Below are 72,089 nucleotides of genomic sequence, written 5' to 3'. Positions count from 1 at the left end.
AGTACTGAACTGATATCTGGTATGGAAGCTGCCTTAAGCTTCTTGCATTCTGAAGTATAAACCTTCTGTGGTCCCTAGGTTTCTTAGAGATCCAAAAAGACCTTATATCTGTTGCCAATTTGACAGCAAGGACCATAAGTTGAAATGATGACACTTGAAGTCTTTCTAAATGGCCTCTCTAGATTTGGGTAGCATGAAACTTCACCAAGGTAAGTGGCAAGCATTCCTTGACTCTCCAGGTCATTTCAAAGAGGATAGAGGATTGGAACATTGGATGCTGGGCACATCTAAGATTCCCTACCTTTGCCTACTTAGCAGAAGGTCTCAAAAGCATCCGTTTGCAATCAGAAATGCTGGTATGGCATCCAGCTGACAATTGCTTGCTTCTTGGTTTTCACTAAGTGAAGGTGTTAAGGACTTGAGGATTGTAATCGAAATATGTAATTAAAGCTAAGAAACTCATGAAAAGGAACACATTTCAGGATAGAGTAGGAAGGTGGGATAAATGTGTTGAGCCAAAAACCAACATTTGATGCATCATTGGGCTGAAACGAAACTCCACTTCGGGAAATGGATACTGTTATGAAAAATACGTTTTTTTCAAGGCTGGATTGGGTTCCCCTCTGCCAAGAGAACACGTTTACTTGGAATGCTGCTTTCAATAACATGGTATGTGAACTGTCCTGCCTTTAAGGGATCTCGATTTGCTTTTAAGATCTCTTCTCACTTTGGAGAAGAAAGAAGAATTCTCTTCAAAGGACTGATGAGCTTATTGGACCAGGTGTTTTGAAATAGTTTGTTAACTTTGGATTAGTTGCGGGGCCCTTAAGGCAACTCAAGGAGGACTCTTTCAGTCGTATATCTGGTATGGAAATTACAGAGAAAACATTGTGAAATGGGGGAGAAGCTTCTCCAATTACACAGGATGGATACATGGCACACCTGTCGATATTCTAGAAAGGGTACAAAGTTTCTGAAATGCAGGTATGCCTTGGGATAATCGGTCAGCCATGCTGACGGTTACATGAGAGCCACTTGATTAAGCTTCCTTCGCAACCCCTTGTCATGCGATCTTTAACCTTGCCTCTTTAAGTGTCTAACAGATAGTTAGGCTGAGGCTTTCCCAAAGTGCTTCAACTTCAAGAAGACTCTTACCAATGCAGTTTTGACAAACTGAGTAAACAGATGCATATGCTACTAACGTTTGTGGATTTGCTTCGCAATAATGCTGATTTTGATCTGTGTTCTCCCATTACAGGAAGCTCTTCCCCTCAACTTCCGAACAACTTACAACAATTTCTTCCCTTCTGCTTCTGCGTGTCTGGATTACCTGCCAGAACGTCTGCCCCAGAGTGCCACCCTCACGCTGCTTTTCAGGCTTATTCTCCTGGATTCCTTATACAAGTTTATATAAGACTTGGATCAAGCCTTGCAACGTGGCATTGCTTCCAACTCAGAATGCACTGTAGGGCTTTGCTTTCCTCCAGCAGCACGTAGCTACAGTGGTGGTCACCCCATTCCCTGAAAGACTTGGGAAAAGATGAACCAGGAATCTAGGTTGAAAGCAAGTCCCCTAAAACAGAGATCCGCTGCTGAGTTTATGATTAACCACTCTATCCAAATCATACCCACATATTCTCCTCAGGGTTGCAGAGGAGCAAAGAAAAGGGGGAATTGTACCATAGCCAGCTGAATGCAGCCCTTCCCAGGCAGCCCTTGCTGTGCACTGTGACCCACTGCCCCGTTACCAGGCAATGGTTACCAGGAGACCACTAATGCCACTGTGACCACCCTGCTCAGCCATTGGTGGGCAGTGTAGTGGGCCCCTGCCCCAAGCAAGCCACTGTCTGTCAGCCATCTTTAGTGGGGGCCCTTTGTTAGGCAGCAGTCAGTGGAGTGCTGCCCCTTCAGACCTGGAGCATGAGGTAAGAGGCAAGTGCGGGCCTTCTCCCCAGCATTCTTCTGCTCACACAGCCTTGGGCCAGCTGGTGTCATGGGGGGCCGAGAGAACAGGCTGGGGGTGTGACCTGCAGGGCTCCAGAGCCAAGGCCATGAATGACCATTGGCCCAGACCAGGCCTTGAGGCAGTGTTGAACCTCTACCACACACCGCCACTGTGACCCTAAGGGTATGGCTCACAGTCTGGGGTACCTGACCGCCACGGTTTGGGTGGCCTGAGGAGCATTAAGACCTGTTGGGTCATGTGCACCCGGCTCCCTCAGTGATGAGAGCTAGCAAGGGTCTGGGACCTGGCCCTGAGGGAGCCACCAAGGCAGAGCTGCCTCCTCTGGGAGGCGTGGGCACTGGTGGGAGGACCCAGACCAGCTCCTGGACAAACCCTCCATGGCACGAGGACCACCACCCCTCCCAGGGACCCCTTTCTCTTAGGTGGGTCTGGACCTCAGAGGGTGAGTCTTGTGCCTTGGGACCTTGCCCTTTCTTGTCACCCAGAGAGTGACATTTGTTTGCTGGAGATTGATAGGAACATTGAGACCTGACTATGACCTGTCCTCAAGAACAATGGATCGGACAGGGAGAAGTTTTCAATGAACAGCCACACCCCTCCATCACCTTACCTCTAAGAGGGCTTTGCTAAAAGCTTTCAAGGTTGGGGATTACCCAGCATAAGCCACCCATTTCCTTGAATGTCTCAACAACAAATATTTCTCGGCTCCAAAGTCCAATGTTTTGCTGTTGTTTGGCCTCACTGTGCGTCGCGCACACATCCTGGCCTTTGGTTACCAATTATAGCGAGCCAGCCAGGAGGTCAGTGCCCATGGTGTGTTGATCTCGATCAGGGGCGTCACCATTTATAGTTCCCAGCACATGCCAGAGTACATTTGGCTCCAGGATACTGGCAGGGATTCTCCCTGATATGCAGTGGCTGCCCTACAGCACGAGGCTGCTTGTCTTGGAGACATGTCCAGAGCAACGGTATACAGTTCATGTCATTTGGGGGTAAGTCGCTCCAGCTTGCACAGGCTGGGAAATAGGTCTACTCCAACTGGGCTGCTCCCCTTAGCGGATGGGAGCCCCTCTGAGTCCATTCCCTCTTGAGAACTGGGGGCCTCCATGTGGGAGTGGAAGTGGAAGTTGACAAAATGCCTTCTCTGGCTTTCTGTCTTTGTGATTGGAGTGTTTATTTGTTCTTCATGTGTTTGTGTGTGTCAATGTGGTGTTAATCACGGCAGTCTGTGCTTTGGTTTGTGGGATCCTGTTTGTGATTCGTACATTGTAGGTGTGTGAAACAGCACTTGCATTGAGTACTTGAGACGTCTTTGGTCAGTAACGGAGCTTGCATATGATCACACTAGGTATCGTTCCCTCCTGCGTTGTGTTTCAGCTGTGGTGGAACATTGGTTGACATATTCCCTTTCCAATGGGTAGGAATCTGCCCTTTGGTGCCTGGGAACTGCGATCCTGAGAGACCTTTTGGCATTGCATTTGTCTCTCTGCTATTGGATAACACCTGCTGTGATCAGCAGAGCTCTAGTCCATCTTGTAGTCCGCTAAGGGACAAGCATTTTTTTTTTTTTTTACATTGCATGGCCAGCATATTCTACAGATTCTGGTGAAACATGACATCAAATGAATCATTTTCATATCTCCAAAACCAGTCTATGTAAAATATTCAGTTAGAGAAAGTTTGCTCAGTGAAATCCTTTTGGTTTTCATCATTGTGACCCTGAGAAAACGAGCATATTTCCAGGAGACATGTGGAAGTTAATGAAGCAAATTGAACTTTTCCTAATTTCTTTGCTTTTTCCTTTTTGGCTCTTTCTGCTTCCCAGGTCAGTAGGCATGACAACTGTGGTCGTGATTCCCTATCTTTCAATTTGCATGTTGTTTGTCGTTTTGTTGTTAAAATGAGGGAACGTAGTTCGAAAACACTGAGGATGTTGTTCATCCTCACCCTTTGCTTTGGTCCTCAGGACTGAGAGTTTCTTTTCTGCATGTACTTTTGCGTTTGTTTTGTGTGAAAGTGTTGTGGCTCTGGGAAACTCAAATGTGCTTCCCCAACGCACCCCTTTCAGGTGCATTCTCCAGATTTGGGCCACTTTTAGGGATAAGGCAATTGACATCAACTGCCGAGTTGATGTGTAAATGAGCTCTATTTCACTGAAAGGGAAGCACTTACCAATTCAATACTTCCTCCTCTGGAGAGAATTGGCCTCCATGGATTTCAGGTCCTGATGATCTGGCAAATAGCTAGTACTGAACTGATATCTGGTATGGAAGCTGCCTTAAGCTTCTTGCATTCTGAAGTATAAACCATCTGTGGTCCCTAGGTTTCTTAGAGATCCAAAAAGACCTTATATCTGTTGCCAATTTGACAGCAAGGACCATAAGTTGAAATGATGACACTTGAAGTCTTTCTAAATGGCCTCTCTAGATTTGGGTAGCATGAAACTTCACCAAGGTAAGTGACAAGCATTCCTTGACTCTCCGGGTCATTTCAAAGAGGATAGAGGATTGGAACATTGGATGCTGCGCACATCTAAGATTCCCTACCTTTGCCTACTTAGCAGAAGGTCTCAAAAGCATCCGTTTGCAATCAGAAATGCTGGTATGGCATCCAGCTGACAATTGCTTGCTTCTTGGTTTTCACTAAGTGAAGGTGTTAAGGACTTGAGGATTGTAATCGAAATATGTAATTAAAGCTAAGAAACTCATGAAAAGGAACACATTTCAGGATAGAGTAGGAAGGTGGGATAAATGTGTTGAGCCAAAAACCAACATTTGATGCATCATTGGGCTGAAACGAAACTCCACTTCGGGAAATGGATACTGTTATGAAAAATACGTTTTTTTCAAGGCTGGATTGGGTTCCCCTCTGCCAAGAGAACACGTTTACTTGGAACGCTGCTTTCAATACCATGGTATGTGAACTGTCCTGCCTTTAAGGGATCTCTATTTGCTTTTAAGATCTCTTCTCACTTTGGAGAAGAAAGAAGAATTCTCTTCAAAGGACTGATGAGCTTATTGGACCAGGTGTTTTGAAATAGTTTGTTAACTTTGGATTAGTTGCGGGGCCCTTAAGGCAACTCAAGGAGGACTATTTCAGTCGTATATCTGGTATGGAAATTACAGAGAAAACATTGTGAAATGGGGGAGAAGCTTCTCCAATTACACAGGATGGATACACGGCACACCTGTCGATATTCTAGAAAGGGTACAAAGTTTCTGAAATGCAGGTATGCCTTGGGATAATCGGTCAGCCATGCTGACGGTTACATGAGAGCCACTTGATTAAGCTTCCTTCTCAACCCCTTGTCATGCGATCTTTAACCTTGCCTCTTTAAGTGTCTAACAGATAGTTCGGCTGAGGCTTTCCCAAAGTGCTTCAACTTCAAGAAGACTCTTACCAATGCAGTTTTGACAAACTGAGTAAACAGATGCATATGCTACTAACGTTTGTGGATTTGCTTCGCAATAATGCTGATTTTGATCTGTGTTCTCCCGTTACGGGAAGCTCTTCCCCTCAACTTCCTAACAACTTACAACAATTTCTTCCCTTCTGCTTCTGCGTGTCTGGATTACCTGCCAGAACGTCTGCCCCAGAGTGCCACCCTCACGCTGCTTTTCAGGCTTATTCTCCTGGATTCCTTATACAAGTTTATATAAGACTTGGATCAAGACTTGCAACGTGGCATTGCTTCCAACTCAGAATGCACTGTAGGGCTTTGCTTTCCTCCAGCAGCACGTAGCTAGAGTGGTGGTCACCCCATTCCCTGAAAGACTTGGGTAAAGATGAACCAGGAATCAAGGTTGAAAGCAAGTCCCCTAAAACAGAGATCCGCTGCTGAGTTTATGATTAACCACTCTATCCAAATCATACCCACATATTCTCCTCAGGGTTGCAGAGGACCAAAGAAAAGGGGGAATTGTACCATAGCCAGCTGAATGCAGCCCTTCCCAGGCAGCCCTTGCTGTGCACTGTGACCCACTGCCACGTTACCAGGCAATGGTTACCAGGAGACCACTAATGCCACTGTGACCACCCTGCTCAGCCATTGGTGGGCAGTGTAGTGGGCCCCTGCCCCAAGCAAGCCACTGTCTGTCAGCCATCTTTAGTGGGGGCCCTTTGTTAGGCAGCAGTCAGTGGAGTGCTGCCCCTTCAGACCTGGAGCATGAGGTAAGAGGCAAGTGCCAGCCTTCTCCCCAGCATTCTTCTGCTCACACTGCCTTGGGCCAGCTGGTGTGATGGGGGGCCGAGAGAACAGGCTGGGGGTGTGCCCTGCAGGGCTCCAGAGCCAAGGCCATGAATGACCATTGGCCCAGACCAGGCCTTGAGGCAGTGTTGAACCTCTACCACACACCGCCACTGTGACCCTAAGGGTATGGCTCACAGTCTGGGGTACCTGACCGCCACTGTTTGGGTGGCCTGAGGAGCATTAAGACCTGTTGGGTCATGTGCACCCGGCTCCCTCAGTGATGAGAGCTAGCAAGGGTCTGGGACCTGGCCCTGAGGGAGCCACCAAGGCAGAGCTGCCTCCTCTGTGAGGCGTGGGCACTGGTGGAAGGACCCAGACCAGCTCCTGGACAAACCCTCCATGGCAGGAGGACCACCACCCCTCCCAGGGACCCCTTTCTCTTAGGTGGGTCTGGACCTCAGAGGGTGAGTCTTGTGCCTTGGGACCTTGTCCTTTCTTGTCACCCAGAGAGTGACATTTGTTTGCTGGAGATTGATAGGAACATTGAGACCTGACTATGACCTGTCCTCAAGAACAATGGATCGGACAGGGAGAAGTTTTCAACGAACAGCCACACCCCTCCATCACCTTACCTCTAAGAGGGCTTTGCTAAAAGCTTTCAAGGTTGGGGATTACCCAGCATAAGCCACCCATTTCCTTGAATGTCTCAACAACAAATATTTCTCGGCTCCAAAGTCCAATGTTTTGCTGTTGTTTGGCCTCAGTGTGCGTCGCGCACACATCCTGGCCTTTGGTTACCAATTATAGCGAGCCAGCCAAGAGGTCTGTGCCCATGGTGTGTTGATCTCGATCAGGGGCGTCGCCATTTATAGTTCCCAGCACATGCCAGAGTACATTTGGCTCCAGGATACTGGCAGGGATTCTCCCTGATATGCAGTGGCTGCCCTACAGCACAAGGCTGCTTGTCTTGGAGACATGTCCAGAGCAACGGTATACAGTTCATGTCATTTGGGCGTAAGTCGCTCCAGCTTGCACAGGCTGGGAAATAGGTCTACTCCAACTGGGCTGCTCCCCTTAGCGGATGGGAGCCCCTCTGAGTCCATTCCCTCTTGAGAACTGGGGGCCTCCATGTGGGAGTGGAAGTGGACGTTGACAAAATGCCTTCTCTGGCTTTCTGTCTTTGTGATTGGAGTGTTTATTTGTTCTTCATGTGTTTGTGTGTGTCAATGTGGTGTTAATCACGGCAGTCTGTGCTGTGCTTTGTGGGATCCTGTTTGTGATTCGTACATTGTAGGTGTGTGAAACAGCACTTGCATTGAGTACTTGAGACGTCTTTGGTCAGTAACGGAGCTTGCATATGATCACACTAGGTATCGTTCCCTCCTGCGTTGTGTTTCAGCTGTGGTGGAACATTCGTTGACATATTCCCTTTCCAATGGGTAGGAATCTGCCCTTTGGTGCCTGGGAACTGCGATCCTGAGAGACCTTTTGGCATTGCATTTGTCTCTCTGCTATTGGATAACACCTGCTGTGATCAGCAGAGCTCTAGTCCATCTTGTAGTCCACTAAGGGAAAAGCAAGTATTTTTTTTTTTTTTTTTACATTGCATGGCCATCATATTCTACAGATTCTGGTGAAACATGGCATCAAATGAATCATTTTCATATCTCCAAAACCAGTCTATGTAAAATATTCAGTTAGAGAAAGTTTGCTCAGTGAAATCCTTTTGGTTTTCATCATTGTGGCCCTGAGAAAATGAGCATATTTCTAGGAGACATGTGGAAGTTCATGAAGCAAATTGAACTTTTCCTAATTTCTTTGCTTTTTCCTTTTTGGCTCTTTCTGCTTCCCAGGTCAGTAGGCATGACAACTGTGGTCGTGATTCCCTATCTTTCAATTTGCATGTTGTTTGTCGTTTTGTTGTTAAAATGAGGGAACGTAGTTCGAAAACACTGAGGATGTTGTTCATCCTCAGCCTTTGCTTTGGTCCTCAGGACTGAGAGTTTCTTTTTGGCATGTACTTTTGCGTTTGTTTTGTGTGAAAGTGTTGTGGCTCTGGGAAACTCAAATGTGCTTCCCCAACGCACCGCTTTCAGGTGCATTCTCCAGATTTGGGCCACTTTTAGGGATAAGGCAATTGACATCAACTGCCGAGTTGATGTGTAAATGAGCTCTATTTCACTGAAAGGGAAGCACTTACCAATTCAATACTTCTTCCTCTGGAGAGAATTGGCCTCCATGGATTTCAGGTCCTGATGATCTGGCAAATAGCTAGTACTGAACTGATATCTGGTATGGAAGCTGCCTTAAGCTTCTTGCATTCTGAAGTATAAACCTTCTGTGGTCCCTAGGTTTCTTAGAGATCCAAAAAGACCTTATATCTGTTGCCAATTTGACAGCAAGGACCATAAGTTGAAATGATGACACTTGAAGTCTTTCTAAATGGCCTCTCTAGATTTGGGTAGCATGAAACTTCACCAAGGTAAGTGACAAGCATTCCTTGACTCTCCGGGTCATTTCAAAGAGGATAGAGGATTGGAACATTGGATGCTGCGCACATCTAAGATTCCCTACCTTTGCCTACTTAGCAGAAGGTCTCAAAAGCATCCGTTTGCAATCAGAAATGCTGGTATGGCATCCAGCTGACAATTGCTTGCTTCTTGGTTTTCACTAAGTGAAGGTGTTAAGGACTTGAAGATTGTAATCGAAATATGTAATTAAAGCTAAGAAACTCATGAAAAGGAACACATTTCAGGATAGAGTAGGAAGGTGGGATAAATGTGTTGAGCCAAAAACCAACATTTGATGCATCATTGGGCTGAAACGAAACTCCACTTCGGGAAATGGATACTGTTATTAAAAATACGTTTTTTTCAAGGCTGGATTGGGTTCCCCTCTGCCAAGAGAACACGTTTACTTGGAATGCTGCTTTCAATAACATGGTATGTGAACTGTCCTGCCTTTAAGGGATCTCGATTTGCTTTTAAGATCTCTTCTCACTTTGGAGAAGAAAGAAGAATTCTCTTCAAAGGACTGATGAGCTTATTGGACCAGGTGTTTTGAAATAGTTTGTTAACTTTGGATTAGTTGCGGGGCCCTTAAGGCAACTCAAGGAGGACTCTTTCAGTCGTATATCTGGTATGGAAATTACAGAGAAAACATTGTGAAATGGGGGAGAAGCTTCTCCAATTACACAGGATGGATACATGGCACACCTGTCGATATTCTAGAAAGGGTACAAAGTTTCTGAAATGCAGGTATGCCTTGGGATAATCGGTCAGCCATGCTGACGGTTACATGAGAGCCACTTGATTAAGCTTCCTTCTCAACCCCTTGTCATGCGATCTTTAACCTTGCCTCTTTAAGTGTCTAACAGATAGTTCGGCTGAGGCTTTCCCAAAGTGCTTCAACTTCAAGAAGACTCTTACCAATGCAGTTTTGACAAACTGAGTAAACAGATGCATATGCTACTAACGTTTGTGGATTTGCTTCGCAATAATGCTGATTTTGATCTGTGTTCTCCCGTTACGGGAAGCTCTTCCCCTCAACTTCCTAACAACTTACAACAATTTCTTCCCTTCTGCTTCTGCGTGTCTGGATTACCTGCCAGAACGTCTGCCCCAGAGTGCCACCCTCACGCTGCTTTTCAGGCTTATTCTCCTGGATTCCTTATACAAGTTTATATAAGACTTGGATCAAGACTTGCAACGTGGCATTGCTTCCAACTCAGAATGCACTGTAGGGCTTTGCTTTCCTCCAGCAGCACGTAGCTAGAGTGGTGGTCACCCCATTCCCTGAAAGACTTGGGTAAAGATGAACCAGGAATCTAGGTTGAAAGCAAGTCCCCTAAAACAGAGATCCGCTGCTGAGTTTATGATTAACCACTCTAGCCAAATCATACCCACATATTCTCCTCAGGGTTGCAGAGGACCAAAGAAAAGGGGGAATTGTACCATAGCCAGCTGAATGCAGCCCTTCCCAGGCAGCCCTTGCTGTGCACTGTGACCCACTGCCCCGTTACCAGGCAATGGTTACCAGGAGACCACTAATGCCACTGTGACCACCCTGCTCAGCCATTGGTGGGCAGTGTAGTGGGCCCCTGCCCCAAGCAAGCCACTGTCTGTCAGCCATCTTTAGTGGGGGCCCTTTGTTAGGCAGCAGTCAGTGGAGTGCTGCCCCTTCAGACCTGGAGCATGAGGTAAGAGGCAAGTGCCAGCCTTCTCCCCAGCATTCTTCTGCTCACACTGCCTTGGGCCAGCAGGTGTGATGGGGGGCCGAGAGAACAGGCTGTGGGTGTGCCCTGCAGGGCTCCAGAGCCAAGGCCATGAATGACCATTGGCCCAGACCAGGCCTTGAGGCAGTGTTGAACCTCTACCACACACCGCCACTGTGACCCTAAGGGTATGGCTCACAGTCTGGGGTACCTGACCGCCACTGTTTGGGTGGCCTGAGGAGCATTAAGACCTGTTGGGTCATGTGCACCCGGCTCCCTCAGTGATGAGAGCTAGCAAGGGTCTGGGACCTGGCCCTGAGGGAGCCACCAAGGCAGAGCTGCCTCCTCTGTGAGGCGTGGGCACTGGTGGGAGGACCCAGACCAGCTCCTGGACAAACCCTCCATGGCAGGAGGACCACCACCCCTCCCAGGGACCCCTTTCTCTTAGGTGGGTCTGGACCTCAGAGGGTGAGTCTTGTGCCTTGGGACCTTGTCCTTTCTTGTCACCCAGAGAGTGACATTTGTTTGCTGGAGATTGATAGGAACATTGAGACCTGACTATGACCTGTCCTCAAGAACAATGGATCGGACAGGGAGAAGTTTTCAACGAACAGCCACACCCCTCCATCACCTTACCTCTAAGAGGGCTTTGCTAAAAGCTTTCAAGGTTGGGGATTACCCAGCATAAGCCACCCATTTCCTTGAATGTCTCAACAACAAATATTTCTCGGCTCCAAAGTCCAATGTTTTGCTGTTGCTTGGCCTCACTGTGCGTCGCGCACACATCCTGGCCTTTGGTTACCAATTATAGCGAGCCAGCCAGGAGGTCTGTGCCCATGGTGTGTTGATCTCGATCAGGGGCGTCGCCATTTATAGTTCCCAGCACATGCCAGAGTACATTTGGCTCCAGGATACTGGCAGGGATTCTCCCTGATATGCAGTGGCTGCCCTACAGCACGAGGCTGCTTGTCTTGGAGACATGTCCAGAGCAACGGTATACAGTTCATGTCATTTGGGCGTAAGTCGCTCCAGCTTGCACAGGCTGGGAAATAGGTCTACTCCAACTGGGCTGCTCCCCTTAGCGGATGGGAGCCCCTCTGAGTCCATTCCCTCTTGAGAACTGGGGGCCTCCATGTGGGAGTGGAAGTGGAAGTTGACAAAATGCCTTCTCTGGCTTTCTGTCTTTGTGATTGGAGTGTTTATTTGTTCTTCATATGTTTGTGTGTGTCAATGTGGTGTTAATCACGGCAGTCTGGGCTTTGGTTTGTGGGATCCTGTTTGTGATTCGTACATTGTAGGTGTGTGAAACAGCACTTGCATTGAGTACTTGAGATGTCTTTGGTCAGTAACGGAGCTTGCATATGATCACACTAGGTATCGTTCCCTCCTGCGTTGTGTTTCAGCTGTGGTGGAGCATTCGTTGACATATTCCCTTTCCAATGGGTAGGAATCTGCCCTTTGGTGCCTGGGAACTGCGATCCTGAGAGACCTTTTGGCATTGCATTTGTCTCTCTGCTATTGGGTAACACCTGCTGTGATCAGCAGAGCTCTAGTCCATCTTGTAGTCCACTAAGGGACAAGCAAGTATTTTTTTTTTTTTTTTTACATTGCATGGCCATCATATTCTACAGATTCTGGTGAAACATGGCATCAAATGAATCATTTTCATATCTCCAAAACCAGTCTATGTAAAATATTCAGTTAGAGAAAGTTTGCTCAGTGAAATCCTATTGGTTTTCATCATTGTGACCCTGAGAAAATGAGCATATTTCCATGAGACATGTGGAAGTTCATGAAGCAAATTGAACTTTTCCTAATTTCTTTGCTTTTTCCTTTTTGGCTCTTTCTGCTTCCCAGGTCAGTAGGCATGACAACTGTGGTCGTGATTCCCTATCTTTCAATTTGCATGTTGTTTGTCGTTTTGTTGTTAAAATGAGGGAACGTAGTTCGAAAACACTGAGGATGTTGTTCATCCTCACCCTTTGCTTTGGTCCTCAGGACTGAGAGTTTCTTTTTGGCATGTACTTTTGCGTTTGTTTTGTGTGAAAGTGTTGTGGCTCTGGGAAACTCAAATGTGCTTCCCCAACGCACCACTTTCTGGTGCATTCTCCAGATTTGGGCCACTTTTAGGGATAAGGCAATTGACATCAACTGCCGAGTTGATGTGTAAATGAGCTCTATTTCACTAAAGGGATGCACTTACCAATACAATACTTCCTCCTCTGGAGAGAATTGGCCTCCATGGATTTCAGGTCCTGATGATCTGGCAAATAGCTAGTACTGAACTGATATCTGGTATGGAAGCTGCCTTAAGCTTCTTGCATTCTGAAGTGTAAACCTTCTGCGGTCCCTAGGTTTCTTAGAGATCCAAAAAGACCTTATATCTGTTGCCAATTTGACAGCAAGGACCATAAGTTGAAATGATGACACTTGAAGTCTTTCTAAATGGCCTCTCTAGATTTGGGTAGCATGAAACTTCACCAAGGTAAGTGACAAGCATTCCTTGACTCTCCGGGTCATTTCAAAGAGGATAGAGGATTGGAACATTGGATGCTGCGCACATCTAAGATTCCCTACCTTTGCCTACTTAGCAGAAGGTCTCAAAAGCATCCGTTTGCAATCAGAAATGCTGGTATGGCATCCAGCTGACAATTGCTTGCTTCTTGGTTTTCACTAAGTGAAGGTGTTAAGGACTTGAAGATTGTAATCGAAATATGTAATTAAAGCTAAGAAACTCATGAAAAGGAACACATTTCAGGATAGAGTAGGAAGGTGGGATAAATGTGTTGAGCCAAAAACCAACATTTGATGCATCAATGGGCTGAAACGAAACTCCACGTCGGGAAATGGATACTGTTATTAAAAATACGTTTTTTTCAAGGCTGGATTGGGTTCCCCTCTGCCAAGAGAACACGTTTACTTGGAATGCTGCTTTCAATAACATGGTATGTGAACTGTCCTGCCTTTAAGGGATCTCGATTTGCTTTTAAGATCTCTTCTCACTTTGGAGAAGAAAGAAGAATTCTCTTCAAAGGACTGATGAGCTTATTGGACCAGGTGTTTTGAAATAGTTTGTTAACTTTGGATTAGTTGCGGGGCCCTTAAGGCAACTCAAGGAGGACTATTTCAGTCGTATATCTGGTATGGAAATTACAGAGAAAACATTGTGAAATGGGGGAGAAGCTTCTCCAATTACACAGGATGGATACATGGCACACCTGTCGATATTCTAGAAAGGGTACAAAGTTTCTGAAATGCAGGTATGCCTTGGGATAATCGGTCAGCCATGCTGACGGTTACATGAGAGCCACTTGATTAAGCTTCCTTCTCAACCCCTTGTCATGCGATCTTTAACCTTGCCTCTTTAAGTGTCTAACAGATAGTTAGGCTGAGGCTTTCCCAAAGTGCTTCAACTTCAAGAAGACTCTTACCAATGCAGTTTTGACAAACTGAGTAAACAGATGCATATGCTACTAACGTTTGTGGATTTGCTTCGCAATAATGCTGATTTTGATCTGTGTTCTCCCGTTACGGGAAGCTCTTCCCCTCAACTTCCTAACAACTTACAACAATTTCTTCCCTTCTGCTTCTGCGTGTCTGGATTACCTGCCAGAACGTCTGCCCCAGAGTGCCACCCTCACGCTGCTTTTCAGGCTTATTCTCCTGGATTCCTTATACATGTTTATATAAGACTTGGATCAAGACTTGCAACGTGGCATTGCTTCCAACTCAGAATGCACTGTAGGGCTTTGCTTTCCTCCAGCAGCACGTAGCTACAGTGGTGGTCACCCCATTCCCTGAAAGACTTGGGAAAAGATGAACCAGGAATCTAGGTTGAAAGCAAGTCCCCTAAAACAGAGATCCGCTGCTGAGTTTATGATTAACCACTCTATCCAAATCATACCCACATATTCTCCTCAGGGTTGCAGAGGACCAAAGAAAAGGGGGAATTGTACCATAGCCAGCTGAATGCAGCCCTTCCCAGGCAGCCCTTGCTGTGCACTGTGACCCACTGCCCCGTTACCAGGCAATGGTTACCAGGAGACCACTAATGCCACTGTGACCACCCTGCTCAGCCATTGGTGGGCAGTGTAGTGGGCCCCTGCCCCAAGCAAGCCACTGTCTGTCAGCCATCTTTAGTGGGGGCCCTTTGTTAGGCAGCAGTCAGTGCAGTGCTGCCCCTTCAGACCTGGAGCATGAGGTAAGAGGCAAGTGCCAGCCTTCTCCCCAGCATTCTTCTGCTCACACGGCCTTGGGCCAGCTGGTGTGATGGGGGGCCCAGAGAACAGGCTGTGGGTGTGTCCTGCAGGGCTCCAGAGCCAAGGCCATGAATGACCATTGGCCCAGACCAGGCCTTGAGGCAGTGTTGAACCTCTACCACACACTGCCACTGTGACCCTAAGGGTATGGCTCACAGTCTGGGGTACCTGACCGCCACTGTTTGGGTGGCCTGAGGAGCATTAAGACCTGTTGGGTCATGTGCACCCGGCTCCCTCAGTGATGAGAGCTAGCAAGGGTCTGGGACCTGGCCCTGAGCGAGCCACCAAGGCAGAGCTGCCTCCTCTGTGAGGCGTGGGCACTGGTGGGAGGACCCAGACCAGCTCCTGGACAAACCCTCCATGGCAGGAGGACCACCACCCCTCCCAGGGACCCCTTTCTCTTAGGTGGGTCTGGACCTCAGAGGGTGAGCCTTGTGCCTTGGGACCTTGCCCTTTCTTGTCACCCAGAGAGTGACATTTGTTTGCTGGAGATTGATAGGAACATTGAGACCTGACTATGACCTGTCCTCAAGAACAATGGATCGGACAGGGAGAAGTTTTCAACGAACAGCCACACCCCTCCATCACCTTACCTCTAAGAGGGCTTTGCTAAAAGCTTTCAAGGTTGGGGATTACCCAGCATAAGCCACCCATTTCCTTGAATGTCTCAACAACAAATATTTCTCGGCTCCAAAGTCCAATGTTTTGCTGTTGTTTGGCCTCACTGTGCGTCGCGCACACATCCTGGCCTTTGGTTACCAATTATAGCGAGCCAGCCAGGAGGTCTGTGCCCATGGTGTGTTGATCTCGATCAGGGGCGTCGCCATTTATAGTTCCCAGCACATGCCAGAGTACATTTGGCTCCAGGATACTGGCAGGGATTCTCCCTGATATGCAGTGGCTGCCCTACAGCACGAGGCTGCTTGTCTTGGAGACATGTCCAGAGCAATGGTATACAATTCATGTCATTTGGGGGTAAGTCGCTCCAGCTTGCACAGGCTGGGAAATAGGTCTACTCCAACTGGGCTGCTCCCCTTAGCGGATGGGAGCCCCTCTGAGTCCATTCCCTCTTGAGAACTGGGGGCCTCCATGTGGGAGTGGAAGTGGAAGTTGACAAAATGCCTTCTCTGGCTTTCTGTCTTTGTGATTGGAGTGTTTATTTGTTCTTCATGTGTTTGTGTGTGTCAATGTGGTGTTAATCACGGCAGTCTGTGCTTTGGTTTGTGGGATCCTGTTTGTGATTCGTACATTGTAGGTGTGTGAAACAGCACTTGCATTGAGTACTTGAGACGTCTTTGGTCAGTAACGGAGCTTGCATATGATCACACTAGGTATCGTTCCCTCCTGCATTGTGTTTCAGCTGTGGTGGAACATTGGTTGACATATTCCCTTTCCAATGGGTAGGAATCTGCCCTTTGGTGCCTGGGAACTGCGATCCTGAGAGACCTTTTGGCATTGCATTTGTCTCTCTGCTATTGGATAACACCTGCTGTGATCAGCAGAGCTGTAGTCCATCTTGTAGTCCGCTAAGGGATAAGCAAGTATTTTTTTTTTTTTTACATTGCATGGCCAGCATATTCTACAGATTCTGGTGAAACATGACATCAAATGAATCATTTTCATATCTCCAAAACCAGTCTATGTAAAATATTCAGGTAGAGAAAGTTTGCTCAGTGAAATCCTTTTGGTTTTCATCATTGTGACCCTGAGAAAACGAGCATATTTCCAGGAGACATGTGGAAGTTCATGAAGCAAATTGAACTTTTCCTAATTTCTTTGCTTTTTCCTTTTTGGCTCTTTCTGCTTCCCAGGTCAGTAGGCATGACAACTGTGGTCCTGATTCCCTATCTTTCAATTTGCATGTTGTTTGTCGTTTTGTTGTTAAAATGAGGGAACGTAGTTCGAAAACACTGAGGATGTTGTTCATCCTCACCCTTTGCTTTGGTCCTCAGGACTGAGAGTTTCTTTTTTGCATGCACTTTTGCGTTTGTTTTGTGTGAAAGTGTTGTGGCTCTGGGAAACTCAAATGTGCTTCCCCAACGCACCCCTTTCAGGTGCATTCTCCAGATTTGGGCCACTTTTAGGGATAAGGCAATTGACATCAACTGCCGAGTTGATGTGTAAATGAGCTCTATTTCACTGAAAGGGAAGCACTTACCTATTCAATACTTCCTCCTCTGGAGAGAATTGGCCTCCATGGATTTCAGGTCCTGATAATCTGGCAAATAGCTAGTACTGAACTGATATCTGGTATGGAAGCTGCCTTAAGCTTCTTGCATTCTGAAGTATAAACCTTCTGCGGTCCCTAGGTTTCTTAGAGATCCAAAAAGACCTTATATCTGTTGCCAATTTGACAGCAAGGACCATAATTTGAAATGATGACACTTGAAGTCTTTCTAAATGGCCTCTCTAGATTTGGGTAGCATGAAACTTCACCCAGGTAAGTGGCAAGCATTCCTTGACTCTCCGCGTCATTTCAAAGAGGATAGAGGATTGGGACATTGGATGCTGGGCACATCTAGGATTCCCTACCTTTGCCTACTTAGCAGAAGGTCTCAAAAGCATCCGTTTGCAATCAGAAATGCTGGTATGGCATCCAGCTGACAATTGCTTGCTTCTTGGTTTTCACTAAGTGAAGGTGTTAAGGACTTGAGGATTGTAATCAAAATATGTAATTAAAGCTAAGAAACTCATGAAAAGGAACACATTTCAGGATAGAGTAGGAAGGTGGGATAAATGTGTTGAGCCAAAAACCAACATTTGATGCATCATTGGGCTGAAACGAAACTCCACTTCGGGAAATGGATACTGTTATTAAAAATACGTTTTTTTCAAGGCTGGATTGGGTTCCCCTCTGCCAAGAGAACACGTTTACTTGGAATGCTGCTTTCAATAACATGGTATGTGAACTGTCCTGCCTTTAAGGGATCTCGATTTGCTTTTGAGATCTCTTCTCACTTTGGAGAAGAAAGAAGAATTCTCTTCAAAGGACTGAGGAGCTTATTGGACCAGGTGTTTTGAAATATTTTGTTAACTTTGGATTAGTTGCGGGGCCCTTAAGGCAACTCAAGGAGGACTATTTCAGTCGTATATCTGGTATGGAAATTACAGAGAAAACATTGTGAAATGGGGGAGAAGCTTCTCCAATTACACAGGATGGATACATGGCACACCTGTCGATATTCTAGAAAGGGTACAAAGTTTCTGAAATGCAGGTATGCCTTGGGATAATCGGTCAGCCATGCTGACGGTTACATGAGAGCCACTTGATTAAGCTTCCTTCTCAACCCCTTGTCATGCGATCTTTAACCTTGCCTCTTTAAGTGTCTAACAGATAGTTAGGCTGAGGCTTTCCCAAAGTGCTTCAACTTCAAGAAGACTCTTACCAATGCAGTTTTGACAAACTGAGTAAACAGATGCATATGCTACTAACGTTTGTGGATTTGCTTCGCAATAATGCTGATTTTGATCTGTGTTCTCCCGTTACGGGAAGCTCTTCCCCTGAACTTCCTAACAACTTACAACAATTTCTTCCCTTCTGCTTCTGCGTGTCTGGATTACCTGCCAGAACGTCTGCCCCAGAGTGCCACCCTCATGCTGCTTTTCAGGCTTATTCTCCTGGATTCCTTATACATGTTTATATAAGACTTGGATCAAGACTTGCAACGTGGCATTGCTTCCAACTCAGAATGCACTGTAGGGCTTTGCTTTCCTGCAGCAGGACGTAGCTAGAGTGGTGGTCACCCCATTCCCTGAAAGACTTGGGAAAAGATGAACCAGGAATCTAGGTTGAAAGCAAGTCCCCTAAAACAGAGATCCGCTGCTGAGTTTATGATTAACCACTCTATCCAAATCATACCCACATATTCTCCTCAGGGTTGCAGAGGAGCAAAGAAAAGGGGGAATTGTACCATAGCCAGCTGAATGCAGCCCTTCCCAGGCAGCCCTTGCTGTGCACTGTGACCCACTGCCCCGTTACCAGGCAATGGTTCCCAGGAGACCACTAATGCCACTGTGACCACCCTGCTCAGCCATTGGTGGGCAGTGTAGTGGGCCCCTGCCCCAAGCAAGCCACTGTCTGTCAGCCATCTTTAGTGGGGGCCCTTTGTTAGGCAGCAGTCAGTGCAGTGCTGCCCCTTCAGACCTGGAGCATGAGGTAAGAGGCAAGTGCCAGCCTTCTCCCCAGCATTCTTCTGCTCACACGGCCTTGGGCCAGCTGGTGTGATGGGGGGCCCAGAGAACAGGCTGGTGGTGTGTCCTGCAGGGCTCCAGAGCCAAGGCCATGAATGACCATTGGCCCAGACCAGGCCTTGAGGCAGTGTTGAACCTCTACCACACACTGCCACTGTGACCCTAAGGGTATGGCTCACAGTCTGGGGTACCTGACCGCCACTGTTTGGGTGGCCTGAGGAGCATTAAGACCTGTTGGGTCATGTGCACCCGGCTCACTCAGTGATGAGATCTAGCAAGGGTCTGGGACCTGGCCCTGAGCGAGCCACCAAGGCAGAGCTGCCTCCTCTGTGAGGCGTGGGCACTGGTGGGAGGACCCAGACCAGCTCCTGGACAAACCCTCCATGGCAGGAGGACCACCACCCCTCCCAGGGACCCCTTTCTCTTAGGTGGGTCTGGACCTCAGAGGGTGAGTCTTGTGCCTTGGGACCTTGCCCTTTCTTGTCACCCAGAGAGTGACATTTGTTTGCTGGAGATTGATAGGAACATTGAGACCTGACTATGACCTGTCCTCAAGAACAATGGATCGGACAGGGAGAAGTTTTCAACGAACAGCCACACCCCTCCATCACCTTACCTCTAAGAGGGCTTTGCTAAAAGCTTTCAAGGTTGGGGATTACCCAGCATAAGCCACCCATTTCCTTGAATGTCTCAACAACAAATATTTCTCGGCTCCAAAGTCCAATGTTTTGCTGTTGTTTGGCCTCACTGTGCGTCGCGCACACATCCTGGCCTTTGGTTACCAATTATAGCGAGCCAGCCAGGAGGTCTGTGCCCATGGTGTGTTGATCTCGATCAGGGGCGTCGCCATTTATAGTTCCCAGCACATGCCAGAGTACATTTGGCTCCAGGATACTGGCAGGGATTCTCCCTGATATGCAGTGGCTGCCCTACAGCACGAGGCTGCTTGTCTTGGAGACATGTCCAGAGCAATGGTATACAATTCATGTCATTTGGGGGTAAGTCGCTCCAGCTTGCACAGGCTGGGAAATAGGTCTACTCCAACGGGGCTGCTCCCCTTAGCGGATGGGAGCCCCTCTGAGTCCATTCCCTCTTGAGAACTGGGGGCCTCCATGTGGGAGTGGAAGTGGAAGTTGACAAAATGCCTTCTCTGGCTTTCTGTCTTTGTGATTGGAGTGTTTATTTGTTCTTCATGTGTTTGTGTGTGTCAATGTGGTGTTAATCACGGCAGTCTGTGCTTTGGTTTGTGGGATCCTGTTTGTGATTCGTACATTGTAGGTGTGTGAAACAGCACTTGCATTGAGTACTTGAGACGTCTTTGGTCAGTAACGGAGCTTGCATATGATCACACTAGGTATCGTTCCCTCCTGCATTGTGTTTCAGCTGTGGTGGAACATTGGTTGACATATTCCCTTTCCAATGGGTAGGAATCTGCCCTTTGGTGCCTGGGAACTGCGATCCTGAGAGACCTTTTGGCATTGCATTTGTCTCTCTGCTATTGGATAACACCTGCTGTGATCAGCAGAGCTGTAGTCCATCTTGTAGTCCGCTAAGGGAGAAGCAAGTATTTTTTTTTTTTTTTACATTGCATGGCCAGCATATTCTACAGATTCTGGTGAAACATGACATCAAATGAATCATTTTCATATCTCCAAAACCAGTCTATGTAAAATATTCAGGTAGAGAAAGTTTGCTCAGTGAAATCCTTTTGGTTTTCATCATTGTGACCCTGAGAAAACGAGCATATTTCCAGGAGACATGTGGAAGTTCATGAAGCAAATTGAACTTTTCCTAATTTCTTTGCTTTTTCCTTTTTGGCTCTTTCTGCTTCCCAGGTCAGTAGGCATGACAACTGTGGTCGTGATTCCCTATCTTTCAATTTGCATGTTGTTTGTCGTTTTGTTGTTAAAATGAGGGAACGTAGTTCGAAAACACTGAGGATGTTGTTCATCCTCACCCTTTGCTTTGGTCCTCAGGACTGAGAGTTTCTTTTTTGCATGCACTTTTGCGTTTGTTTTGTGTGAAAGTGTTGTGGCTCTGGGAAACTCAAATGTGCTTCCCCAACGCACCCCTTTCAGGTGCATTCTCCAGATTTGGGCCACTTTTAGGGATAAGGCAATTGACATCAACTGCCGAGTTGATGTGTAAATGAGCTCTATTTCACTGAAAGGGAAGCACTTACCTATTCAATACTTCCTCCTCTGGAGAGAATTGGCCTCCATGGATTTCAGGTCCTGATGATCTGGCAAATAGCTAGTACTGAACTGATATCTGGTATGGAAGCTGCCTTAAGCTTCTTGCATTCTGAAGTGTAAACCTTCTGCGGTCCCTAGGTTTCTTAGAGATCCAAAAAGACCTTATATCTGTTGCCAATTTGACAGCAAGGACCATAAGTTGAAATGATGACACTTGAAGTCTTTCTAAATGGCCTCTCTAGATTTGGGTAGCATGAAACTTCACCAAGGTAAGTGGCAAGCATTCCTTGACTCTCCAGGTCATTTCAAAGTGGATAGAGGATTGGGACATTGGATGCTGGGCACATCTAGGATTCCCTACCTTTGCCTACTTAGCAGAAGGTCTCAGAAGCATCCGTTTGCAATCAGAAATGCTGGTATGGCATCCAGCTGACAATTGCTTGCTTCTTGGTTTTCACTAAGTGAAGGTGTTAAGGACTTGAGGATTGTAATCAAAATATGTAATTAAAGCTAAGAAACTCATGAAAAGGAACACATTTCAGGATAGAGTAGGAAGGTGGGATAAATGTGTTGAGCCAAAAACCAACATTTGATGCATCATTGGGCTGAAACGAAACTCCACTTCGGGAAATGGATACTGTTATTAAAAATACGTTTTTTTCAAGGCTGGATTGGGTTCCCCTCTGCCAAGAGAACACGTTTACTTGGAATGCTGCTTTCAATAACATGGTATGTGAACTGTCCTGCCTTTAAGGGATCTCGATTTGCTTTTGAGATCTCTTCTCACTTTGGAGAAGAAAGAAGAATTCTCTTCAAAGGACTGAGGAGCTTATTGGACCAGGTGTTTTGAAATATTTTGTTAACTTTGGATTAGTTGCGGGGCCCTTAAGGCAACTCAAGGAGGACTATTTCAGTCGTATATCTGGTATGGAAATTACAGAGAAAACATTGTGAAATGGGGGAGAAGCTTCTCCAATTACACAGGATGGATACATGGCACACCTGTCGATATTCTAGAAAGGGTACAAAGTTTCTGAAATGCAGGTATGCCTTGGGATAATCGGTCAGCCATGCTGACGGTTACATGAGAGCCACTATATTAAGCTTCCTTCTCAACCCCTTGTCATGCGATCTTTAACCTTGCCTCTTTAAGTGTCTAACAGATAGTTAGGCTGAGGCTTTCCCAAAGTGCTTCAACTTCAAGAAGACTCTTACCAATGCAGTTTTGACAAACTGAGTAAACAGATGCATATGCTACTAACGTTTGTGGATTTGCTTCGCAATAATGCTGATTTTGATCTGTGTTCTCCCGTTACGGGAAGCTCTTCCCCTGAACTTCCTAACAACTTACAACAATTTCTTCCCTTCTGCTTCTGCGTGTCTGGATTACCTGCCAGAACGTCTGCCCCAGAGTGCCACCCTCATGCTGCTTTTCAGGCTTATTCTCCTGGATTCCTTATACATGTTTATATAAGACTTGGATCAAGACTTGCAACGTGGCATTGCTTCCAACTCAGAATGCACTGTAGGGCTTTGCTTTCCTGCAGCAGGACGTAGCTAGAGTGGTGGTCACCCCATTCCCTGAAAGACTTGGGAAAAGATGAACCAGGAATCTAGGTTGAAAGCAAGTCCCCTAAAACAGAGATCCGCTGCTGAGTTTATGATTAACCACTCTATCCAAATCATACCCACATATTCTCCTCAGGGTTGCAGAGGACCAAAGAAAAGGGGGAATTGTACCATAGCCAGCTGAATGCAGCCCTTCCCAGGCAGCCCTTGCTGTGCACTGTGACCCACTGCCCCGTTACCAGGCAATGGTTACCAGGAGACCACTAATGCCACTGTGACCACCCTGCTCAGCCATTGGTGGGCAGTGTAGTGGGCCCCTGCCCCAAGCAAGCCACTGTCTGTCAGCCATCTTTAGTGGGGGCCCTTTGTTAGGCAGCAGTCAGTGCAGTGCTGCCCCTTCAGACCTGGAGCATGAGGTAAGAGGCAAGTGCCAGCCTTCTCCCCAGCATTCTTCTGCTCACACGGCCTTGGGCCAGCTGGTGTGATGGGGGGCCCAGAGAACAGGCTGGGGGTGTGTCCTGCAGGGCTCCAGAGCCAAGGCCATGAATGACCATTGGCCCAGACCAGGCCTTGAGGCAGTGTTGAACCTCTACCACACACTGCCACTGTGACCCTAAGGGTATGGCTCACAGTCTGGGGTACCTGACCGCCACTGTTTGGGTGGCCTGAGGAGCATTAAGACCTGTTGGCTCATGTGCACCCGGCTCCCTCAGTGATGAGAGCTAGCAAGGGTCTGGGACCTGGCCCTGAGCGAGCCACCAAGGCAGAGCTGCCTCCTCTGTGAGGCGTGGGCACTGGTGGGAGGACCCAGACCAGCTCCTGGACAAACCCTCCATGGCAGGAGGACCACCACCCCTCCCAGGGACCCCTTTCTCTTAGGTGGGTCTGGACCTCAGAGGGTGAGTCTTGTGCCTTGGGACCTTGCCCTTTCTTGTCACCCAGAGAGTGACATTTGTTTGCTGGAGATTGATAGGAACATTGAGACCTGACTATGACCTGTCCTCAAGAACAATGGATCGGACAGGGAGAAGTTTTCAACGAACAGCCACACCCCTCCATCACCTTACCTCTAAGAGGGCTTTGCTAAAAGCTTTCAAGGTTGGGGATTACCCAGCATAAGCCACCCATTTCCTTGAATGTCTCAACAACAAATATTTCTCGGCTCCAAAGTCCAATGTTTTGCTGTTGTTTGGCCTCACTGTGCGTCGCGCACACATCCTGGCCTTTGGTTACCAATTATAGCGAGCCAGCCAGGAGGTCTGTGCCCATGGTGTGTTGATCTCGATCAGGGGCGTCGCCATTTATAGTTCCCAGCACATGCCAGAGTACATTTGGCTCCAGGATACTGGCAGGGATTCTCCCTGATATGCAGTGGCTGCCCTACAGCACGAGGCTGCTTGTCTTGGAGACATGTCCAGAGCAATGGTATACAATTCATGTCATTTGGGGGTAAGTCGCTCCAGCTTGCACAGGCTGGGAAATAGGTCTACTCCAACGGGGCTGCTCCCCTTAGCGGATGGGAGCCCCTCTGAGTCCATTCCCTCTTGAGAACTGGGGGCCTCCATGTGGGAGTGGAAGTGGAAGTTGACAAAATGCCTTCTCTGGCTTTCTGTCTTTGTGATTGGAGTGTTTATTTGTTCTTCATGTGTTTGTGTGTGTCAATGTGGTGTTAATCACGGCAGTCTGTGCTTTGGTTTGTGGGATCCTGTTTGTGATTCGTACATTGTAGGTGTGTGAAACAGCACTTGCATTGAGTACTTGAGACGTCTTTGGTCAGTAACGGAGCTTGCATATGATCACACTAGGTATCGTTCCCTCCTGCATTGTGTTTCAGCTGTGGTGGAACATTGGTTGACATATTCCCTTTCCAATGGGTAGGAATCTGCCCTTTGGTGCCTGGGAACTGCGATCCTGAGAGACCTTTTGGCATTGCATTTGTCTCTCTGCTATTGGATAACACCTGCTGTGATCAGCAGAGCTGTAGTCCATCTTGTAGTCCGCTAAGGGAGAAGCAAGTATTTTTTTTTTTTTACATTGCATGGCCAGCATATTCTACAGATTCTGGTGAAACATGACATCAAATGAATCATTTTCATATCTCCAAAACCAGTCTATGTAAAATATTCAGGTAGAGAAAGTTTGCTCAGTGAAATCCTTTTGGTTTTCATCATTGTGACCCTGAGAAAACGAGCATATTTCCAGGAGACATGTGGAAGTTCATGAAGCAAATTGAACTTTTCCTAATTTCTTTGCTTTTTCCTTTTTGGCTCTTTCTGCTTCCCAGGTCAGTAGGCATGACAACTGTGGTCGTGATTCCCTATCTTTCAATTTGCATGTTGTTTGTCGTTTTGTTGTTAAAATGAGGGAACGTAGTTCGAAAACACTGAGGATGTTGTTCATCCTCACCCTTTGCTTTGGTCCTCAGGACTGAGAGTTTCTTTTTTGCATGCACTTTTGCGTTTGTTTTGTGTGAAAGTGTTGTGGCTCTGGGAAACTCAAATGTGCTTCCCCAACGCACCCCTTTCAGGTGCATTCTCCAGATTTGGGCCACTTTTAGGGATAAGGCAATTGACATCAACTGCTGAGTTGATGTGTAAATGAGCTCTATTTCACTGAAAGGGAAGCACTTACCTATTCAATACTTCCTCCTCTTGAGAGAATTGGCCTCCATGGATTTCAGGTCCTGATGATCTGGCAAATAGCTAGTACTGAACTGATATCTGGTATGGAAGCTGCCTTAAGCTTCTTGCATTCTGAAGTATAAACCTTCTGCGGTCCCTAGGTTTCTTAGAGATCCAAAAAGACCTTATATCTGTTGCCAATTTGACAGCAAGGACCATAATTTGAAATGATGACACTTGAAGTCTTTCTACATGGCCTCTCTAGATTGGGGTAGCATGAAACTTCACCAAGGTAAGTGGCAAGCATTCCTTGACTCTCCGCGTCATTTCAAAGAGGATAGAGGATTGGGACATTGGATGCTGGGCACACCTAAGATTCCCTACCTTTGCCTACTTAGCAGAAGGTCTCAAAAGCATCCGTTTGCAATCAGAAATGCTGGTATGGCATCCAGCTGACAATTGCTTGCTTCTTGGTTTTCACTAAGTGAAGGTGTTAAGGACTTGAGGATTGTAATCAAAATATGTAATTAAAGCTAAGAAACTCATGAAAAGGAACACATTTCAGGATAGAGTAGGAAGGTGGGATAAATGTGTTGAGCCAAAAACCAACATTTGATGCATCATTGGGCTGAAACGAAACTCCACTTCGGGAAATGGATACTGTTATTAAAAATACGTTTTTTTCAAGGCTGGATTGGGTTCCCCTCTGCCAAGAGAACACGTTTACTTGGAATGCTGCTTTCAATAACATGGTATGTGAACTGTCCTGCCTTTAAGGGATCTCGATTTGCTTTTGAGATCTCTTCTCACTTTGGAGAAGAAAGAAGAATTCTCTTCAAAGGACTGAGGAGCTTATTGGACCAGGTGTTTTGAAATATTTTGTTAACTTTGGATTAGTTGCGGGGCCCTTAAGGCAACTCAAGGAGGACTATTTCAGTCGTATATCTGGTATGGAAATTACAGAGAAAACATTGTGAAATGGGGGAGAAGCTTCTCCAATTACACAGGATGGATACATGGCACACCTGTCGATATTCTAGAAAGGGTACAAAGTTTCTGAAATGCAGGTATGCCTTGGGATAATCGGTCAGCCATGCTGACGGTTACATGAGAGCCACTATATTAAGCTTCCTTCTCAACCCCTTGTCATGCGATCTTTAACCTTGCCTCTTTAAGTGTCTAACAGATAGTTAGGCTGAGGCTTTCCCAAAGTGCTTCAACTTCAAGAAGACTCTTACCAATGCAGTTTTGACAAACTGAGTAAACAGATGCATATGCTACTAACGTTTGTGGATTTGCTTCGCAATAATGCTGATTTTGATCTGTGTTCTCCCGTTACGGGAAGCTCTTCCCCTGAACTTCCTAACAACTTACAACAATTTCTTCCCTTCTGCTTCTGCGTGTCTGGATTACCTGCCAGAACGTCTGCCCCAGAGTGCCACCCTCATGCTGCTTTTCAGGCTTATTCTCCTGGATTCCTTATACATGTTTATATAAGACTTGGATCAAGACTTGCAACGTGGCATTGCTTCCAACTCAGAATGCACTGTAGGGCTTTGCTTTCCTGCAGCAGGACGTAGCTAGAGTGGTGGTCACCCCATTCCCTGAAAGACTTGGGAAAAGATGAACCAGGAATCTAGGTTGAAAGCAAGTCCCCTAAAACAGAGATCCGCTGCTGAGTTTATGATTAACCACTCTATCCAAATCATACCCACATATTCTCCTCAGGGTTGCAGAGGACCAAAGAAAAGGGGGAATTGTACCATAGCCAGCTGAATGCAGCCCTTCCCAGGCAGCCCTTGCTGTGCACTGTGACCCACTGCCCCGTTACCAGGCAATGGTTACCAGGAGACCACTAATGCCACTGTGACCACCCTGCTCAGCCATTGGTGGGCAGTGTAGTGGGCCCCTGCCCCAAGCAAGCCACTGTCTGTCAGCCATCTTTAGTGGGGGCCCTTTGTTAGGCAGCAGTCAGTGCAGTGCTGCCCCTTCAGACCTGGAGCATGAGGTAAGAGGCAAGTGCCAGCCTTCTCCCCAGCATTCTTCTGCTCACACGGCCTTGGGCCAGCTGGTGTGATGGGGGGCCCAGAGAACAGGCTGGGGGTGTGTCCTGCAGGGCTCCAGAGCCAAGGCCATGAATGACCATTGGCCCAGACCAGGCCTTGAGGCAGTGTTGAACCTCTACCACACACTGCCACTGTGACCCTAAGGGTATGGCTCACAGTCTGGGGTACCTGACCGCCACTGTTTGGGTGGCCTGAGGAGCATTAAGACCTGTTGGCTCATGTGCACCCGGCTCCCTCAGTGATGAGAGCTAGCAAGGGTCTGGGACCTGGCCCTGAGCGAGCCACCAAGGCAGAGCTGCCTCCTCTGTGAGGCGTGGGCACTGGTGGGAGGACCCAGACCAGCTCCTGGACAAACCCTCCATGGCAGGAGGACCACCACCCCTCCCAGGGACCCCTTTCTCTTAGGTGGGTCTGGACCTCAGAGGGTGAGTCTTGTGCCTTGGGACCTTGCCCTTTCTTGTCACCCAGAGAGTGACATTTGTTTGCTGGAGATTGATAGGAACATTGAGACCTGACTATGACCTGTCCTCAAGAACAATGGATCGGACAGGGAGAAGTTTTCAACGAACAGCCACACCCCTCCATCACCTTACCTCTAAGAGGGCTTTGCTAAAAGCTTTCAAGGTTGGGGATTACCCAGCATAAGCCACCCATTTCCTTGAATGTCTCAACAACAAATATTTCTCGGCTCCAAAGTCCAATGTTTTGCTGTTGTTTGGCCTCACTGTGCGTCGCGCACACATCCTGGCCTTTGGTTACCAATTATAGCGAGCCAGCCAGGAGGTCTGTGCCCATGGTGTGTTGATCTCGATCAGGGGCGTCGCCATTTATAGTTCCCAGCACATGCCAGAGTACATTTGGCTCCAGGATACTGGCAGGGATTCTCCCTGATATGCAGTGGCTGCCCTACAGCACGAGGCTGCTTGTCTTGGAGACATGTCCAGAGCAATGGTATACAATTCATGTCATTTGGGGGTAAGTCGCTCCAGCTTGCACAGGCTGGGAAATAGGTCTACTCCAACGGGGCTGCTCCCCTTAGCGGATGGGAGCCCCTCTGAGTCCATTCCCTCTTGAGAACTGGGGGCCTCCATGTGGGAGTGGAAGTGGAAGTTGACAAAATGCCTTCTCTGGCTTTCTGTCTTTGTGATTGGAGTGTTTATTTGTTCTTCATGTGTTTGTGTGTGTCAATGTGGTGTTAATCACGGCAGTCTGTGCTTTGGTTTGTGGGATCCTGTTTGTGATTCGTACATTGTAGGTGTGTGAAACAGCACTTGCATTGAGTACTTGAGACGTCTTTGGTCAGTAACGGAGCTTGCATATGATCACACTAGGTATCGTTCCCTCCTGCATTGTGTTTCAGCTGTGGTGGAACATTGGTTGACATATTCCCTTTCCAATGGGTAGGAATCTGCCCTTTGGTGCCTGGGAACTGCGATCCTGAGAGACCTTTTGGCATTGCATTTGTCTCTCTGCTATTGGATAACACCTGCTGTGATCAGCAGAGCTGTAGTCCATCTTGTAGTCCGCTAAGGGAGAAGCAAGTATTTTTTTTTTTTTACATTGCATGGCCAGCATATTCTACAGATTCTGGTGAAACATGACATCAAATGAATCATTTTCATATCTCCAAAACCAGTCTATGTAAAATATTCAGGTAGAGAAAGTTTGCTCAGTGAAATCCTTTTGGTTTTCATCATTGTGACCCTGAGAAAACGAGCATATTTCCAGGAGACATGTGGAAGTTCATGAAGCAAATTGAACTTTTCCTAATTTCTTTGCTTTTTCCTTTTTGGCTCTTTCTGCTTCCCAGGTCAGTAGGCATGACAACTGTGGTCGTGATTCCCTATCTTTCAATTTGCATGTTGTTTGTCGTTTTGTTGTTAAAATGAGGGAACGTAGTTCGAAAACACTGAGGATGTTGTTCATCCTCACCCTTTGCTTTGGTCCTCAGGACTGAGAGTTTCTTTTTTGCATGCACTTTTGCGTTTGTTTTGTGTGAAAGTGTTGTGGCTCTGGGAAACTCAAATGTGCTTCCCCAACGCACCCCTTTCAGGTGCATTCTCCAGATTTGGGCCACTTTTAGGGATAAGGCAATTGACATCAACTGCTGAGTTGATGTGTAAATGAGCTCTATTTCACTGAAAGGGAAGCACTTACCTATTCAATACTTCCTCCTCTTGAGAGAATTGGCCTCCATGGATTTCAGGTCCTGATGATCTGGCAAATAGCTAGTACTGAACTGATATCTGGTATGGAAGCTGCCTTAAGCTTCTTGCATTCTGAAGTATAAACCTTCTGCGGTCCCTAGGTTTCTTAGAGATCCAAAAAGACCTTATATCTGTTGCCAATTTGACAGCAAGGACCATAATTTGAAATGATGACACTTGAAGTCTTTCTACATGGCCTCTCTAGATTGGGGTAGCATGAAACTTCACCAAGGTAAGTGGCAAGCATTCCTTGACTCTCCGCGTCATTTCAAAGAGGATAGAGGATTGGGACATTGGATGCTGGGCACACCTAAGATTCCCTACCTTTGCCTACTTAGCAGAAGGTCTCAAAAGCATCCGTTTGCAATCAGAAATGCTGGTATGGCATCCAGCTGACAATTGCTTGCTTCTTGGTTTTCACTAAGTGAAGGTGTTAAGGACTTGAGGATTGTAATCAAAATATGTAATTAAAGCTAAGAAACTCATGAAAAGGAACACATTTCAGGATAGAGTAGGAAGGTGGGATAAATGTGTTGAGCCAAAAACCAACATTTGATGCATCATTGGGCTGAAACGAAACTCCACTTCGGGAAATGGATACTGTTATTAAAAATACGTTTTTTTCAAGGCTGGATTGGGTTCCCCTCTGCCAAGAGAACACGTTTACTTGGAATGCTGCTTTCAATAACATGGTATGTGAACTGTCCTGCCTTTAAGGGATCTCGATTTGCTTTTGAGATCTCTTCTCACTTTGGAGAAGAAAGAAGAATTCTCTTCAAAGGACTGAGGAGCTTATTGGACCAGGTGTTTTGAAATATTTTGTTAACTTTGGATTAGTTGCGGGGCCCTTAAGGCAACTCAAGGAGGACTATTTCAGTCGTATATCTGGTATGGAAATTACAGAGAAAACATTGTGAAATGGGGGAGAAGCTTCTCCAATTACACAGGATGGATACATGGCACACCTGTCGATATTCTAGAAAGGGTACAAAGTTTCTGAAATGCAGGTATGCCTTGGGATAATCGGTCAGCCATGCTGACGGTTACATGAGAGCCACTTGATTAAGCTTCCTTCTCAACCCCTTGTCATGCGATCTTTAACCTTGCCTCTTTAAGTGTCTAACAGATAGTTAGGCTGAGGCTTTCCCAAAGTGCTTCAACTTCAAGAAGACTCTTACCAATGCAGTTTTGACAAACTGAGTAAACAGATGCATATGCTACTAACGTTTGTGGATTTGCTTCGCAATAATGCTGATTTTGATCTGTGTTCTTCCGTTACGGGAAGCTCTTCCCCTGAACTTCCAAACAACCTACAACAATTTCTTCCCTTCTGCTTCTGCGTGTCTGGATTACCTGCCAGAACGTCTGCCCCAGAGTGCCACCCTCACGCTGCTTTTCAGGCTTATTCTCCTGGATTCCTTATACAAGTTTATATAAGACTTGGATCAAGACTTGCAACGTGGCATTGCTTCCAACTCAGAATGCACTGTAGGGCTTTGCTTTCCTCCAGCAGCACGTAGCTAGAGTGGTCATCACCCCATTCCCTGAAAGACTTGGGAAAAGATGAACCAGGAATCGAGGTTGAAAGCAAGTCCCCTAAAACAGAGATCCGCTGCTGAGTTTATGATTAACCACTCTATCCAAATCATACCCACATATTCTCCTCAGGGTTGCAGAGGACCAAAGAAAAGGGGGAATTGTACCATAGCCAGCTGAATGCAGCCCTTCCCAGGCAGCCCTTGCTGTGCACTGTGACCCACTGCCCCGTTACCAGGCAATGGTTACCAGGAGACCACTAATGCCACTGTGACCACCCTGCTCAGCCATTGGTGGGCAGTGTAGTGGGCCCCTGCCCCAAGCAAGCCACTGTCTGTCAGCCATCTTTAGTGGGGGCCCTTTGTTAGGCAGCAGTCAGTGCAGTGCTGCCCCTTCAGACCTGGAGCATGAGGTAAGAGGCAAGTGCCAGCCTTCTCCCCAGCATTCTTCTGCTCACACGGCCTTGGGCCAGCTGGTGTGATGGGGGGCCCAGAGCACAGGCTGGGGGTGTGTCCTGCAGGGCTCCAGAGCCAAGGCCATGAATGACCATTGGCCCAGACCAGGCCTTGAGGCAGTGTTGAACCTCTACCACACACCGCCACTGTGACCCTAAGGGTATGGCTCACAGTCTGGGGTACCTGACCGCCACTGTTTGGGTGGCCTGAGGAGCATTAAGACCTGTTGGGTCATGTGCACCCGGCTCCCTCAGTGATGAGAGCTAGCAAGGGTCTGGGACCTGGCCCTGAGGGAGCCACCAAGGCAGAGCTGCCTCCTCTGTGAGGCGTGGGCACTGGTGGGAGGACCCAGACCAGCTCCTGGACAAACCCTCCATGGCAGGAGGACCACCACCCCTCCCAGGGACCCCTTTCTCTTAGGTGGGTCTGGACCTCAGAGGGTGAGTCTTGTGCCTTGGGACCTTGCCCTTTCTTGTCACCCAGAGAGTGACATTTGTTTGCTGGAGATTGATAGGAACATTGAGACCTGACTATGACCTGTCCTCAAGAACAATGGATCGGACAGGGAGAAGTTTTCAACGAACAGCCACACCCCTCCATCACCTTACCTCTAAGAGGGCTTTGCTAAAAGCTTTCAAGGTTGGGGATTACCCAGCATAAGCCACCCATTTCCTTGAATGTCTCAACAACAAATACTTCTCGGCTCCAAAGTCCAATGTTTTGCTGTTGTTTGGCCTCACTGTGCGTCGCACACACATCCTGGCCTTTGGTTACCAATTATAGCGAGCCAGCCAGGAGGTCTGTGCCCATGGTGTGTTGATCTCCATCAGGGGCGTCGCCATTTAAAGTTCCCAGCACATGCCAGAGTACATTTGGCTCCAGGATACTGGCAGGGATTCTCCCTGATATGCAGTGGCTGCCCTACAGCACGAGGCTGCTTGTCTTGGAGACATGTCCAGAGCAATGGTATACAGTTCATGTCATTTGGGGGTAAGTCGCTCCAGCTTGCACAGGCTGGGAAATAGGTCTACTCCAACTGGGCTGCTCCCCTTAGCGGATGTGAGCCCCTCTGAGTCCATTCCCTCTTGAGAACTGGGGGCCTCCATGTGGGAGTGGAAGTGGAAGTTGACAAAATGCCTTCTCTGGCTTTCTGTCTTTGTGATTGGAGTGTTTATTTGTTCTTCATGTGTTTGTGTGTGTCAATGTGGTGTTAATCACGGCAGTCTGTGCTTTGGTTTGTGGGATCCTGTTTGTGATTCGTACATTGTAGGTGTGTGAAACAGCACTTGCATTGAGTACTTGAGACGTCTTTGGTCAGTAACGGAGCTTGCATATGATCACACTAGGTATCATTCCCTCCTGCGTTGTGTTTCAGCTGTGGTGGAACATTGGTTGACATATTCCCTTTCCAATGGGTAGGAATCTGCCCTTTGGTGCCTGGGAACTGCGATCCTGAGAGACCTTTTGGCATTGCATTTGTCTCTCTGCTATTGGATAACACCTGCTGTGATCAGCAGAGCTCTAGTCCAGCTTGTAGTCCGCTAAGGGAGAAGCAAGTATTTTTTTTTTTTTACATTGCATGGCCAGCATATTCTACGGATTCTGGTGAAACATGGCATCAAATGAATCATTTTCATATCTCCAAAACCAGTCTATGTAAAATATTCAGTTAGAGAAAGTTTGCTCAGTGAAATCCTTTTGGTTTTCATCATTGTGACCCTGAGAAAACGAGCATATTTCCAGGAGACATGTGGAAGTTAATGAAGCAAATTGAACTTTTCCTAATTTCTTTGCTTTTTACTTTTTGGCTCTTTCTGCTTCCCAGGTCAGTAGGCATGACAACAGTGGTCCTGATTCCCTATCTTTCAATTTGCATGTTGTTTGTCGTTTTGTTGTTAAAATGAGGGAACATACTATAAAAACACTGAGGATGTTGTTCATCCTCACCCTTTGCTTTGGTCCTCAGGACTGAGAGTTTCTTTTTTGCATGCACTTTTGCGTTTGTTTTGTGTGAAAGTGTTGTGGCTCTGGGAAACTCAAATGTGCTTCCCCAACGCACCCCTTTCAGGTGCATTCTCCAGATTTGGGCCACTTTTAGGGATAAGGCAATTGACATCAACTGCTGAGTTGATGTGTAAATGAGCTCTATTTCACTGAAAGGGAAGCACTTACCTATTCAATACTTCCTCCTCTTGAGAGAATTGGCCTCCATGGATTTCAGGTCCTGATGATCTGGCAAATAGCTAGTACTGAACTGATATCTGGTATGGAAGCTGCCTTAAGCTTCTTGCATTCTGAAGTATAAACCTTCTGCAGTCCCTAGGTTTCTTAGAGATCCAAAAAGACCTTATATCTGTTGCCAATTTGACAGCAAGGACCATAATTTGAAATGATGACACTTGAAGTCTTTCTAAATGGCCTCTCTAGATTTGGGTAGCATGAAACTTCACCAAGGTAAGTGGCAAGCATTCCTTGACTCTCCGCGTCATTTCAAAGAGGATAGAGGATTGGGACATTGGATGCTGGGCACATCTAAGATTCCCTACCTTTGCCTACTTAGCAGAAGGTCTCAAAAGCATCCGTTTGCAATCAGAAATGCTGGTATGGCATCCAGCTGACAATTGCTTGCTTCTTGGTTTTCACTAAGTGAAGGTGTTAAGGACTTGAGGATTGTAATCAAAATATGTAATTAAAGCTAAGAAACTCATGAAAAGGAACACATTTCAGGATAGAGTAGGAAGGTGGGATCAATGTGTTGAGCCAAAAACCAACATTTGATGCATCATTGGGCTGAAACGAAACTCCACTTCGGGAAATGGATACTGTTATTAAAAATACGTTTTTTTCAAGGCTGGATTGGGTTCCCCTCTGCCAAAAGAACACGTTTACTTGGAATGCTGCTTTCAATAACATGGTATGTGAACTGTCCTGCCTTTAAGGGATCTCGATTTGCTTTTGAGATCTCTTCTCACTTTGGAGAAGAAAGAAGAATTCTCTTCAAAGGACTGAGGAGCTTATTGGACCAGGTGTTTTGAAATATTTTGTTAACTTTGGATTAGTTGCGGGGCCCTTAAGGCAACTCAAGGAGGACTATTTCAGTCGTATATCTGGTATGGAAATTACAGAGAAAACATTGTGAAATGGGGGAGAAGCTTCTCCAATTACACAGGATGGATACATGGCACACCTGTCGATATTCTAGAAAGGGTACAAAGTTTCTGAAATGCAGGTATGCCTTGGGATAATCGGTCAGCCATGCTGACGGTTACATGAGAGCCACTTGATTAAGCTTCCTTCTCAACCCCTTGTCATGCGATCTTTAACCTTGCCTCTTTAAGTGTCTAACAGATAGTTAGGCTGAGGCTTTCCCAAAGTGCTTCAACTTCAAGAAGACTCTTACCAATGCAGTTTTGACAAACTGAGTAAACAGATGCATATGCTACTAACGTTTGTGGATTTGCTTCGCAATAATGCTGATTTTGATCTGTGTTCTTCCGTTACGGGAAGCTCTTCCCCTGAACTTCCAAACAACCTACAACAATTTCTTCCCTTCTGCTTCTGCGTGTCTGGATTACCTGCCAGAACGTCTGCCCCAGAGTGCCACCCTCACGCTGCTTTTCAGGCTTATTCTCCTGGATTCCTTATACAAGTTTATATAAGACTTGGATCAAGACTTGCAACGTGGCATTGCTTCCAACTCAGAATGCACTGTAGGGCTTTGCTTTCCTCCAGCAGCACGTAGCTAGAGTGGTCGTCACCCCATTCCCTGAAAGACTTGGGAAAAGATGAACCAGGAATGGAGGTTGCAAGCAAGTCCCCTAAAACAGAGATCCGCTGCTGAGTTTATGATTAACCACTCTATCCAAATCATACCCACATATTCTCCTCAGGGTTGCAGAGGACCAAAGAAAAGGGGGAATTGTACCATAGCCAGCTGAATGCAGCCCTTCCCAGGCAGCCCTTGCTGTGCACTGTGACCCACTGCCCCGTTACCAGGCAATGGTTCCCAGGAGACCACTAATGCCACTGTGACCACCCTGCTCAGCCATTGGTGGGCAGTGTAGTGGGCCCCTGCCCCAAGCAAGACACTGTCTGTCAGCCATCTTTAGTGGGGGCCCTTTGTTAGGCAGCAGTCAGTGGAGTGCTGCCCCTTCAGACCTGGAGCATGAGGTAAGAGGCAAGTGCCAGCCTTCTCCCCAGCATTCTTCTGCTCACACGGCCTTGGGCCAGCTGGTGTGATGGGGGGCCCAGAGAACAGGCTGGGGGTGTGTCCTGCAGGGCTCCAGTGCCAAGGCCATGAATGACCATTGGCCCAGACCAGGCCTTGAGGCAGTGTTGAACCTCTACCACACACCACCACTGTGACCCTAAGGGTATGGCTCACAGTCTGGGGTACCTGACCGCCACTGTTTGGGTGGCCTGAGGAGCATTAAGACCTGTTGGGTCATGTGCACCCGGCTCCCTCAGTGATGAGAGCTAGCAAGGGTCTGGGACCTGGCCCTGAGGGAGCCACCAAGGCAGAGCTGCCTCCTCTGGGAGGCGTGGGCACTGGTGGGAGGACCCAGACCAGCTCCTGGACAAACCCTCCATGGCAGGAGGACCACCACCCCTCCCAGGGACCCCTTTCTCTTAGGTGGGTCTGGACCTCAGAGGGTGTGTCTCGTGCCTTGGGAACTTGCCCTTTCTTGTCACCCAGAGAGTGACATTTGTTTGCTGGAGATTGATAGGAACATTGAGACCTGACTATGACCTGTCCTCAAGAACAATGGATTGGACAGGGGAAGTTTTCAACGAACAGCCACACCCCTCCATCACCTTACCTCTAAGAGGGCTTTGCTAAAAGCTTTCAAGGTTGGGGATTACCCAGCATAAGCCACCCATTTCCTTGAATGTCTCAACAACAAATATTTCTCGGCTCCAAAGTCCAATGTTTTGCTGTTGTTTGGCCTCACTGTGCGTCGCGCACACATCCTGGCCTTTGGTTACCAATTATAGCGAGCCAGCCAGGAGGTCTGTGCCCATGGTGTGTTGATCTCGATCAGGGGCGTCGCCATTTATAGTTCCCAGCACATGCCAGAGTACATTTGGCTCCAGGATACTGGCAGGGATTCTCCCTGATATGCAGTGGCTGCCCTACAGCACGAGGCTGCTTGTCTTGGAGACATGTCCAGAGCAATGGTATACAATTCATCGCATTTGGGGGTAAGTCGCTCCAGCTTGCACAGGCTGGGAAATAGGTCTACTCCAACGGGGCTGCTCCCCTTAGCGGATGGGAGCCCCTCTGAGTCCATTCCCTCTTGAGAACTGGGGGCCTCCATGTGGGAGTGGAAGTGGAAGTTGACAAAATGCCTTCTCTGGCTTTCTGTCTTTGTGATTGGAGTGTTTATTTGTTCTTCATGTGTTTGTGTGTGTCAATGTGGTGTTAATCACGGCAGTCTGTGCTTTGGTTTGTGGGATCCTCTTTGTGATTCGTACATTGTAGGTGTGTGAAACAGCACTTGCATTGAGTACTTGAGACGTCTTTGGTCAGTAACGGAGCTTGCATATGATCACACTAGGTATCGTTCCCTCCTGCATTGTGTTTCAGCTGTGGTGGAACATTGGTTGACATATTCCCTTTCCAATGGGTAGGAATCTGCCCTTTGGTGCCTGGGAACTGCGATCCTGAGAGACCTTTTGGCATTGCATTTGTCTCTCTGCTATTGGATAACACCTGCTGTGATCAGCAGAGCTGTAGTCCATCTTGTAGTCCGCTAAGGGAGAAGCAAGTATTTTTTTTTTTTTACATTGCATGGCCAGCATATTCTACAGATTCTGGTGAAACATGACATCAAATGAATCATTTTCATATCTCCAAAACCAGTCTATGTAAAATATTCAGGTAGAGAAAGTTTGCTCAGTGAAATCCTTTTGGTTTTCATCATTGTGACCCTGAGAAAACGAGCATATTTCCAGGAGACATGTGGAAGTTCATGAAGCAAATTGAACTTTTCCTAATTTCTTTGCTTTTTCCTTTTTGGCTCTTTCTGCTTCCCAGGTCAGTAGGCATGACAACTGTGGTCGTGATTCCCTATCTTTCAATTTGCATGTTGTTTGTCGTTTTGTTGTTAAAATGAGGGAACGTAGTTCGAAAACACTGAGGATGTTGTTCATCCTCACCCTTTGCTTTGGTCCTCAGGACTGAGAGTTTCTTTTTTGCATGCACTTTTGCGTTTGTTTTGTGTGAAAGTGTTGTGGCTCTGGGAAACTCAAATGTGCTTCCCCAACGCACCCCTTTCAGGTGCATTCTCCAGATTTGGGCCACTTTTAGGGATAAGGCAATTGACATCAACTGCTGAGTTGATGTGTAAATGAGCTCTATTTCACTGAAAGGGAAGCACTTACCTATTCAATACTTCCTCCTCTTGAGAGAATTGGCCTCCATGGATTTCAGGTCCTGATGATCTGGCAAATAGCTAGTACTGAACTGATATCTGGTATGGAAGCTGCCTTAAGCTTCTTGCATTCTGAAGTATAAACCTTCTGCGGTCCCTAGGTTTCTTAGAGATCCAAAAAGACCTTATATCTGTTGCCAATTTGACAGCAAGGACCATAATTTGAAATGATGACACTTGAAGTCTTTCTAAATGGCCTCTCTAGATTTGGGTAGCATGAAACTTCACCAAGGTAAGTGGCAAGCATTCCTTGACTCTCCGCGTCATTTCAAAGAGGATAGAGGATTGGGACATTGGATGCTGGGCACATCTAAGATTCCCTACCTTTGCCTACTTAGCAGAAGGTCTCAAAAGCATCCGTTTGCAATCAGAAATGCTGGTATGGCATCCAGCTGACAATTGCTTGCTTCTTGGTTTTCACTAAGTGAAGGTGTTAAAGACTTGAGGATTGTAATCAAAATATGTAATTAAAGCTAAGAAACTCATGAAAAGGAACACATTTCAGGATAGAGTAGGAAGGTGGGATAAATGTGTTGAGCCAAAAACCAACATTTGATGCATCATTGGGCTGAAACGAAACTCCACTTCGGGAAATGGATACTGTTATTAAAAATACGTTTTTTTCAAGGCTGGATTGGGTTCCCCTCTGCCAAGAGAACACGTTTACTTGGAATGCTGCTTTCAATAACATGGTATGTGAACTGTCCTGCCTTTAAGGGATCTCGATTTGCTTTTGAGATCTCTTCTCACTTTGGAGAAGAAAGAAGAATTCTCTTCAAAGGACTGAGGAGCTTATTGGACCAGGTGTTTTGAAATATTTTGTTAACTTTGGATTAGTTGCGGGGCCCTTAAGGCAACTCAAGGAGGACTATTTCAGTCGTATATCTGGTATGGAAATTACAGAGAAAACATTGTGAAATGGGGGAGAAGCTTCTCCAATTACACAGGATGGATACATGGCACACCTGTCGATATTCTAGAAAGGGTACAAAGTTTCTGAAATGCAGGTATGCCTTGGGATAATCGGTCAGCCATGCTGACGGTTACATGAGAGCCACTTGATTAAGCTTCCTTCTCAACCCCTTGTCATGCGATCTTTAACCTTGCCTCTTTAAGTGTCTAACAGATAGTTAGGCTGAGGCTTTCCCAAAGTGCTTCAACTTCAAGAAGACTCTTACCAATGCAGTTTTGACAAACTGAGTAAACAGATGCATATGCTACTAACGTTTGTGGATTTGCTTCGCAATAATGCTGATTTTGATCTGTGTTCTTCCGTTACGGGAAGCTCTTCCCCTGAACTTCCAAACAACCTACAACAATTTCTTCCCTTCTGCTTCTGCGTGTCTGGATTACCTGCCAGAACGTCTGCCCCAGAGTGCCACCCTCACGCTGCTTTTCAGGCTTATTCTCCTGGATTCCTTATACAAGTTTATATAAGACTTGGATCAAGACTTGCAACGTGGCATTGCTTCCAACTCAGAATGCACTGTAGGGCTTTGCTTTCCTCCAGCAGCACGTAGCTAGAGTGGTCATCACCCCATTCCCTGAAAGACTTGGGAAAAGATGAACCAGGAATCGAGGTTGAAAGCAAGTCCCCTAAAACAGAGATCCGCTGCTGAGTTTATGATTAACCACTCTATCCAAATCATACCCACATATTCTCCTCAGGGTTGCAGAGGACCAAAGAAAAGGGGGAATTGTACCATAGCCAGCTGAATGCAGCCCTTCCCAGGCAGCCCTTGCTGTGCACTGTGACCCACTGCCCCGTTACCAGGCAATGGTTACCAGGAGACCACTAATGCCACTGTGACCACCCTGCTCAGCCATTGGTGGGCAGTGTAGTGGGCCCCTGCCCCAAGCAAGCCACTGTCTGTCAGCCATCTTTAGTGGGGGCCCTTTGTTAGGCAGCAGTCAGTGCAGTGCTGCCCCTTCAGACCTGGAGCATGAGGTAAGAGGCAAGTGCCAGCCTTCTCCCCAGCATTCTTCTGCTCACACGGCCTTGGGCCAGCTGGTGTGATGGGGGGCCCAGAGCACAGGCTGGGGGTGTGTCCTGCAGGGCTCCAGAGCCAAGGCCATGAATGACCATTGGCCCAGACCAGGCCTTGAGGCAGTGTTGAACCTCTACCACACACCGCCACTGTGACCCTAAGGGTATGGCTCACAGTCTGGGGTACCTGACCGCCACTGTTTGGGTGGCCTGAGGAGCATTAAGACCTGTTGGGTCATGTGCACCCGGCTCCCTCAGTGATGAGAGCTAGCAAGGGTCTGGGACCTGGCCCTGAGGGAGCCACCAAGGCAGAGCTGCCTCCTCTGTGAGGCGTGGGCACTGGTGGGAGGACCCAGACCAGCTCCTGGACAAACCCTCCATGGCAGGAGGACCACCACCCCTCCCAGGGACCCCTTTCTCTTAGGTGGGTCTGGACCTCAGAGGGTGAGTCTTGTGCCTTGGGACCTTGCCCTTTCTTGTCACCCAGAGAGTGACATTTGTTTGCTGGAGATTGATAGGAACATTGAGACCTGACTATGACCTGTCCTCAAGAACAATGGATCGGACAGGGAGAAGTTTTCAACGAACAGCCACACCCCTCCATCACCTTACCTCTAAGAGGGCTTTGCTAAAAGCTTTCAAGGTTGGGGATTACCCAGCATAAGCCACCCATTTCCTTGAATGTCTCAACAACAAATACTTCTCGGCTCCAAAGTCCAATGTTTTGCTGTTGTTTGGCCTCACTGTGCGTCGCACACACATCCTGGCCTTTGGTTACCAATTATAGCGAGCCAGCCAGGAGGTCTGTGCCCATGGTGTGTTGATCTCGATCAGGGGCGTCGCCATTTAAAGTTCCCAGCACATGCCAGAGTACATTTGGCTCCAGGATACTGGCAGGGATTCTCCCTGATATGCAGTGGCTGCCCTACAGCACGAGGCTGCTTGTCTTGGAGACATGTCCAGAGCAATGGTATACAGTTCATGTCATTTGGGGGTAAGTCGCTCCAGCTTGCACAGGCTGGGAAATAGGTCTACTCCAACTGGGCTGCTCCCCTTAGCGGATGGGAGCCCCTCTGAGTCCATTCCCTCTTGAGAACTGGGGGCCTCCATGTGGGAGTGGAAGTGGAAGTTGACAAAATGCCTTCTCTGGCTTTCTGTCTTTGTGATTGGAGTGTTTATTTGTTCTTCATGTGTTTGTGTGTGTCAATGTGGTGTTAATCACGGCAGTCTGTGCTTTGGTTTGTGGGATCCTGTTTGTGATTCGTACATTGTAGGTGTGTGAAACAGCACTTGCATTGAGTACTTGAGACGTCTTTGGTCAGTAACGGAGCTTGCATATGATCACACTAGGTGTCATTCCCTCCTGCGTTGTGTTTCAGCTGTGGTGGAACATTGGTTGACATATTCCCTTTCCAATGGGTAGGAATCTGCCCTTTGGTGCCTGGGAACTGCGATCCTGAGAGACCTTTTGGCATTGCATTTGTCTCTCTGCTATTGGATAACACCTGCTGTGATCAGCAGAGCTCTAGTCCAGCTTGTAGTCCGCTAAGGGAGAAGCAAGTATTTTTTTTTTTTTACATTGCATGGCCAGCATATTCTACGGATTCTGGTGAAACATGGCATCAAATGAATCATTTTCATATCTCCAAAACCAGTCTATGTAAAATATTCAGTTAGAGAAAGTTTGCTCAGTGAAATCCTTTTGGTTTTCATCATTGTGACCCTGAGAAAACGAGCATATTTCCAGGAGACATGTGGAAGTTAATGAAGCAAATTGAACTTTTCCTAATTTCTTTGCTTTTTACTTTTTGGCTCTTTCTGCTTCCCAGGTCAGTAGGCATGACAACAGTGGTCCTGATTCCCTATCTTTCAATTTGCATGTTGTTTGTCGTTTTGTTGTTAAAATGAGGGAACATACTATAAAAACACTGAGGATGTTGTTCATCCTCACCCTTTGCTTTGGTCCTCAGGACTGAGAGTTTCTTTTTTGCATGCACTTTTGCGTTTGTTTTGTGTGAAAGTGTTGTGGCTCTGGGAAACTCAAATGTGCTTCCCCAACGCACCCCTTTCAGGTGCATTCTCCAGATTTGGGCCACTTTTAGGGATAAGGCAATTGACATCAACTGCTGAGTTGATGTGTAAATGAGCTCTATTTCACTGAAAGGGAAGCACTTACCTATTCAATACTTCCTCCTCTTGAGAGAATTGGCCTCCATGGATTTCAGGTCCTGATGATCTGGCAAATAGCTAGTACTGAACTGATATCTGGTATGGAAGCTGCCTTAAGCTTCTTGCATTCTGAAGTATAAACCTTCTGCAGTCCCTAGGTTTCTTAGAGATCCAAAAAGACCTTATATCTGTTGCCAATTTGACAGCAAGGACCATAATTTGAAATGATGACACTTGAAGTCTTTCTAAATGGCCTCTCTAGATTTGGGTAGCATGAAACTTCACCAAGGTAAGTGGCAAGCATTCCTTGACTCTCCGCGTCATTTCAAAGAGGATAGAGGATTGGGACATTGGATGCTGGGCACATCTAAGATTCCCTACCTTTGCCTACTTAGCAGAAGGTCTCAAAAGCATCCGTTTGCAATCAGAAATGCTGGTATGGCATCCAGCTGACAATTGCTTGCTTCTTGGTTTTCACTAAGTGAAGGTGTTAAGGACTTGAGGATTGTAATCAAAATATGTAATTAAAGCTAAGAAACTCATGAAAAGGAACACATTTCAGGATAGAGTAGGAAGGTGGGATCAATGTGTTGAGCCAAAAACCAACATTTGATGCATCATTGGGCTGAAACGAAACTCCACTTCGGGAAATGGATACTGTTATTAAAAATACGTTTTTTTCAAGGCTGGATTGGGTTCCCCTCTGCCAAGAGAACACGTTTACTTGGAATGCTGCTTTCAATAACATGGTATGTGAACTGTCCTGCCTTTAAGGGATCTCGATTTGCTTTTGAGATCTCTTCTCACTTTGGAGAAGAAAGAAGAATTCTCTTCAAAGGACTGATGAGCTTATTGGACCAGGTGTTTTGAAATATTTTGTTAACTTTGGATTAGTTGCGGGGCCCTTAAGGCAACTCAAGGAGGACTATTTCAGTCGTATATCTGGTATGGAAATTACAGAGAAAACATTGTGAAATGGGGGAGAAGCTTCTCCAATTACACAGGATGGATACATGGCACACCTGTCGATATTCTAGAAAGGGTACAAAGTTTCTGAAATGCAGGTATGCCTTGGGATAATCGGTCAGCCATGCTGACGGTTACATGAGAGCCACTTGATTAAGCTTCCTTCTCAACCCCTTGTCATGCGATCTTTAACCTTGCCTCTTTAAGTGTCTAACAGATAGTTAGGCTGAGGCTTTCCCAAAGTGCTTCAACTTCAAGAAGACTCTTACCAATGCAGTTTTGACAAACTGAGTAAACAGATGCATATGCTACTAACGTTTGTGGATTTGCTTCGCAATAATGCTGATTTTGATCTGTGTTCTTCCGTTACGGGAAGCTCTTCCCCTGAACTTCCAAACAACCTACAACAATTTCTTCCCTTCTGCTTCTGCGTGTCTGGATTACCTGCCAGAACGTCTGCCCCAGAGTGCCACCCTCACGCTGCTTTTCAGGCTTATTCTCCTGGATTCCTTATACAAGTTTATATAAGACTTGGATCAAGACTTGCACCGTGGCATTGCTTCCAACTCAGAATGCACTGTAGGGCTTTGCTTTCCTCCAGCAGCACGTAGCTAGAGTGGTCGTCACCCCATTCCCTGAAAGACTTGGGAAAAGATGAACCAGGAATGGAGGTTGCAAGCAAGTCCCCTAAAACAGAGATCCGCTGCTGAGTTTATGATTAACCACTCTATCCAAATCATACCCACATATTCTCCTCAGGGTTGCAGAGGACCAAAGAAAAGGGGGAATTGTACCATAGCCAGCTGAATGCAGCCCTTCCCAGGCAGCCCTTGCTGTGCACTGTGACCCACTGCCCCGTTACCAGGCAATGGTTACCAGGAGACCACTAATGCCACTGTGACCACCCTGCTCAGCCATTGGTGGGCAGTGTAGTGGGCCCCTGCCCCAAGCAAGCCACTGTCTGTCAGCCATCTTTAGTGGGGGCCCTTTGTTAGGCAGCAGTCAGTGGAGTGCTGCCCCTTCAGACCTGGAGCATGAGGTAAGAGGCAAGTGCCAGCCTTCTCCCCAGCATTCTTCTGCTCACACGGCCTTGGGCCAGCTGGTGTGATGGGGGGCCCAGAGAACAGGCTGGGGGTGTGTCCTGCAGGGCTCCAGTGCCAAGGCCATGAATGACCATTGGCCCAGACCAGGCCTTGAGGCAGTGTTGAACCTCTACCACACACCACCACTGTGACCCTAAGGGTATGGCTCACAGTCTGGGGTACCTGACCGCCACTGTTTGGGTGGCCTGAGGAGCATTAAGACCTGTTGGGTCATGTGCACCCGGCTCCCTCAGTGATGACAGCTAGCAAGGGTCTGGGACCTGGCCCTGAGGGAGCCACCAAGGCAGAGCTGCCTCCTCTGGGAGGCGTGGGCACTGGTGGGAGGACCCAGACCAGCTCCTGGACAAACCCTCCATGGCAGGAGGACCACCACCCCTCCCAGGGACCCCTTTCTCTTAGGTGGGTCTGGACCTCAGAGGGTGTGTCTCGTGCCTTGGGAACTTGCCCTTTCTTGTCACCCAGAGAGTGACATTTGTTTGCTGGAGATTGATAGGAACATTGAGACCTGACTATGACCTGTCCTCAAGAACAATGGATTGGACAGGGGAAGTTTTCAACGAACAGCCACACCCCTCCATCACCTTACCTCTAAGAGGGCTTTGCTAAAAGCTTTCAAGGTTGGGGATTACCCAGCATAAGCCACCCATTTCCTTGAATGTCTCAACAACAAATATTTCTCGGCTCCAAAGTCCAATGTTTTGCTGTTGTTTGGCCTCACTGTGCGTCGCGCACACATCCTGGCCTTTGGTTACCAATTATAGCGAGCCAGCCAGGAGGTGTGTGCCCATGGTGTGTTGATCTCGATCAGGGGCGTCGCCATTTAAAGTTCCCAGCACATGCCAGAGTACATTTGGCTCCAGGATACTGGCAGGGATTCTCCCTGATATGCAGTGGCTGCCCTACAGCACGAGGCTGCTTGTCTTGGAGACATGTCCAGAGCAACGGTACACAGTTCATGTCATTTGGGGGTAAGTCGCTCCAGCTTGCACAGGCTGGGAAATAGGTCTACTCCAACTGGGCTGCTCCCCTTAGCGGATGTGAGCCCCTCTGAGTCCATTCCCTCTTGAGAACTGGGGGCCTCCATGTGGGAGTGGAAGTGGAAGTTGACAAAATGCCTTCTCTGGCTTTCTGTCTTTGTGATTGGAGTGTTTATTTGTTCTTCATGTGTTTGTGTGTGTCAATGTGGTGTTAATCACGGCAGTCTGGGCTTTGGTTTGTGGGATCCTGTTTGTGATTCGTACATTGTAGGTGTGTGAAACAGCACTTGCATTGAGTACTTGAGACGTCTTTGGTCAGTAACGGAGCTTGCATATGATCACACTAGGTATCATTCCCTCCTGCGTTGTGTTTCAGCTGTGGTGGAACATTGGTTGACATATTCCCTTTCCAATGGGTAGGAATCTGCCCTTTGGTGCCTGGGAACTGCGATCCTGAGAGACCTTTTGGCATTGCATTTGTCTCTCTGCTATTGGATAACACCTGCTGTGATCAGCAGAGCTCTAGTCCAGCTTGTAGTCCGCTAAGGGAGAAGCAAGTATTTTTTTTTTTTTTTACATTGCATGGCCAGCATATTCTACGGATTCTGGTGAAACATGGCATCAAATGAATCATTTTCATATCTCCAAAACCAGTCTATGTAAAATATTCAGTTAGAGAAAGTTTGCTCAGTGAAATCCTTTTGGTTTTCATCATTGTGACCCTGAGAAAACGAGCATATTTCCAGGAGACATGTGGAAGTTAATGAAGCAAATTGAACTTTTCCTAATTTCTTTGCTTTTTACTTTTTGGCTCTTTCTGCTTCCCAGGTCAGTAGGCATGACAACAGTGGTCCTGATTCCCTATCTTTCAATTTGCATGTTGTTTGTCGTTTTGTTGTTAAAATGAGGGAACATACTATAAAAACACTGAGGATGTTGTTCATCCTCACCCTTTGCTTTGGTCCTCAGGACTGAGAGTTTCTTTTTTGCATGTACTTTTGCGTTTGTTTTGTGTGAAAGTGTTGTGGCTCTGGGAAACTCAAATGTGCTTCCCCAACGCACCCCTTTCAGGTGCATTCTCCAGATTTGGGCCACTTTTAGGGATAAGGCAATTGACATCAACTGCCGAGTTGATGTGTAAATGAGCTCTATTTCACTGAAAGGGAAGCACTTACCTATTCAATACTTCCTCCTCTGGAGAGAATTGGCCTCCATGGATTTCAGGTCCTGATGATCTGGCAAATAGCTAGTACTGAACTGATATCTGGTATGGAAGCTGCCTTAAGCTTCTTGCATTCTGAAGTGTAAACCTTCTGCGGTCCCTAGGTTTCTTAGAGATCCAAAAAGACCTTATATCTGTTGCCAATTTGACAGCAAGGACCATAACTTGAAATGATGACACTTGAAGTCTTTCTAAATGGCCTCTCTAGATTTGGGTAGCATGAAACTTCACCAAGGTAAGTGGCAAGCATTCCTTGACTCTCCAGGTCATTTCAAAGTGGATAGAGGATTGGGACATTGGATGCTGGGCACATCTAGGATTCCCTACCTTTGCCTACTTAGCAGAAGGTCTCAGAAGCATCCGTTTGCAATCAGAAATGCTGGTATGGCATCCAGCTGACAATTGCTGGCTTCTTGGTTTTCACTAAGTGAAGGTGTTAAGGACTTGAGGATTGTAATCAAAATATGTAATTAAAGCTAAGAAACTCATGAAAAGGAACACATTTCAGGATAGAGTAGGAAGGTGGGATAAATGTGTTGAGCCAAAAACCAACATTTGATGCATCATTGGGCTGAAACGAAACTCCACTTCGGGAAATGGATACTGTTATTAAAAATACGTTTTTTTCAAGGCTGGATTGGGTTCCCCTCTGCCAAGAGAACACGTTTACTTGCAATGCTGCTTTCAATAACATGGTATGTGAACTGTCCTGCCTTTAAGGGATCTCGATTTGCTTTTGAGATCTCTTCTCACTTTGGAGAAGAAAGAAGAATTCTCTTCAAAGGACTGATGAGCTTATTGGACCAGGTGTTTTGAAATATTTTGTGAACTTTGGATTAGTTGCCGGGCCCTTAAGGCAACTCAAGGAGGACTATTTCAGTCGTATATCTGGTATGGAAATTACAGAGAAAACATTGTGAAATGGGGGAGAAGCTTCTCCAATTACACAGGATGGATACATGGCACACCTGTCGATATTCTAGAAAGGGTACAAAGTTTCTGAAATGCAGGTATGCCTTGGGATAATCGGTCAGCCATGCTGACGGTTACATGAGAGCCACTTGATTAAGCTTCCTTCTCAACCCCTTGTCATGCGATCTTTAACCTTGCCTCTTTAAGTGTCTAACAGATAGTTAGGCTGAGGCTTTCCCAAAGTGCTTCAACTTCAAGAAGACTCTTACCAATGCAGTTTTGACAAACTGAGTAAACAGATGCATATGCTACTAACGTTTGTGGATTTGCTTTGCAATAATGCTGATTTTGATCTGTGTTCTCCCGTTAAGGGAAGCTCTTCCCCTAAACTTCCTAACAACTTGCAACAATTTCTTCCCTTCTGCTTCTGCGTGTCTGGATTACCTGCCAGAACGTCTCCCCCAGAGTGCCACCCTCACGCTGCTTTTCAGGCTTATTCTCCTGGATTCCTTATACAAGTTTATATAAGACTTGGATCAAGACTTGCAACGTGGCATTGCTTCCAACTCAGAATGCACTGTAGGGCTTTGCTTTCCTGCAGCAGGACGTAGCTAGAGTGGTCGTCACCCCATTCCCTGAAAGACTTGGGAAAAGGTGAACCAGGAATCTAGGTTGAAAGCAAGTCCCCTAAAACAGAGATCCGCTGCTGAGTTTAGGATTAACCACTCTATCCAAATCATACCCACATATACTCCTCAGGGTTGCAGAGGACCAAAGAAAAGGGGGAATTGTACCATAGCCAGCTGAATGCAGCCCTTCCCAGGCAGCCCTTGCTGTGCACTGTGACCCACTGCCCCGTTACCAGGCAATGGTTACCAGGAGACCACTAATGCCACTGTGACCACCCTGCTCAGCCATTGGTGGGCATTGTAGTGGGCCCCTGCCCCAAGCAAGCCACTGTCTGTCAGCCATCTTTAGTGGGGGCCCTTTGTTAGGCAGCAGTCAGTGCAGTGCTGCCCCTTCAGACCTGGAGCATGAGGTAAGAGGCAAGTGCCAGCCTTCTCCCCAGCATTCTTCTGTTCACACGGCCTTGGGCCAGCTGGTGTGATGGGGGGCCCAGAGAAAAGGCTGGGGGTGTGTCCTGCAGGGCTCCAGTGCCAAGGCCATGAATGACCATTGGCCCAGACCAGGCCTTGAGGCAGTGTTGAACCTCTACCACACACCACCACTGTGACCCTAAGGGTATGGCTCACAGTCTGGGGTACCTGACCGCCACTGTTTGGGTGGCCTGAGGAGCATTAAGACCTGTTGGGTCATGTGCACCCGGCTCCCTCAGTGATGAGAGCTAGCAAGGGTCTGGGACCTGGCCCTGAGGGAGCCACCAAGGCAGAGCTGCCTCCTCTGGGAGGCGTGGGCACTGGTGGGAGGACCCAGACCAGCTCCTGGACAAACCCTCCATGGCAGGAGGACCACCACCCCTCCCAGGGACCCCTTTCTCTTAGGTGGGTCTGGACCTCAGAGGGTGAGCCTTGTGCCTTGGGACCTTGCCCTTTCTTGTCACCCAGAGAGTGACATTTGTTTGCTGGAGATTGATAGGAACATTGAGACCTGACTATGACCTGTCCTCAAGAACAATGGATTGGACAGGGGAAGTTTTCAACGAAAAGCCACACCCCTCCATCACCTTACCTCTAAGAGGGCTTTGCTAAAAGCTTTCAAGGTTGGGGATTACCCAGCATAAGCCACCCATTTCCTTGAATGTCTCAACAACAAATATTTCTCGGCTCCAAAGTCCAATGTTTTGCTGTTGTTTGGCCTCACTGTGCGTCGCACACACATCCTGGCCTTTGGTTACCAATTATAGCGAGCCAGCCAGGAGGTGTGTGCCCATGGTGTGTTGATCTCGATCAGGGGCGTCGCCATTTAAAGTTCCCAGCACATGCCAGAGTACATTTGGCTCCAGGATACTGGCAGGGATTCTCCCTGATATGCAGTGGCTGCCCTACAGCACGAGGCTGCTTGTCTTGGAGACATGTCCAGAGCAATGGTATACACTTCATGTCATTTGGGGGTAAGTCGCTCCAGCTTGCACAGGCTGGGAAATAGGTCTACTCCAACTGGGCTGCTCCCCTTAGCGGATGTGAGCCCCTCTGAGTCCATTCCCTCTTGAGAACTGGGGGCCTCCATGTGGGAGTGGAAGTGGAAGTTGACAAAATGCCTTCTCTGGCTTTCTGTCTTTGTGATTGGAGTGTTTATTTGTTCTTCATGTGTTTGTGTGTGTCAATGTGGTGTTAATCACGGCAGTCTGGGCTTTGGTTTGTGGGATCCTGTTTGTGATTCGTACATTGTAGGTGTGTGAAACAGCACTTGCATTGAGTACTTGAGACGTCTTTGGTCAGTAACGGAGCTTGCATATGATCACACTAGGTATCGTTCCCTCCTGTGTTGTGTTTCAGCTGTGGTGGAACATTGGTTGACATATTCCCTTTCCAATGGGTAGGAATCTGCCCTTTGGTGCCTGGGAACTGCGATCCTGAGAGACCTTTTGGCATTGCATTTGTCTCTCTGCTATTGGATAACACCTGCTGTGATCAGCGGAGCTCTAGTCCAGCTTGTAGTCCGCTAAGGGAGAAGCAAGTATTTTTTTTTTTTACATTGCATGGCCAACATATTCTACAGATTCTGGTGAAACATGGCATCAAATGAATCATTTTCATATCTCCAAAACCAGTCTATGTAAAATATTCAGTTAGAGAAAGTTTGCTCAGTGAAATCCTTTTGGTTTTCATCATTGTGACCCTGAGAAAACGAGCATATTTCCAGGAGACATGTGGAAGTTCATGAAGCAAATTGAACTTTTCCTAATTTCTTTGCTTTTTACTTTTTGGCTCTTTCTGCTTCCCAGGTCAGTAGGCATGACAACAGTGGTCCTGATTCCCTATCTTTCAATTTGCATGTTGTTTGTCGTTTTGTTGTTAAAATGAGGGAACATACTATAAAAACACTGAGGATGTTGTTCATCCTCACCCTTTGCTTTGGTCCTCAGGACTGAGAGTTTCTTTTTTGCATGTACTTTTGCGTTTGTTTTGTGTGAAAGTGTTGTGGCTCTGGGAAACTCAAATGTGCTTCCCCAACGCACCCCTTTCAGGTGCATTCTCCAGATTTGGGCCACTTTTAGGGATAAGGCAATTGACATCAACTGCCGAGTTGATGTGTAAATGAGCTCTATTTCACTGAAAGGGAAGCACTTACCTATTCAATACTTCCTCCTCTGGAGAGAATTGGCCTCCATGGATTTCAGGTCCTGATGATCTGGCAAATAGCTAGTACTGAACTGATATCTGGTATGGAAGCTGCCTTAAGCTTCTTGCATTCTGAAGTGTAAACCTTCTGCGGTCCCTAGGTTTCTTAGAGATCCAAAAAGACCTTATATCTGTTGCCAATTTGACAGCAAGGACCATAACTTGAAATGATGACACTTGAAGTCTTTCTAAATGGCCTCTCTAGATTTGGGTAGCATGAAACTTCACCAAGGTAAGTGGCAAGCATTCCTTGACTCTCCAGGTCATTTCAAAGTGGATAGAGGATTGGGACATTGGATGCTGGGCACATCTAGGATTCCCTACCTTTGCCTACTTAGCAGAAGGTCTCAGAAGCATCCGTTTGCAATCAGAAATGCTGGTATGGCATCCAGCTGACAATTGCTGGCTTCTTGGTTTTCACTAAGTGAAGGTGTTAAGGACTTGAGGATTGTAATCAAAATATGTAATTAAAGCTAAGAAACTCATGAAAAGGAACACATTTCAGGATAGAGTAGGAAGGTGGGATAAATGTGTTGAGCCAAAAACCAACATTTGATGCATCATTGGGCTGAAACGAAACTCCACTTCGGGAAATGGATACTGTTATTAAAAATACGTTTTTTTCAAGGCTGGATTGGGTTCCCCTCTGCCAAGAGAACACGTTTACTTGCAATGCTGCTTTCAATAACATGGTATGTGAACTGTCCTGCCTTTAAGGGATCTCGATTTGCTTTTGAGATCTCTTCTCACTTTGGAGAAGAAAGAAGAATTCTCTTCAAAGGACTGATGAGCTTATTGGACCAGGTGTTTTGAAATATTTTGTGAACTTTGGATTAGTTGCCGGGCCCTTAAGGCAACTCAAGGAGGACTATTTCAGTCGTATATCTGGTATGGAAATTACAGAGAAAACATTGTGAAATGGGGGAGAAGCTTCTCCAATTACACAGGATGGATACATGGCACACCTGTCGATATTCTAGAAAGGGTACAAAGTTTCTGAAATGCAGGTATGCCTTGGGATAATCGGTCAGCCATGCTGACGGTTACATGAGAGCCACTTGATTAAGCTTCCTTCTCAACCCCTTGTCATGCGATCTTTAACCTTGCCTCTTTAAGTGTCTAACAGATAGTTAGGCTGAGGCTTTCCCAAAGTGCTTCAACTTCAAGAAGACTCTTACCAATGCAGTTTTGACAAACTGAGTAAACAGATGCATATGCTACTAACGTTTGTGGATTTGCTTTGCAATAATGCTGATTTTGATCTGTGTTCTCCCGTTAAGGGAAGCTCTTCCCCTAAACTTCCTAACAACTTGCAACAATTTCTTCCCTTCTGCTTCTGCGTGTCTGGATTACCTGCCAGAACGTCTCCCCCAGAGTGCCACCCTCACGCTGCTTTTCAGGCTTATTCTCCTGGATTCCTTATACAAGTTTATATAAGACTTGGATCAAGACTTGCAACGTGGCATTGCTTCCAACTCAGAATGCACTGTAGGGCTTTGCTTTCCTGCAGCAGGACGTAGCTAGAGTGGTCGTCACCCCATTCCCTGAAAGACTTGGGAAAAGGTGAACCAGGAATCTAGGTTGAAAGCAAGTCCCCTAAAACAGAGATCCGCTGCTGAGTTTAGGATTAACCACTCTATCCAAATCATACCCACATATACTCCTCAGGGTTGCAGAGGACCAAAGAAAAGGGGGAATTGTACCATAGCCAGCTGAATGCAGCCCTTCCCAGGCAGCCCTTGCTGTGCACTGTGACCCACTGCCCCGTTACCAGGCAATGGTTACCAGGAGACCACTAATGCCACTGTGACCACCCTGCTCAGCCATTGGTGGGCATTGTAGTGGGCCCCTGCCCCAAGCAAGCCACTGTCTGTCAGCCATCTTTAGTGGGGGCCCTTTGTTAGGCAGCAGTCAGTGCAGTGCTGCCCCTTCAGACCTGGAGCATGAGGTAAGAGGCAAGTGCCAGCCTTCTCCCCAGCATTCTTCTGTTCACACGGCCTTGGGCCAGCTGGTGTGATGGGGGGCCCAGAGAAAAGGCTGGGGGTGTGTCCTGCAGGGCTCCAGTGCCAAGGCCATGAATGACCATTGGCCCAGACCAGGCCTTGAGGCAGTGTTGAACCTCTACCACACACCACCACTGTGACCCTAAGGGTATGGCTCACAGTCTGGGGTACCTGACCGCCACTGTTTGGGTGGCCTGAGGAGCATTAAGACCTGTTGGGTCATGTGCACCCGGCTCCCTCAGTGATGAGAGCTAGCAAGGGTCTGGGACCTGGCCCTGAGGGAGCCACCAAGGCAGAGCTGCCTCCTCTGGGAGGCGTGGGCACTGGTGGGAGGACCCAGACCAGCTCCTGGACAAACCCTCCATGGCAGGAGGACCACCACCCCTCCCAGGGACCCCTTTCTCTTAGGTGGGTCTGGACCTCAGAGGGTGAGCCTTGTGCCTTGGGACCTTGCCCTTTCTTGTCACCCAGAGAGTGACATTTGTTTGCTGGAGATTGATAGGAACATTGAGACCTGACTATGACCTGTCCTCAAGAACAATGGATTGGACAGGGGAAGTTTTCAACGAAAAGCCACACCCCTCCATCACCTTACCTCTAAGAGGGCTTTGCTAAAAGCTTTCAAGGTTGGGGATTACCCAGCATAAGCCACCCATTTCCTTGAATGTCTCAACAACAAATATTTCTCGGCTCCAAAGTCCAATGTTTTGCTGTTGTTTGGCCTCACTGTGCGTCGCACACACATCCTGGCCTTTGGTTACCAATTATAGCGAGCCAGCCAGGAGGTGTGTGCCCATGGTGTGTTGATCTCGATCAGGGGCGTCGCCATTTAAAGTTCCCAGCACATGCCAGAGTACATTTGGCTCCAGGATACTGGCAGGGATTCTCCCTGATATGCAGTGGCTGCCCTACAGCACGAGGCTGCTTGTCTTGGAGACATGTCCAGAGCAATGGTATACACTTCATGTCATTTGGGGGTAAGTCGCTCCAGCTTGCACAGGCTGGGAAATAGGTCTACTCCAACTGGGCTGCTCCCCTTAGCGGATGTGAGCCCCTCTGAGTCCATTCCCTCTTGAGAACTGGGGGCCTCCATGTGGGAGTGGAAGTGGAAGTTGACAAAATGCCTTCTCTGGCTTTCTGTCTTTGTGATTGGAGTGTTTATTTGTTCTTCATGTGTTTGTGTGTGTCAATGTGGTGTTAATCACGGCAGTCTGGGCTTTGGTTTGTGGGATCCTGTTTGTGATTCGTACATTGTAGGTGTGTGAAACAGCACTTGCATTGAGTACTTGAGACGTCTTTGGTCAGTAACGGAGCTTGCATATGATCACACTAGGTATCGTTCCCTCCTGTGTTGTGTTTCAGCTGTGGTGGAACATTGGTTGACATATTCCCTTTCCAATGGGTAGGAATCTGCCCTTTGGTGCCTGGGAACTGCGATCCTGAGAGACCTTTTGGCATTGCATTTGTCTCTCTGCTATTGGATAACACCTGCTGTGATCAGCGGAGCTCTAGTCCAGCTTGTAGTCCGCTAAGGGAGAAGCAAGTATTTTTTTTTTTTACATTGCATGGCCAACATATTCTACAGATTCTGGTGAAACATGGCATCAAATGAATCATTTTCATATCTCCAAAACCAGTCTATGTAAAATATTCAGTTAGAGAAAGTTTGCTCAGTGAAATCCTTTTGGTTTTCATCATTGTGACCCTGAGAAAACGAGCATATTTCCAGGAGACATGTGGAAGTTCATGAAGCAAATTGAACTTTTCCTAATTTCTTTGCTTTTTACTTTTTGGCTCTTTCTGCTTCCCAGGTCAGTAGGCATGACAACAGTGGTCCTGATTCCCTATCTTTCAATTTGCATGTTGTTTGTCGTTTTGTTGTTAAAATGAGGGAACATACTATAAAAACACTGAGGATGTTGTTCATCCTCACCCTTTGCTTTGGTCCTCAGGACTGAGAGTTTCTTTTTTGCATGTACTTTTGCGTTTGTTTTGTGTGAAAGTGTTGTGGCTCTGGGAAACTCAAATGTGCTTCCCCAACGCACCCCTTTCAGGTGCATTCTCCAGATTTGGGCCACTTTTAGGGATAAGGCAATTGACATCAACTGCCGAGTTGATGTGTAAATGAGCTCTATTTCACTGAAAGGGAAGCACTTACCTATTCAATACTTCCTCCTCTGGAGAGAATTGGCCTCCATGGATTTCAGGTCCTGATGATCTGGCAAATAGCTAGTACTGAACTGATATCTGGTATGGAAGCTGCCTTAAGCTTCTTGCATTCTGAAGTGTAAACCTTCTGCGGTCCCTAGGTTTCTTAGAGATCCAAAAAGACCTTATATCTGTTGCCAATTTGACAGCAAGGACCATAAGTTGAAATGATGACACTTGAAGTCTTTCTAAATGGCCTCTCTAGATTTGGGTAGCATGAAACTTCACCAAGGTAAGTGGCAAGCATTCCTTGACTCTCCAGGTCATTTCAAAGTGGATAGAGGATTGGGACATTGGATGCTGGGCACATCTAGGATTCCCTACCTTTGCCTACTTAGCAGAAGGTCTCAGAAGCATCCGTTTGCAATCAGAAATGCTGGTATGGCATCCAGCTGACAATTGCTGGCTTCTTGGTTTTCACTAAGTGAAGGTGTTAAGGACTTGAGGATTGTAATCAAAATATGTAATTAAAGCTAAGAAACTCATGAAAAGGAACACATTTCAGGATAGAGTAGGAAGGTGGGATAAATGTGTTGAGCCAAAAACCAACATTTGATGCATCATTGGGCTGAAACGAAACTCCACTTCGGGAAATGGATACTGTTATTAAAAATACGTTTTTTTCAAGGCTGGATTGGGTTCCCCTCTGCCAAGAGAACACGTTTACTTGGAATGCTGCTTTCAATAACATGGTATGTGAACTGTCCTGCCTTTAAGGGATCTCGATTTGCTTTTGAGATCTCTTCTCACTTTGGAGAAGAAAGAAGAATTCTCTTCAAAGGACTGATGAGCTTATTGGACCAGGTGTTTTGAAATATTTTGTGAACTTTGGATTAGTTGCGGGGCCCTTAAGGCAACTCAAGGAGGACTATTTCAGTCGTATATCTGGTATGGAAATTACAGAGAAAACATTGTGAAATGGGGGAGAAGCTTCTCCAATTACACAGGATGGATACATGGCACACCTGTCGATATTCTAGAAAGGGTACAAAGTTTCTGAAATGCAGGTATGCCTTGGGATAATCGGTCAGCCATGCTGACGGTTACATGAGAGCCACTTGATTAAGCTTCCTTCTCAACCCCTTGTCATGCGATCTTTAACCTTGCCTCTTTAAGTGTCTAACAGATAGTTAGGCTGAGGCTTTCCCAAAGTGCTTCAACTTCAAGAAGACTCTTACCAATGCAGTTTTGACAAACTGAGTAAACAGATGCATATGCTACTAACGTTTGTGGATTTGCTTTGCAATAATGCTGATTTTGATCTGTGTTCTCCCGTTAAGGGAAGCTCTTCCCCTAAACTTCCTAACAACTTGCAACAATTTCTTCCCTTCTGCTTCTGCGTGTCTGGATTACCTGCCAGAACGTCTCCCCCAGAGTGCCACCCTCACGCTGCTTTTCAGGCTTATTCTCCTGGATTCCTTATACAAGTTTATATAAGACTTGGATCAAGACTTGCAACGTGGCATTGCTTCCAACTCAGAATGCACTGTAGGGCTTTGCTTTCCTGCAGCAGGACGTAGCTAGAGTGGTCGTCACCCCATTCCTTGAAAGACTTGGGAAAAGGTGAACCAGGAATCTAGGTTGAAAGCAAGTCCCCTAAAACAGAGATCCGCTGCTGAGTTTAGGATTAACCACTCTATCCAAATCATACCCACATATACTCCTCAGGGTTGCAGAGGACCAAAGAAAAGGGGGAATTGTACCATAGCCAGCTGAATGCAGCCCTTCCCAGGCAGCCCTTGCTGTGCACTGTGACCCACTGCCCCGTTACCAGGCAATGGTTACCAGGAGACCACTAATGCCACTGTGACCACCCTGCTCAGCCATTGGTGGGCAGTGTAGTGGGCCCCTGCCCCAAGCAAGCCACTGTCTGTCAGCCATCTTTAGTGGGGGCCCTTTGTTAGGCAGCAGTCAGTGGAGTGCTGCCCCTTCAGACCTGGAGCATGAGGTAAGAGGCAAGTGCCAGCCTTCTCCCCAGCATTCTTCTGTTCACACGGCCTTGGGCCAGCTGGTGTGATGGGGGGCCCAGAGAAAAGGCTGGGGGTGTGTCCTGCAGGGCTCCAGTGCCAAGGCCATGAATGACCATTGGCCCAGACCAGGCCTTGAGGCAGTGTTGAACCTCTACCACACACCACCACTGTGACCCTAAGGGTATGGCTCACAGTCTGGGGTACCTGACCGCCACTGTTTGGGTGGCCTGAGGAGCATTAAGACCTGTTGGGTCATGTGCACCCGGCTCCCTCAGTGATGAGAGCTAGCAAGGGTCTGGGACCTGGCCCTGAGGGAGCCACCAAGGCAGAGCTGCCTCCTCTGGGAGGCGTGGGCACTGGTGGGAGGACCCAGACCAGCTCCTGGACAAACCCTCCATGGCAGGAGGACCACCACCCCTCCCAGGGACCCCTTTCTCTTAGGTGGGTCTGGACCTCAGAGGGTGTGTCTCGTGCCTTGGGAACTTGCCCTTTCTTGTCACCCAGAGAGTGACATTTGTTTGCTGGAGATTGATAGGAACATTGAGACCTGACTATGACCTGTCCTCAAGAACAATGGATTGGACAGGGGAAGTTTTCAACGAAAAGCCACACCCCTCCATCACCTTACCTCTAAGAGGGCTTTGCTAAAAGCTTTCAAGGTTGGGGATTACCCTGCATAAGCCACCCATTTCCTTGAATGTCTCAACAACAAATATTTCTCGGCTCCAAAGTCCAATGTTTTGCTGTTGTTTGGCCTCACTGTGCGTCGCACACACATCCTGGCCTTTGGTTACCAATTATAGCGAGCCAGCCAGGAGGTGTGTGCCCATGGTGTGTTGATCTCGATCAGGGGCGTCGCCATTTAAAGTTCCCAGCACATGCCAGAGTACATTTGGCTCCAGGATACTGGCAGGGATTCTCCCTGATATGCAGTGGCTGCCCTACAGCACGAGGCTGCTTGTCTTGGAGACATGTCCAGAGCAATGGTATACACTTCATGTCATTTGGGGGTAAGTCGCTCCAGCTTGCACAGGCTGGGAAATAGGTCTACTCCAACTGGGCTGCTCCCCTTAGCGGATGTGAGCCCCTCTGAGTCCATTCCCTCTTGAGAACTGGGGGCCTCCATGTGGGAGTGGAAGTGGAAGTTGACAAAATGCCTTCTCTGGCTTTCTGTCTTTGTGATTGGAGTGTTTATTTGTTCTTCATGTGTTTGTGTGTGTCAATGTGGTGTTAATCACGGCAGTCTGGGCTTTGGTTTGTGGGATCCTGTTTGTGATTCGTACATTGTAGGTGTGTGAAACAGCACTTGCATTGAGTACTTGAGACGTCTTTGGTCAGTAACGGAGCTTGCATATGATCACACTAGGTATCGTTCCCTCCTGTGTTGTGTTTCAGCTGTGGTGGAACATTGGTTGACATATTCCCTTTCCAATGGGTAGGAATCTGCCCTTTGGTGCCTGGGAACTGCGATCCTGAGAGACCTTTTGGCATTGCATTTGTCTCTCTGCTATTGGATAACACCTGCTGTGATCAGCGGAGCTCTAGTCCAGCTTGTAGTCCGCTAAGGGAGAAGCAAGTATTTTTTTTTTTTTACATTGCATGGCCAACATATTCTACAGATTCTGGTGAAACATGGCATCAAATGAATCATTTTCATATCTCCAAAACCAGTCTATGTAAAATATTCAGTTAGAGAAAGTTTGCTCAGTGAAATCCTTTTGGTTTTCATCATTGTGACCCTGAGAAAACGAGCATATTTCCAGGAGACATGTGGAAGTTCATGAAGCAAATTGAACTTTTCCTAATTTCTTTGCTTTTTACTTTTTGGCTCTTTCTGCTTCCCAGGTCAGTAGGCATGACAACAGTGGTCCTGATTCCCTATCTTTCAATTTGCATGTTGTTTGTCGTTTTGTTGTTAAAATGAGGGAACATACTATAAAAACACTGAGGATGTTGTTCATCCTCACCCTTTGCTTTGGTCGTCAGGACTGAGAGTTTCTTTTTTGCATGTACTTTTGCGTTTGTTTTGTGTGAAAGTGTTGTGGCTCTGGGAAACTCAAATGTGCTTCCCCAACGCACCCCTTTCAGGTGCATTCTCCAGATTTGGGCCACTTTTAGGGATAAGGCAATTGACATCAACTGCCGAGTTGATGTGTAAATGAGCTCTATTTCACTGAAAGGGAAGCACTTACCTATTCAATACTTCCTCCTCTGGAGAGAATTGGCCTCCATGGATTTCCGGTCCTGATGATCTGGCAAATAGCTAGTACTGAACTGATATCTGGTATGGAAGCTGCCTTAAGCTTCTTGCATTCTGAAGTGTAAACCTTCTGCGGTCCCTAGGTTTCTTAGAGATCCAAAAAGACCTTATATCTGTTGCCAATTTGACAGCAAGGACCATAAGTTGAAATGATGACACTTGAAGTCTTTCTAAATGGCCTCTCTAGATTTGGGGAGCATGAAACTTCACCAAGGTAAGTGGCAAGCATTCCTTGACTCTCCGGGTCATTTCAAAGTGGATAGAGGATTGGGACATTGGATGCTGGGCACATCTAGGATTCCCTACTTTTGCCTACTTAGCAGAAGGTCTCAGAAGCATCCGTTTGCAATCAGAAATGCTGGTATGGCATCCAGCTGACAATTGCTTGCTTCTTGGTTTTCACTAAGTGAAGGTGTTAAGGACTTGAGGATTGTAATCAAAATATGTAATTAAAGCTAAGAAACTCATGAAAAGGAACACATTTCAGGATAGAGTAGGAAGGTGGGATAAATGTGTTGAGCCAAAAACCAACATTTGAAGCATCATTGGGCTGAAACGAAACTCCACTTCGGGAAATGGATACTGTTATTAAAAATACGTTTTTTTCAAGGCTGGATTGGGTTCCCCTCTGCCAAGAGAACACGTTTACTTGGAATGCTGCTTTCAATAACATGGTATGTGAACTGTCCTGCCTTTAAGGGATCTCGATTTGCTTTTAAGATCTCTTCTCACTTTGGAGAAGAAAGAAGAATTCTCTTCAAAGGACTGATGAGCTTATTGGACCAGGTGTTTTGAAATATTTTGTGAACTTTGGATTAGTTGCGGGGCCCTTAAGGCAACTCAAGGAGGACTATTTCAGTCGTATATCTGGTATGGAAATTACAGAGAAAACATTGTGAAATGGGGGAGAAGCTTCTCCAATTACACAGGATGGATACATGGCACACCTGTCGATATTCTAGAAAGGGTACAAAGTTTCTGAAATGCAGGTATGCCTTGGGATAATCGGTCAGCCATGCTGACGGTTACATGAGAGCCACTTGATTAAGCTTCCTTCTCAACCCCTTGTCATGCGATCTTTAACCTTGCCTCTTTAAGTGTCTAACAGATAGTTAGGCTGAGGCTTTCCCAAAGTGCTTCAACTTCAAGAAGACTCTTACCAATGCAGTTTTGACAAACTGAGTAAACAGATGCATATGCTACTAACGTTTGTGGATTTGCTTTGCAATAATGCTGATTTTGATCTGTGTTCTCCCGTTAAGGGAAGCTCTTCCCCTCAACTTCCTAACAACTTGCAACAATTTCTTCCCTTCTGCTTCTGCGTGTCTGGATTACCTGCCAGAACGTCTCCCCCAGAGTGCCACCCTCACGCTGCTTTTCAGGCTTATTCTCCTGGATTCCTTATACAAGTTTATATAAGACTTGGATGAAGACTTGCAACGTGGCATTGCTTCCAACTCAGAATGCACTGTAGGGCTTTGCTTTCCTGCAGCAGGACGTAGCTAGAGTGGTCGTCACCCCATTCCTTGAAAGACTTGGGAAAAGGTGAACCAGGAATCTAGGTTGAAAGCAAGTCCCCTAAAACAGAGATCCGCTGCTGAGTTTAGGATTAACCACTCTATCCAAATCATACCCACATATACTCCTCAGGGTTGCAGAGGACCAAAGAAAAGGGGGAATTGTACCATAGCCAGCTGAATGCAGCCCTTCCCAGGCAGCCCTTGCTGTGCACTGTGACCCACTGCCCCGTTACCAGGCAATGGTTACCAGGAGACCACTAATGCCACTGTGCCCACCCTGCTCAGCCATTGGTGGGCAGTGTAGTGGGCCCCTGCCCCAAGCAAGCCACTGTCTGTCAGCCATCTTTAGTGGGGGCCCTTTGTTAGGCAGCAGTCAGTTGAGTGCTGCCCCTTCAGACCTGGAGCATGAGGTAAGAGGCAAGTGCCAGCCTTCTCCCCAGCATTCTTCTGCTCACACGGCCTTGGGCCAGCTGGTGTGATGTGGGGCCCAGAGAAAAGGCTGGGGGTGTGTCCTGCAGGGCTCCAGTGCCAATGCCATGAATGACCATTGGCCCAGACCAGGCCTTGAGGCAGTGCTGAACCTCTACCACACACCGCCACTGTGACCCTAAGGGTATGGCTCACAGTCTGGGGTACCTGACCGCCACTGTTTGGGTGGCCTGAGGAGCATTAAGACCTGTTGGGTCATGTGCACCCGGCTCCCTCAGTGATGAGAGCTAGCAAGGGTCTGGGACCTGGCCCTGAGGGAGCCACCAAGGCAGAGCTGCCTCCTCTGGGAGGCGTGGGCACTGGTGGGAGGACCCAGACCAGCTCCTGGACAAACCCTCCATGGCAGGAGGACCACCACCCCTCCCAGGGACCCCTTTCTCTTAGGTGGGTCTGGACCTCAGAGGGTGAGTCTTGTGCCTTAGGACCTTGCCCTTTCTTGTCACCCAGAGAGTGACATTTGTTTGCTGGAGATTGATAGGAACATTGAGACCTGACTATGACCTGTCCTCAAGAACAATGGATTGGACAGGGAGAAGTTTTCAACGAAAAGCCACACCCCTCCATCACCTTACCTCTAAGAGGGCTTTGCTAAAAGCTTTCAAGGTTGGGGATTACCCAGCATAAGCCACCCATTTCCTTGAATGTCTCAACAACAAATATTTCTCGGCTCCAAAGTCCAATGTTTTGCTGTTGTTTGGCCTCACTGTGCGTCGCCCACACATCCTGGCCTTTGGTTACCAATTATAGTGAGCCAGCCAGGAGGTGTGTGCCCATGGTGTGTTGATCTCGATCAGGGGCGTCGCCATTTATAGTTCCCAGCACATGCCAGAGTACATTTGGCTCCAGGATACTGGTAGGGATTCTCCCTGATATGCAGTGGCTGCCCTACAGCACGAGGCTGCTTGTCTTGGAGACATGTCCAGAGCAATGGTATACAGTTCATGTCATTTGGGGGTAAGTCGCTCCAGCTTGCACAGCCTGGGAAATAGGTCTACTCCAAATGGGCTGCTCCCCTTAGCGGATGGGAGCCCCTCTGAGTCCATTCCCTCTTGAGAACTGGGGGCCTCCATGTGGGAGTGGAAGTGGAAGTTGACAAAATGCCTTCTCTGGCTTTCTGTCTTTGTGATTGGAGTGTTTATTTGTTCTTCATGTGTTTGTGTGTGTCAATGTGGTGTTAATCACGGCAGTCTGGGCTTTGGTTTGTGGGATCCTGTTTGTGATTCGTACATTGTAGGTGTGTGAAACAGCACTTGCATTGAGTACTTGAGACGTCTTTGGTCAGTAACGGAGCTTGCATATGATCACACTAGGTATCGTTCCCTCCTGCGTTGTGTTTCAGCTGTCGTGGAACATTGGTTGACATATTCCCTTTCCAATGGGTAGGAATCTGCCCTTTGGTGCCTGGGAACTGCGATCCTGAGAGACCTTTTGGCATTGCATTTGTCTCTCTGCTATTGGATAACACCTGCTGTGATCAGCAGAGCTCTAGTCCATCTTGTAGTCCACTAAGGGACAAGCAAGTATTTTTTTTTTTTTTTACATTGCATGGCCAGCATATTCTACAGATTCTGGTGAAACATGGCATCAAATGAATCATTTTCATATCTCCAAAACCAGTCTATGTAAAATATTCAGTTAGAGAAAGTTTGCTCAGTGAAATCCTATTGGTTTTCATCATTGTGACCCTGAGAAAACGAGCATATTTCCAGGAGACATGTGGAAGTTCATGAAGCAAATTGAACTTTTCCTAATTTCTTTGCTTTTTACTTTTTGGCTCTTTCTGCTTCCCAGGTCAGTAGGCATGACAACAGTGGTCCTGATTCCCTATCTTTCAATTTGCATGTTGTTTGTCGTTTTGTTGTTAAAATGAGGGAACTTACTATAAAAACACTGAGGATGTTGTTCATCCTCACCCTTTGCTTTGGTCGTCAGGACTGAGAGTTTCTTTTTGGCATGTACTTTTGCGTTTGTTTTGTGTGAAAGTGTTGTGGCTCTGGGAAACTCAAATGTGCTTCCCCAACGCACCCCTTTCAGGTGCATTCTCCAGATTTGGGCCACTTTTAGGGATAAGGCAATTGACATCAACTGCCGAGTTGATGTGTAAATGAGCTCTATTTCACTGAAAGGGAAGCACTTACCTATTCAATACTTCCTCCTCTTGAGAGAATTGGCCTCCATGGATTTCAGGTCCTGATGATCTGGCAAATAGCTAGTACTGAACTGATATCTGGTATGGAAGCTGCCTTAAGCTTCTTGCATTCTGAAGTATAAACCTTCTGCAGTCCCTAGGTTTCTTAGAGATCCAAAAAGACCTTATATCTGTTGCCAATTTGACAGCAAGGACCATAAGTTGAAATGATGACACTTGAAGTCTTTCTAAATGGCCTCTCTAGATTTGGGTAGCATGAAACTTCACCAAGTTAAGTGGCAAGCATTCCTTGACTCTCCGGGTCATTTCAAAGTGGATAGAGGATTGGGACATTGGATGCTGGGCACATCTAAGATTTCCTACCTTTGCCTACTTAGCAGAAGGTCTCAGAAGCATCCGTTTGCAATCAGAAATGCTGGTATGGCATCCAGCTGACAATTGCTTGCTTCTTGGTTTTCACTAAGTGAAGGTGTTAAGGACTTGAGGATTGTAATCAAAATATGTAATTAAAGCTAAGAAACTCATGAAAAGGAACACATTTCAGGATAGAGTAGGAAGGTGGGATAAATGTGTTGAGCCAAAAACCAACATTTGAAGCATCATTGGGCTGAAACGAAACTCCACTTCGGGAAATGGATACTGTTATTAAAAATACGTTTTTTCCAAGGCTGGATTGGGTTTCCCTCTGCCAAGAGAACACGTTTACTTGGAATGCTGCTTTCAATAACATGGTATGTGAACTGTCCTGCCTTTAAGGGATCTCAATTTGCTTTTAAGATCTCTTCTCACTTTGGAGAAGAAAGAAGAATTCTCTTCAAAGGACTGATGAGCTTATTGGACCAGGTGTTTTGAAATATTTTGTGAACTTTGGATTAGTTGCGGGGCCCTTAAGGCAACTCAAGGAGGACTATTTCAGTCGTATATCTGGTATGGAAATTACAGAGAAAACATTGTGAAATGGGGGAGAAACTTCTCCAATTACACATGATGGATACATGGCACACCTGTCGATATTCTAGAAAGGGTACAAAGTTTCTGAAATGCAGGTATGCCTTGGGATAATCGGTCAGCCATGCTGACGGTTACATGAGAGCCACTTGATTAAGCTTCCTTCTCAACCCCTTGTCATGCGATCTTTAACCTTGCCTCTTTAAGTGTCTAACAGATAGTTAGGCTGAGGCTTTCCCAAAGTGCTTCAACTTCAAGAAGACTCTTACCAATGCAGTTTTGACAAACTGAGTAAACAGATGCATATGCTACTAACGTTTGTTTATTTGCTTTGCAATAATGCTGATTTTGATCTGTGTTCTCCCGTTAAGGGAAGCTCTTCCCCTCAACTTCCTAACAACTTACAACAATTTCTTCCCTTCTGCTTCTGCGTGTCTGGATTACCTGCCAGAACGTCTCCCCCAGAGTGCCACCCTCACGCTGCTTTTCAGGCTTATTCTCCTGGATTCCTTATACAAGTTTATATAAGACTTGGATCAAGACTTGCAACGTGGCATTGCTTCCAACTCAGAATGCACTGTAGGGCTTTGCTTTCCTGCAGCAGGACGTAGCTAGAGTGGTCGTCACCCCATTCCTTGAAAGACTTGGGAAAAGTTGAACCAGGAATCTAGGTTGAAAGCAAGTCCCCTAAAACAGAGATCCACTGCTGAGTTTATGATTAACCACTCTATCCAAATCATACCCACATATACTCCTCAGGGTTGCAGAGGACCAAAGAAAAGGGGGAATTGTACCATAGCCAGCTGAATGCAGCCCTTCCCAGGCAGCCCTTGCTGTGCACTGTGACCCACTGCCCCGTTACCAGGCAATGGTTACCAGGAGACCACTAATGCCACTGTGACCACCCTGCTCAGCCATTGGTGGGCAGTGTAGTGGGCCCCTGCCCCAAGCAAGCCACTGTCTGTCAGCCATCCTTAGTGGGGGCCCTTTGTTAGGCAGCAGTCAGTGGAGTGCTGCGCCTTCAGACCTGGAGCATGAGGTAAGAGGCAAGTGCCAGCCTTCTCCCCAGCATTCTTCTGCTCACACGGCCTTGGGCCAGCTGGTGTGATGGGGGGCCCAGAGAACATGCTGGGGGTGTGTCCTGCAGGGCTCCAGAGCCAATGCCATGAATGACCATTGGCCCAGACCAGGCCTTGAGGCAGTGTTGAACCTCTACCACACACCACCACTGTGACCCTAAGGGTATGGCTCACAGTCTGGGGTACCTGACTGCCACTGTTTGGGTGGCCTGAGGAGAATTAAGACCTGTTGGGTCATGTGCACCCGGCTCCCTCAGTGATGAGAGCTAGCAAGGGTCTGGGACCTGGCCCTGAGGGAGCCACCAAGGCAGAGCTGCCTCCTCTGTGAGGTGTGGGCACTGGTGGGAGGACCCAGACCAGCTCCTGGACAAACCCTCCATGGCAGGAGGACCACCACCCCTCCCAGGGACCCCTTTCTCTTAGGTGGGTCTGGACCTCAGAGGGTGAGCCTTGTGCCTTGGGAACTTGCCCTTTCTTGTCACCCAGAGAGTGACATTTGTTTGCTGGAGATTGATAGGAACATTGAGACCTGATTATGACCTGTCCTCAAGAACAATGGATTGGACAGGGAGAAGTTTTCAAAGAAAAGCCACACCCCTCCATCACCTTACCTCTAAGAGGGCTTTGCTAAAAGCTTTCAAGGTTGGGGATTACCCAGCATAAGCCACCCATTTCCTTGAATGTCTCAACAACAAATATTTCTCGGCTCCAAAGTCCAATGTTTTGCTGTTGTTTGGCCTCACTGTGCGTCGCCCACACATCCTGGCCTTTGGTTACCAATTATAGCGAGCCAGCCAGGAGGTGTGTGCCCATGGTGTGTTGATCTCGATCAGGGGCGTCGCCATTTATAGTTCCCAGCACATACCAGAGTACATTTGGCTCCAGGATACTGGCAGGGATTCTCCCTGATATGCAGTGGCTGCCCTACAGCACGAGGCTGCTTGTCTTGGAGACATGTCCAGAGCAATGGTATACAGTTCATGTCATTTGGGGGTAAGTCGCTCCAGCTTGCACAGGCTGGGAAATAGGTCTACTCCAAATGGGCTGCTCCCCTTAGCGGATGGGAGCCCCTCTGAGTCCATTCCCTCTTGAGAACTGGGGGCCTCCATGTGGGAGTGGAAGTGGAAGTTGACAAAATGCCTTCTCTGGCTTTCTGTCTTTGTGATTGGAGTGTTTATTTGTTCTTTATGTGTTTGTGTGTGTCAATGTGGTGTTAATCACGGCAGTCTGTGCTTTGGTTTGTGGGATCCTGTTTGTGATTCGTACATTGTAGGTGTGTGAAACAGCACTTGCATTGAGTACTTGAGACGTCTTTGGTCAGTAACGGAGCTTGCATATGATCACACTAGGTATCGTTCCCTCCTGTGTTGTGTTTCAGCTGTGGTGGAACATTGGTTGACATATTCCCTTTCCAATGGGTAGGAATCTCCCCTTTGGTGCCTGGGAACTGCGATCCTGAGAGACCTTTTGGCATTGCATTTGTCTCTCTGCTATTGGATAACACCTGCTGTGATCCGCAGAGCTCTAGTCCATCTTGTAGTCCGCTAAGGGAAAAGCAAGTATTTTTTTTTTTTTTTACATTGCATGGCCAGCATATTCTACAGATTCTGGTGAAACATGGCATCAAATGAATCATTTTCATATCTCCAAAACCAGTCTATGTAAAATATTCAGTTAGAGAAAGTTTGCTCAGTGAAATCCTTTAGGTTTTCATCATTGTGACCCTGAGAAAACGAGCATATTTCCAGGAGACATGTGGAAGTTCATGAAGCAAATTGAACTTTTCCTAATTTCTTTGCTTTTTCCTTTTTGGCTCTTTCTGCTTCCCAGGTCAGTAGGCATGACAACTGTGGTCGTGATTCCCTATCTTTCAATTTGCATGTTGTTTGTCATTTTGTTGTTAAAATGAGGGAACGTAGTTCGAAAACACTGAGGATGTTGTTCATCCTCACCCTTTGCTTTGGTCCTCAGGACTGAGAGTTTCTTTTTTGTATGTGCTTTTGCGTTTGTTTTGTGTGAAAGTGTTGTGGCTCTGGGAATCTCAAATGTGCTTCCCCAACGCACCCCTTTCAGGTGCATTCTCCAGATTTGGGCCACTTTTAGGGATAAGGCAATTGACATCAACTGCCGAGTTGATGTGTAAATGAGCTCTATTTCACTGAGCGGGAAGCACTTACCTATTGAATACTTCCTCCTCTGGAGAGAATTGGCCTCCATGGATTTCAGGTCCTGATGATCTGGCAAATAGCTAGTACTGAACTGATATCTGGTATGGAAGCTGCCTTAAGCTTCTTGCATTCTGAAGTGTAAACCTTCTGCGGTCCCTAGGTTTCCTAGAGATCCAAAAAGACCTTATATCTGTTGCCAATTTGACAGCAAGGACCATAAGTTGAAATGATGACACTTGAAGTCTTTCTAAATGGCCTCTCTAGATTTGGGTAGCATGAAACTTCACCAAGGTAAGTGGCAAGCATTCCTTGACTCTCCGGGTCATTTCAAAGAGGATAGAGGATTGGAACATTGGATGCTGGGCACATCTAAGATTCCCTACCTTTGCCTACTTAACAGAAGGTCTCAAAAGCATCCGTTTGCAATCAGAAATGCTGGTATGACATCCAGCTGACAATTGCTTGCTTCTTGGTTTTCACTAAGTGAAGGTGTTAAGGACTTGAGGATTGTAATCGAAATATGTAATTAAAGCTAAGAAACTCATGAAAAGGAACACATTTCAGGATAGAGTAGGCAGGTGGGATAAATGTGTTGAGCCAAAAACCAACATTTGATGCATCATTGGGCTGAAACGAAACTCCACCTCGGGAAATGGATACTGTTATTAAAAATACGTTTTTTTCAAGGCTGGATTGGTTTCCCCTCTGCCAAGAGAACACGTTTACTTGGAACGCTGCTTTCAATACCATGGTATGTGAACTGTCCTGCCTTTAAGGGATCTCTATTTGCTTTTAAGATCTCTTCTCACTTTGGAGAAGAAAGAAGAATTCTCTTCAAAGGACTGATGAGCTTATTGGACCAGGTGTTTTGAAATAGTTTGTGAACTTTGGATTAGTTGCGGGGCCCTTAAGGCAACTCAAGGAGGACTATTTCAGTCGTATATCTGGTATGGAAATTACAGAGAAAACATTGTGAAATGGGGGAGAAGCTTCTCCAATTACACAGGATGGATACATGGCACACCTGTCGATATTCTAGAAAGGGTACAAAGTTTCTGAAATGCAGGTATGCCTTGGGATAATCGGTCAGCCATGCTGACGGTTACATGAGAGCCACTTGATTAAGCTTCCTTCTCAACCCCTTGTCATCCGATCTTTAACCATGCCTCTTTAAGTGTCTAACAGATAGTTAGACTGAGGCTTTCCCAAAGTGCTTCAACTTCAAGAAGACTCTTACCAATGCAGTTTTGACAAACTGAGTAAACAGATGCATATGCTACTAACGTTTATGGATTTGCTTTGCAATAATGCTGATTTTGATCTGTGTTCTCCCATTAAGGGAAGCTCTTCCCCTCAACTTCCTAACAACTTACAACAATTTCTTCCCTTCTGCTTCTGCGTGTCTGGATTACCTGCCAGAACGTCTCCCCCAGAGTGCCACCCTCACGCTGCTTTTCAGGCTTATTCTCCTGGATTCCTTATACAAGTTTATATAAGACTTGGATCAAGACTTGCAACGTGGCATTGCTTCCAACTCAGAATGCACTGTAGGGCTTTGCTTTCCTGCAGCAGGACGTAGCTAGAGTGGTCGTCACCCCATTCCTTGAAAGACTTGGGAAAAGTTGAACCAGGAATCTAGGTTGAAAGCAAGTCCCCTAAAACAGAGATCCACTGCTGAGTTTATGATTAACCACTCTATCCAAATCATACCCACATATACTCCTCAGGGTTGCAGAGGACCAAAGAAAAGGGGGAATTGTACCATAGCCAGCTGAATGCAGCCCTTCCCAGGCAGCCCTTGCTGTGCACTGTGACCCACTGCCCCGTTACCAGGCAATGGTTACCAGGAGACCACTAATGCCACTGTGACCACCCTGCTCAGCCATTGGTGGGCAGTGTAGTGGGCCCCTGCCCCAAGCAAGCCACTGTCTGTCAGCCATCCTTAGTGGGGGCCCTTTGTTAGGCAGCAGTCAGTGGAGTGCTGCGCCTTCAGACCTGGAGCATGAGGTAAGAGGCAAGTGCCAGCCTTCTCCCCAGCATTCTTCTGCTCACACGGCCTTGGGCCAGCTGGTGTGATGGGGGGCCCAGAGAACATGCTGGGGGTGTGTCCTGCAGGGCTCCAGAGCCAATGCCATGAATGACCATTGGCCCAGACCAGGCCTTGAGGCAGTGTTGAACCTCTACCACACACCACCACTGTGACCCTAAGGGTATGGCTCACAGTCTGGGGTACCTGACTGCCACTGTTTGGGTGGCCTGAGGAGAATTAAGACCTGTTGGGTCATGTGCACCCGGCTCCCTCAGTGATGAGAGCTAGCAAGGGTCTGGGACCTGGCCCTGAGGGAGCCACCAAGGCAGAGCTGCCTCCTCTGTGAGGTGTGGGCACTGGTGGGAGGACCCAGACCAGCTCCTGGACAAACCCTCCATGGCAGGAGGACCACCACCCCTCCCAGGGACCCCTTTCTCTTAGGTGGGTCTGGACCTCAGAGGGTGAGCCTTGTGCCTTGGGAACTTGCCCTTTCTTGTCACCCAGAGAGTGACATTTGTTTGCTGGAGATTGATAGGAACATTGAGACCTGACTATGACCTGTCCTCAAGAACAATGGATTGGACAGGGAGAAGTTTTCAAAGAAAAGCCACACCCCTCCATCACCTTACCTCTAAGAGGGCTTTGCTAAAAGCTTTCAAGGTTGGGGATTACCCAGCATAAGCCACCCATTTCCTTGAATGTCTCAACAACAAATATTTCTCGGCTCCAAAGTCCAATGTTTTGCTGTTGTTTGGCCTCACTGTGCGTCGCCCACACATCCTGGCCTTTGGTTACCAATTATAGCGAGCCAGCCAGGAGGTGTGTGCCCATGGTGTGTTGATCTCGATCAGGGGCGTCGCCATTTATAGTTCCCAGCACATACCAGAGTACATTTGGCTCCAGGATACTGGCAGGGATTCTCCCTGATATGCAGTGGCTGCCCTACAGCACGAGGCTGCTTGTCTTGGAGACATGTCCAGAGCAATGGTATACAGTTCATGTCATTTGGGGGTAAGTCGCTCCAGCTTGCACAGGCTGGGAAATAGGTCTACTCCAAATGGGCTGCTCCCCTTAGCGGATGGGAGCCCCTCTGAGTCCATTCCCTCTTGAGAACTGGGGGCCTCCATGTGGGAGTGGAAGTGGAAGTTGACAAAATGCCTTCTCTGGCTTTCTGTCTTTGTGATTGGAGTGTTTATTTGTTCTTTATGTGTTTGTGTGTGTCAATGTGGTGTTAATCACGGCAGTCTGTGCTTTGGTTTGTGGGATCCTGTTTGTGATTCGTACATTGTAGGTGTGTGAAACAGCACTTGCATTGAGTACTTGAGACGTCTTTGGTCAGTAACGGAGCTTGCATATGATCACACTAGGTATCGTTCCCTCCTGTGTTGTGTTTCAGCTGTGGTGGAACATTGGTTGACATATTCCCTTTCCAATGGGTAGGAATCTCCCCTTTGGTGCCTGGGAACTGCGATCCTGAGAGACCTTTTGGCATTGCATTTGTCTCTCTGCTATTGGATAACACCTGCTGTGATCCGCAGAGCTCTAGTCCATCTTGTAGTCCGCTAAGGGAAAAGCAAGTATTTTTTTTTTTTTTTACATTGCATGGCCAGCATATTCTACAGATTCTGGTGAAACATGGCATCAAATGAATCATTTTCATATCTCCAAAACCAGTCTATGTAAAATATTCAGTTAGAGAAAGTTTGCTCAGTGAAATCCTTTAGGTTTTCATCATTGTGACCCTGAGAAAACGAGCATATTTCCAGGAGACATGTGGAAGTTCATGAAGCAAATTGAACTTTTCCTAATTTCTTTGCTTTTTCCTTTTTGGCTCTTTCTGCTTCCCAGGTCAGTAGGCATGACAACTGTGGTCGTGATTCCCTATCTTTCAATTTGCATGTTGTTTGTCATTTTGTTGTTAAAATGAGGGAACGTAGTTCGAAAACACTGAGGATGTTGTTCATCCTCACCCTTTGCTTTGGTCCTCAGGACTGAGAGTTTCTTTTTTGTATGTGCTTTTGCGTTTGTTTTGTGTGAAAGTGTTGTGGCTCTGGGAATCTCAAATGTGCTTCCCCAACGCACCCCTTTCAGGTGCATTCTCCAGATTTGGGCCACTTTTAGGGATAAGGCAATTGACATCAACTGCCGAGTTGATGTGTAAATGAGCTCTATTTCACTGAGCGGGAAGCACTTACCTATTGAATACTTCCTCCTCTGGAGAGAATTGGCCTCCATGGATTTCAGGTCCTGATGATCTGGCAAATAGCTAGTACTGAACTGATATCTGGTATGGAAGCTGCCTTAAGCTTCTTGCATTCTGAAGTGTAAACCTTCTGCGGTCCCTAGGTTTCCTAGAGATCCAAAAAGACCTTATATCTGTTGCCAATTTGACAGCAAGGACCATAAGTTGAAATGATGACACTTGAAGTCTTTCTAAATGGCCTCTCTAGATTTGGGTAGCATGAAACTTCACCAAGGTAAGTGGCAAGCATTCCTTGACTCTCCGGGTCATTTCAAAGAGGATAGAGGATTGGAACATTGGATGCTGGGCACATCTAAGATTCCCTACCTTTGCCTACTTAACAGAAGGTCTCAAAAGCATCCGTTTGCAATCAGAAATGCTGGTATGACATCCAGCTGACAATTGCTTGCTTCTTGGTTTTCACTAAGTGAAGGTGTTAAGGACTTGAGGATTGTAATCGAAATATGTAATTAAAGCTAAGAAAC

The sequence above is a fragment of the Hippopotamus amphibius genome, chromosome 10, assembly GCF_030028045.1.
Source record: "Hippopotamus amphibius kiboko isolate mHipAmp2 chromosome 10, mHipAmp2.hap2, whole genome shotgun sequence".
NCBI lineage: Eukaryota > Metazoa > Chordata > Mammalia > Artiodactyla > Hippopotamidae > Hippopotamus > Hippopotamus amphibius.
The sequence above is the reverse complement of the archived record's forward strand: the minus strand, read 5'-3'. Positions refer to the sequence as shown.